At 50.6% G+C, this 71,496-nt stretch overlaps 1 long non-coding RNA gene across 1 annotated transcript; it reads left to right on the top strand.

The window, feature by feature from the left end:
* The first annotated feature begins 41,746 nt into the window (after positions 1 to 41,746).
* On the top strand, positions 41,747 to 68,074 carry LOC123354438. The gene is made up of 3 exons (XR_006574752.1): positions 41,747 to 41,876; positions 65,114 to 65,306; positions 67,796 to 68,074. It is a non-coding gene; the product is annotated as an uncharacterized LOC123354438 (long non-coding RNA).
* The last annotated feature ends 3,422 nt before the right edge of the window (positions 68,075 to 71,496 follow it).

Genomic DNA, 71,496 nt, shown 5'->3' with positions numbered 1-71,496 from the left:
CCTCCTCCAAGTTTAGTGTCATCTGCAAACTTGCTGAGAGTGCAGTCCACACCATCCTCCAGATCGTTAATGAAGATATTGAATAAAACCGGCCCCAACACCAACCCTTGGGGAGTAGCATTGTGCATACTCCATCATCATTATACCTATACGTCAAAGAGCCCACGGACCCTATCTCGCCTGAAAGAAATCTTCACTAGTGTGTTGGGTCCACTAAATTAGAGCTGGAAAGGTTCTAAAGTAAATCAAAGAGCATGGACCCTGCTGTCTCCTATTATTTGACACAGCAGAATCCCAGTAGGTACTGGCCAATAAACTGGGGCACTTAATTTGGGGGCCCCATCAGTCTCTGGGGCAGCGGCATATATTGGGTAAAGTGGGAAGGAATTCTGAGATGTTGGGAGAAAATGTGCTGCTTGGGAGATTTTGCCCTGTGAATGTTGCTGCTCTAGGGTGAAGACCCAGCATTTGCCCAACATTTCCCCAGTGTTGTTCAAGATGATGTTGATGGTAAGAGATGGCAGGGCAAGAGGGGAGAGCTACCCAAGGAGTGCTGTGAGCTGGGCAGGGCTGTGGTGATTAACAGTATTCACCGTGTTGATTGGAATGGTATCAAGGGGTCTGGAGCATTGTATGTAGCTTTGACCCTGCTGAGAAATTTAAGGTAAAATCAATAACTTGTGACAGAAGCTGTAAGTATTGGGTGTAATTATGCACATATGAGAGCTGAATGGAGGAACAGTGACTGCATCTGGGACCCAAAGTGGGGAAAACCGCTGGTAATGGCCAACCACAACAATATCCTTCCAATGGTGACGTGTGAGAAGATGCCAAAATAGGCATGGGACTATCAACAAGTCTGCACATTCCATTGCACAGTCAGTGGGTGTAGCTGGAGTATCACGTGGAGGGCTGGGGAATAATGAAGAAATCACGTGCAGTTAACCAGCTCAGCTAGGGAAATCCCCGTCCAACAAATGCCAGGATGACCTTTATGTTGCAGGGAATGACGCTAAGCTCAGAGCTCTACTCCCACCTCTGCTTCTGACCCACTGGTTTTATCTTAGGCAAGTTATTTCCCCCACTGGGTCCCCTTCCATTTGGTTTAGCGATACTTATCGGAGGAAGGGGCATGGCTCAAGGGGTCACTATTAGGGTGACCAGATGTCTCGATTTTATAGGGACAGTCCCGATTTTTGGGGCTTTTTCTTACATAGGCTCCTATTACCCCCCACCCCGTCCCGATTTTTCACACTTGCTGTCTGGTCACCCTAGTCACTCTGTAATGTTTCCTCAGCCCTTTGAAAACATTTTGCCTCTCTGCTGAGCTGCAGCAGATGCCGGGCCCCTGCACAAGGTTTCCCATTGAAGGGGAATCAGTGCTGTGGAGTCTGGGTATTTCATTAGTGTAACTCACTTATTGTTTGCACCAGAGACACCAGCCTTTGCACAGAAGTGTCACAAACAGCACCCAGGCAAACCCCTGTCAGGAAGCGCAGCCCAGACACCAATGTCGGGTTCCCAGGGAGCTACTCGGTCCCAAGAAATGACTCTAGCTGGAGAGATTCAGGCAGGGAACAAACTCTTCCACTTCTTGCCACAGCTGCCACAGAGAAACAGCATCACGAACAGAGGCTGGGGTGTGAGTCCCCGTCAGGCAGACAGACGTGTGCTAGTGCACTAAAAACAGGCGTGTAGCCAGCACAACCTGGGCTGCAGCAACTGGCTGGCCTGTGCTCTAGCAGGTGCCCCACTCGCTGCTGCTTGTGCTACCCTGGCTACACCACTAGCTCGGTGAGGGTTAGCGCGAGTGCGTCTCCTCCAGCTGGGAATCACACCCCTGGCTCATAATGTACAAATAACCTAGCAGGGAGGCAGCCTTTGTCCAAAGCGCTCACCTGTCAGACGGTGTGTAACAGCGCCATCTGGTGCCTCCCCCCAGAACAATGCCAAGTGCTGTAGAAGTGGGAAGCAGTGGTTTTCTTGCCCAGAAACTTGGCCATTCTCAGCTTTGATTCTGTCTCTGAAACGGGCACTAGGGAAAGGCCAATCAGATCATAGAGCTATAGACCCTAGAGACAGACGTCTCATCCAGCCCAGGCTGGTGCAGTAGAGGAGGATTTTAGGCGCAGCTCCATGACACTGCTGCAAGCTGCTTTCTGACTTGCTGTTCACTTTCCCTGCTGTGCCCTTTTCAGGATTATTGTTTCCCAGGTTCTCTTTTGGATTGAGTAGCTGGTTTTACCCACAGTCTTGCCTGGCATTTTTCAGGCTTTTGTTTTTTTCTGTCCATAATTCGAAACTCTCTCAGATGCTTGGCTTTTTCCTGTTCTAACTGACATTTGCAGTTTCTCCCAAGTTCATGTCATTTGCATATTAAATTATTGTGCTGATACCGCACTTTCCTGATTATGAAGGAGGCTGTGATATCAGCCAGGACCTAACCCAGACCCCTGCTGCCTCACCCGACCGTGCGCCTTCCTGCTGACTCAACACAGTGCCATTTGTTTCAGATCCTTCTGCCAGTTCTCAGGCCACTGGACAGGATTCTTGTCCAAGACGCTTGGAATTTTGTAAGTGAAGATAGATGAGATGATGCAAGAAATGCATTACACAAATCTGGATGTATTAAACCTGCTGCATTCCTAGCACCCACTAGGCTGATAATTCTTTCAGAAAAGCAAGCGAGTTGGCATGGTTGGTTCTTTATTAATTATGCTGATTATTTCTCCATTATAGCCTCGATGTTTGCCTAGTTTCTTTTACAAAATCTGTCTCATTACTTTGACTTGTTTTAGAACATGATAATTGCCAGGATCCCTGGTTTTGCCTTTTTGTAAGATTAGTACCACAGTTACTTCAGTCAAGTCCTTGGGCCACTCCCCAGTTTCTTCCGACTTTTTACAAATCAGCGTCAGTGGTTTGGTGAGTTCTGTCACCAGCTCCCCTAATGCCCCACGGCACATGGCTTCCAGACCTGTTCTGTGTAAATGTCTGATTTGTCCAAGTGTTCTCTTACCTGCTGCTGAATACCCAGCAATGACATTGGCTGGCTCTATGTCATTTCCTAAGGAGCCAAACATCTTCTCTTTGCTGTTTGTAAAGAACAAATGTAAAAAGCCCTCCAGAGCCAGAAAGAAGGACTCTGTGGGGGACAGTCAAACTGGTGTGGATTGGCAGAACTATAGGAGGGCAAAGGATAGCGTGTGAGACGGCAAGGAAAAGAAAGTGGAGGGGACAGAAAGCAGCCAGTAGGGATGGAGGTGGTGAGCAAAGGTGACAGAGTAAGCTAGAAATGTGAAAGTCAGAGAATAGCTAGAGGTAAAAGGCAAGGAGGAGAGAGAGAGGCCAGGGAAACCTGCCCAGCCACAACAGAAACTCGCTTTCCATGTGGAAAGGGTGAGATCTTCTTTAAGAACTTGTTTTAAGGTGGGATAACAGAGGGGTTCATTGGTTTCTGCCAGTCTTCAGGCAAAGCCAGGGAGCAAAAGATGCCGGATTTCACTTGGTGGCATAGTTGACCTCACCAATGCATTCACGCTGTACATCCCCATGCAGTGACCTGAAAAGCTCCCCCAGTTTATTTATGCCATAAGGCCCCATGCAGTGACCTGACAGGCTGCATCTGTGCGTTGGTGCTGCATGGCCCCATGCAGTGCCCTGGGTTGTGCCAATGCATTCGTGCCACTAAGGTGGACTCTGTATCATAAAATCCCTGGGTTAGAGCATGCCTGGCAATGGAGTCCTCTTAAAGCGAGGACTATGTTAGCCATTCAGCGCAGAGCAGTGTAACACATTATACCACGGGGCCTTGTGAATCATGTATCTGCTGAAATGAAAAACCTGAGGAAAGGGCGGAAACTGCTGAATGCGAGTGGCTGCGCTCCAACCATAACATGAAAGGTGCAGCTCTGGGCAGGGAGGCATGTGTGTGTGTGTGTGTGTGTGTGTGTGTGTGTGTGTGACCCATTCTCCCTGGACGTGCAAGTCACCAGGCAAACTTCATGGCCATTACCAAGCCAGCCATGCTACCAGCTGGGCAGAAGGCCTGACGCCACCTTTGTTCCTGAGATAACAGGACACTTATGGTGAGCAGGGATTAGCCAGCCTGACAGTGGGAATAACCCAGTGAAGCCCTTGTATCCGACCAGCAGCTGGGAGGGTAAATCCATTCACTGCTGCTCAGGGCTGGGACTGTGATGAAGTCCCAGGAGCAGTCGCCCGTGTATATGCGCATGATGGGATCTCAGGGACGCGCCAGCTGCCACTTGTGTGCGTGGAGGTGATTTATGCTGACATTTCATTTTGTTGTTTGGTAAATCAGGAACTTGGAAATCAGTGTGGTTTCTTGCTGCCTAGCCCCTGCGAACGGCTGAGGTTATCACAACAGCTATAAATCCCCCACAATTCTGGATGGGAAATCTCATTATTTCTTCTCTCCCCTTCCCTCCCTGGGCTCTGAGACCTGGCAGAGCCACGGGAAAGAGGAATTGATTCAAACCAGCTCCAGCTAAAGTGATCAGCTATGAATCATTCTCACCAGGAGACCCTCCCCTTCGTGGAGCCCTGACCGCTGGGAAAGTTACATGGGCTGTTTCATGGAGATGTGCATCAGCTCCAATTGGGTGCGCCCGGGGCAGCTGTTACTGTCCATGGGGCATGTGCAGCCTTACTCCCCGTGCACTGCAAAGATGCAGGAGGAAATGAAAAATCTGCCCCCTCTTTCCTTCCTCCTCCTTCCCTGAGAAGGCAGCTTGTAAGGAGGGGGCCATGAGCCCTTTCTCCTCCAGCTGTTGGATCCAAATGGGTCCTTCCTGTGCACTTACAGGGGCCAAGACCCTGCTGTTAGAGTGACCCCTAGAGGGTGATGTGGCCCCCAAAGTCACTGCAGGATGGCTCCATAGGGTCAGGTCCCTAGAATTTCCTTTGGCAGGGTACAGCAGCCAGGATAGGGTTGAGGACTCTCTGTCTGCCCCAGGACTCTGCAGCTGGCAGAAAGGAATCCAGGAGTGTCCGCTTTGGCGGGCAAGTGGGGGAGCTGAGAGAGGCAGGGAAAAGCCTGGGGACTGGATCAGCCTGGGCTGGGTAATCACTTTGCTTTGATGCCATTTTTGTGTTGTTGGAACAATAATTTGTGCACCAAGGCAAGGGCCTGAAGAGGACTCAGTTCGCCTGGTTCCTTCCTGGGGAGATGCTCTGCAGCCTGCACACACCCGTTCTGCTCCACCTGGCAGGCCCCAGGTGACAAGCCCCTGGGAATTCACCAGCAAGGGGGCAGTTCCATCTCAGGGGCTGTGCGCATGCCTGCCCATGTGTGAAAGAAAGGACAGCAGAACCAGCCAAGGGAGCCCACAGAAAGATCTCCAGCAAGCTAAGGGCAGAGACTAGGGCTAGAAGGACAAGTAGACAAATAACCCCCCAGCCCCTCTGTGTCCCCTGCTTCCACTCTGACCTAAGCAAGGTTAATGTTGTCAAGTGGAAATTTTTCATAGCAACCTAGTAATGGCCAGGCTGGAACAGAGCAATGCTCCAGCTAGCCCAGGGTCTTGTCTCTGATACTGGCCTGTACCAGAGGCCTCAAAGGAAGGCACAAGAAACCCAGCAGTGGGTGGAGGTGGGGTGATCTGCCCTTCCTTCCCCTGGCAGTGAGAGGCATACTGAAGCAGGACTTATGCCCTTCCCAAAACACATGGCTGCATTTTTTGAACCCTTGATATTGTAACTCTGGGTTGTTCATGTCTGATCCTTTACTGAATCCTGCTAGGATTGTGACCTCAGTGATATCTTGTGGCAATGAGTTCCATAAGCTAACTTTGCTATGTGGGAAAGCGTTCTTTTTATCGGTTCAGTTTCATTCAAAGTCTCCTTGTACTATGAGAAAAGGGCAATAGAAGTTCCCAATCTACCTTCTCTAGCCTAGTCATTATTTCGTAGATCTGTATCAGGGCCCCTTTTCTTCATCTGCTCTCTAAATTACACAGCCCCCATCTTTTCAAGCGCTCCCTCTTACGGAGTCATAGATTCCCAGACCAGAATGGAGCCTTGTGGAGCCTGTTCATTTGTCTGATCACTGCTCTCTAACCCCGCTTTGTTTCTGCCATATCCCTGTTGCGATGGAATGACCAGAACTGAATGCTCTATTCCAGATGAGGGCATCCCACTGATTTGGATAATAGCTTTATAATATTTTCCATATTAGTCTCCATCCCTTTCCTGCTGCATCCCGTCAGTTTGTGCTTTTGTGCTGGCTGCTGAACATTGACCAGAGATCTTCACTGAGCATATTTGTGTTAGCAGCGCAGGCCCTTTTTTCTTAAGTTCCTACACGGATCTTGAATGAATCATCTGGTCCTAACGACTTATTGCTCTTTAATTTACCAATTTGTTCCAGCACCTCTTCTTTTGACACCACAATCCCTCATTTTTATAACCTGAAATGAATAGATGCCAGGTAGCTTTTTTCCCAGCACCCTCTGTGGTGCTGAATGAGGCAAATAAATCATGTAGTGTCTCAGTGATGTCCTTACCCTCCTTAATAGCTCGCTTTACTCCCTGTCAGTCCAGTGGACCCACTGATTCACTCAGGCTTCCTGCTTCCGACAAATGTAAAGAATTTCTTGTGATTGTTTTTTATATCTTTGGTTATTAGCTTCCATGCGGATCAGTCCTAATTTTCATCTTACATTCATATGATCTAGACCATCCCTGACAGGTGTTTGTCTAACTTGTTCTTAAAACCCCCCAGTGCTGGAGACTCCACAACCTCTCAAGGTAATTTGCTCCAGAATATAACTACTCTAACATGAGGAAAAATTGATCACCGGCCGCTTTATAACAGCCCTTAACATGTTGGAAAACTGTTATCAGGTTCCCACCTCTGTCTTCTTTTCTTAAGACTAAACACGCCCAGTTTTGTTAACCTTCCTCATAGGTCAGGGTTTCTAAACTTTTTATCATTTTTGTTGCTCTCCTCTGGACTCACTCCAATTTATCCCCATCTTTCCTAAAGTGTGGTGCCCACAATTGGGCACTATACTCCAGCTGAGGCCTGACCAGTGTCAAGTACAGTGGGACAGTTATCACCCAGGTCTTACATACGACACTCCTGTTAATACACCCCAGAATCATGTTAGCCTTTTTTCACAGCTGCATTGGATTGTTAACTCACATTCCATGTGTGATCCACTATAACCCCAGAGCCTTTTCAGCAGTACTATCACCTAGCCAGTTATTTCTCCATTTTTTATTTGTGCATTTGATTTTCCTTTCTAAGTGAAGCACTTTCTTTTTTGAGTTTCATCTCATTGAATTCACACCAATACTCCAATTTCTCAAGGTAATTTTGAATTCTAATCCTGTGTTCCAAATTGCTTGCAACCCCTCCCAGCTTGCATCTTTTATAAGCACACTCTCCACTCCATTATCCAAGTCATTAATGAAAATATTGACTAGTACCAGATGCAGGACTGACCTCAGCTGTACCCCACTAGATATGCCCTCCCAGTTTGAGCGTGATAGCTATTCTTCCAGTATGGTCTTTTGACCAGTTGTGCCACCCACTTTATAATAATTTAATCTCAACCACAATTCCCTAGTTTGCTTATGAGAATATAATGTGCAACTGTGCCAAAAGCCTTCCTAAAATCAAGATATATCACTTGTATTGCTTCCCTCATCCACTAGGCGCATAACCCTGTCAAACAAGGAAATTAGGCTGGTTTATCATGATTTGTTCTTGACAAATTTATTCTGGCTATTCCTTATAACCCTATTATTCTCCAGATGCTTACAAACAGATTGCTTAAGAATTTCTTTAAGCATCTTTCCAGGTACTGAAGTTAGGCTGACTGGTCTATAATTCCCCAGGTCCCCTTTGTTCCCCTTTTTAAAGCTAGGTGCTATGTTTGCCCTTGTCCATTCTTCTGGGACCTCACCCGTACTCCATGAGCTCTCATCTATAATTGCTAACAGTTCCAAAATTGCTTCAGATAGTTCCTTAAGTACCCTAGGAAGAATTTCATCAGGCCCTGCTGACTTGAATACATCAAACTTATCTAAATATTCTTTAACCTGTTCTTTCCCTACTTTGGCTCTCATTCCTTCCCTGTGTTGTTAATATTAATTGTGCTGAGTATCTGGTCACCATTAATCTTTTTAGTGAAGACTGAAGCAAAATAGGTATTAAACACCTCAGCTTTCTTGATGTCATCAGTTATTAGCTCTCCTGGCCCGCTAAGTAGAGGACTGATACTTTCCTTCATCTTTCTCTTGCTCCTAATGTATTTGAAGAACCTCTTCTTATTGCCTTTTATGTCCCTCTCCAGGTGTAACTCATTTTGTGAATTAGCCTTTCTGATTTTTTTCCCTACATGCTTGTGCTTTTCTATTGCACCCAATTTGCCTGTTTCCACTTTTTACAGGATTCCTTTATTATTTTCAGGTCATTAAAGAGCTCCTGATGGAGCCATATTGGCCTTTTACTCTTCTCCCTATCTTTCCTTCACATCAGGAGAGTTTAGTATCGGGGGTAGCCGTGTTAGTCTGTATCCACAAAAACAATGAGGAGTCCGGTGGCACCTTAAAGACTAACAGATTTATTTGGGCATAAGCTTTTGTGAGTAAAAAACCCACTTCTTCAGATGCAGCAGAAGCAGATGTATCTGAAGAAGTGGGGTTTTTACCCACAAAAGCTTATGCCCAAATAAATCGATCAGGAGAGTTGGCAGTTGTGACTTTAATCTTGCGTCCTTGAGAAACTGCCAGGTCTCTTGAACTCCTTTGTCCCTTAGATTTCCTCCCCACGGGACCTTATTCACCAGTTCTCTGAATTTGCAGAAGTCTGCTTTTTTGGTCTATTGTCCTTTCTTTCCTTAGAACCTCAAAAGCTATCATTTCATGATCATTTTCACCCAAATTGCCTTCCACCTCAGATTTGCTACCAGTTCTTCCCTGCTGGTCAGAATCAAGTCTAAAATGGCTGCTCCCTGGTTACTTCTTCCACTTTCTGAAACAAAAAGTTGTTCCCATACATTTCAAGAACTTATTGGAAATGTTATGTTTTGCTATATTACTTTTCCAACAGATGTCTGGGTAGTTAAAGTCCCCATTATTACCACATTATGCTTTCTGTTGGCTTCATTAAGCTGCATTTCCATTTTCCGCAAGATACCTTTTTGGCTTAAATACCCCATTGAAACATTATTATTTAATCCTACTATGGGTTTTTTTTCCTTGCCTTTCTGCTTCCTTTTCTCCTTTGGGGTGTTCAGCCTTCTGGACCCTGTCATAGAAGCTTAAATAACTTCCACAACAAATCTAGGGTTTTCAATTTAGTTTTCACTTCAGGGCCTTTTTCATGAACTTCCTCTTTTTCTTCTTCTTTGAAGTTCCTCTTTCGAAAGTTTAATGGCATCATGGCAGTTTTTGATACAATTCCTTCCCCCCGAAAGATGTAAACCTCTATGCAGACACTGTTATATCAGCTCAAATCTGTCTAGTTTACAACTAGGTAAAGGCTTATCTACATGGCAGCTGGAACCTCCCAGATTGTGGAACTAACATGATGTTTGCTTCCATCACATTGCTCTCCAGCCTGTGTCTGTCACCTAGTTAGACAACATTCATGGAATCATATTGTCTGATTGTTGCCTTACGCTCCCCTATCAGTCTGTATCCATTTGTTGTCTCTTGTCTTACACACAGATTCTTTGGGAAGGGACTGTCTTTTAGTTCTCCGTTGTACAGCCCGAACACAATGGGGGTGTTGCCCAGGACTGCAGCTCTTAGGCTGCAATAATATTACTAATAAATAATAATAAACCATTTGGAAGTCACATCTTTACTTATTTCGGTGCAAGTCTGTGCGCGCTCACTCTTATTTTGGAAACAAAGAGTCCTAGCTTGATTTATCTTAAGTTGGTAAAAAATCGACGTAACTTGCGTTGAAATAGGACAGCCATAGTTTGAATTGCAACCAAGTTAGGTATTTCACTTCCAGTTTCTGTGCAGAAACGTCCTTATTTATAAGTGCAAACTAAAAGCCAGGTTTAAACCAATAGACATGTGTCCACACAGGGATTTGCACCAGTTCAACAACATCCATTTACATTTGCAAGTGCAACATCGTGTGCGGACCAGGTCTCAGTCAAGAATAGTCACCTGTTGTGTGTGCCATTGAAGTTGCTGTTGCAAGATGCAATTGCTTTGGATGCGATAAATGGTTTCTCTAAACCTTGTGACATCCCCCATTGTTACTGTTTTTTGGACCTAGTTGCCTGTTTGATCTCCCGCAGCATCGTGAGCTCGGAATCCTTCTTTTGAGCGGGGGCTGATGGTACCATCCCATTGGCATATTTCTGGGGTCTTGGGGTTTGCATCAACACAGATTCTATTGTGTGGGCCTCTCCCCTGAGAAACAGGATGTCTTTGGACTCTCTGAGGCTCTTCTGTCCCCTTTCTGCCGCACATCAAGCTGAAACATTAGCAAATCTGGCTCCCTCAGAAAGTGCAGGGGGATGCAAATCAAGTGAAAGTCTAGAGGTCCTGAGCTGGGGGGTAGCTGAGACCGGCTGGGCTGAATTCATCTGTGCCCAAGAGAGAAGAGAAGGGTGGGGTAGCATTATGTGACTGATGCATCTCCACATATACCCAGGGAATCTCCTGTTCCATGTCACAGAGCCTCATCCGCCTACCTACCAAAGGCCGGGGGGCAGTGCAGCGGGCAATGGGGAAATACAGTAGCTAAGGACATGCAGGACACTAAGGGGGTATCTGCAAGGCCCCCTCCCTCCCTGGCTTCTGTGCTGCTCCCCTCATCAGAATCCTGGTGGAGCCGCCCCTGCCTACCCTTCCTCTCTGCCAAGTGGGCCTGCCCTACCATGGCAGAGTCTGACTCATCGCCCAGCAGCGCCAGTCTGGCTGGACCACTTGCCTCTCCCACCAGCAGGGAAAATCCTCCCCCTCGAGGGCCCCTTTCACTCCTGCCCCTTTCGTCTGTTTTTTTAACACAGCAGCTTTATTCTAAGAGCCCCGTCCCCCCGCCCCGGCACCCTTCCCCCCATGGGGCGACACAGCCACGGCCACACCGTTCCCCAGATGAACTCCTCACCAATGAGGAGCTCGCAGGCTCTGATGGATGTCGGGGGCCCGAGCTCCCTGCCAACGGCTGCTCGGAGCCAGCATTCCTGAAGCAGGAGTCTCACTGCCCATATGAAAAGCTCTGATTCAGCTGCAAGTACCTGACACCTTTCCCTGCACAAAGAGGGCTTTTTCCCCTCACGCAGCTCCAACTGCTCCTGGGAAAGCACTGGGCACAGGGAGCCGCCTCTCACAAAGCCACATCCTGCACACACACCAGACAAACCCTGGGTGTCTGAGGAGCGGCAGAGAATGCACCAAGGGGCACATGATTGCTGGCTGGGCCTCACCGAAGCTGCCGGTTACCCTGCCCTGGGTCATTTGAGTTGCTTGCTGGCTGGGCCTGTCCTGCAGGGCCTCCAGGCTGGCCCTTCTGTCCAAGGCCCCACATCTATCTCGCCCCTTCTGCCCTCCTCCCCCACCAGAGCCTGAGCCCCCCACCGTGGCCAGAGGAGCCCTGCCCCAGCCACCACAAGTCTGGCCACCCTGCTCCAGGCCACTGTGGCCAACCTGCCCTGGCCCTGGGCCAGCTGGATGGCCCAAGCACTGGATGGCCCCAGCCCTGGAGCACCGGGCATAGAATCATAGAATACCAGGTTGGAAGGGACCTCAGGAGGTATCTAGTCCAACCCCCTGCTCAAAGCAGGACCAAGCCCCAGACAGTTTTTTGCCCTGATCCCTAAATGGCCTCCTCAAGGATTGAACTCACAACCCTGGGTTTAGCAGGCCAATGCCCAAACCACTGAGCTATCCCTCCCCCCCAGCCGTTCCGAGTCCCAGGCTGCTGGGCAGCCCACCCCAGCCCCTGCCTGCTTTGTGGGAGAGGCTGAGCAAGGGCAGGAAGAGGAGCAGGCTGGGCTGAGGCCACAGGGGAAGAGTGTGATGCAGGACAGGGCCTCGGGGTGAAGCGTGGGCAGGGCCACACCTGGCTTAGCCTCCCCATGCCTACAGTACCCGCCGCCTGTGTTGCCCAGCTGGCTGGCCCCAAATCACTGCGGCTTCGGGCACTGCATTGCTTGTGGCTGATCGCCTGTCACAGACTCCGTGCCTAGCCTGGCTCACCAGGCTCCTGTGTCTCAAGGAGCCCGTCCTGGCCCCAGTGGCCTGCCTTCCTCTTCCATGTCACAGAGCTCCATGGTGGGCTAGTGCTGAAATGGCATCGGGGAAGCAGACTGGAATGGCGGGGACGGCGAAATATTGGGGGATGCGATGCACCCAGCTGTGGCTTGGAGCTGAGCAGTGGCACACGCACTGAAACAAGGGTTAATGGTAGAGCGCAATGTATTGAGCTGGGGGACCACTGGGAAAGGGGTACACCCCAGCTTTAGAGAGTATCTTTATTAACACTCTGGTGCAGGGAGTGAACCCAACATCACTGACAATCCCAGCTGGGAGGGGCTGGACGCATACCTCTCCCATACTGCCAATGCCCAAACGTGGGGCACAACGCGTGAAAAAGACCCAAAATGACAGTGTCTCAGAAATTACGTATGTTAGTCGACATGTCACAGGTCCAGGGGCTGGAACGGGGGGCGGGGGGGGCAGAGGCCTCATCACTTTTTACAGGCCATGAGGGAGAGCAACAGAGGGGGAGGGGGGCAGAGAGGAGTGAGTGGAGGGTGGGGTCTTGAGAAGAGGCAGCATGGGGGCAGGGCCTCAGGTGGAAGGGGAGGCGTGGGGCGGGACCTCAGGGGGAAGGGGCAGCGCAAGGGCGTGGCTTTGAGCGGAAGGGGCAAGGCCACAGTTTGGGCACCCACTTTTAGTGAGCTTCCACCTCTCTTGCATGGGTTGTCTTCCCAGGATGTAACCAGCTCTAGCTGAAAGCTGAGTTTCATGATTCTTTGTTTCTAACACGAGTAAAGAGCCAAAGTCCCATTTTCAAAAGTGACCTAGGCAGGTAAGAGCCTGAGTTTCAATGAGACAAAGGGAATTAGGATCCTAAGGGACAGATTTTAAGATATTTAGGCACCTAAAGATGCAGATAGGCACCTAGTAGAATTTTCAAGCGCAGCTAAGCCAGTCAGGTGCCGAATTCCCATTGATTTCAGCCCAGCCCAGCAATTTACAAATACATCCCATCCATTGTACGCAGCAGCAAAGGAGTAGCTGTGCTGCAGGCTGCGGCCCAGGGGCACTGCTGCTCTGCACAGGGTGCTAAGTGAATGGAGAGGCTAGAGCTGCAGGGGAATCATTTTTTATACTCTTCGAGGGCCAGATTTTCAAAAGTGTGATCAGGCACCTCCCTCCCATAGGCACGTGGCCTGGGGCTCAGCTGGGAGATGCGCATGCCTTGGGGTGTGCAATGGGGCTTCCTGCTCCCATATGGCCACAGGATACTGGATACTTCTCAGCCTGCCGGTGTGTGCCCGTGACGCCTTAGAGAGCATCCAAGAGTTGTGTGATCCCCGGGGCATTGTCAGCGTGCGTGTGCAGCTGCCTCTGAACAGCGACCCCGTAAGGGTGGGGAACTCAGCTTTTCCAGCACCTTTCTGAGCTCCCCACAAATCAGGAGATGCTCAAACCCCGCAGATCCACTCGCCTTGGCCTCCCCAATGGTTCTGTTCACTCTCAACCTCTGAGAGGCCCCAGGGCTTAGATAAGAAGAAGGGGGCTTGTCTGCATCGCAGTCAATTTAGTGGGTCTAGTGAAGACCTGCTAAATCAATTGCAGATCGCTCTCCCATCGACTCCTGTTCTCCACCTGAACGAGCACAAGGGGAGTCGACTCTCCCATCGACATCACATAGTGTGGACCCTGCAGTAAGTAGATCTAAGCTACGTTCACTTGAGCTATGTTATTCACATAGCTGAAGTTGCGTAACTTAGATCCATCTCCCCCATAGTGTAGCCAAGGCATTAGAAGGCTCAGGGGACACTGCCCCATGGATAAGGAACCCGCAGGAAATGGAGTGGTTCCTCTGTGGACCTCGCATCAGAACAGGCCCTGGGAGGGGCCAGGAAAAGTCAGACACCAAGAAGCCATAAATCACTTGTAATGGCAACAGTGCCACTACCAATAATTTAAACCGACAGTCGCTATGAACCTTGTACTCTTACGACCCTTATTGACTTCAGTGGGCTTTGGGTCAGGCCCTACGTTACTTTTCTTGCACTGTGGCACTGTAATAGCAATGACATATACTTAAAGTCCTATGAGTCCCAGGAGCGCTAGCCCAGGAGTCGGCAACCTTTCAGAAGTGCTGTGCCGAGTCTTCATTCATTCACTCTAATTTTAGGTTTCGTGTACGAGTGATACATTTTAATATTTTTAGAAGGTCTCTTTCTATAAGTCTATAATATATAACTAAACTATTGTTGTATGTAAAGTAAATAAGGGTTTTAAAATGTTTAAGAAGCTTCATTTAAAATTAAATTAAAATGCAGAGCCCCCCGGACGGTGGCCAGGACCACGGCAGTGTGAATGCTGCTGAAAATCAGCTTGTGTGTCACCTTCGGCACCCGTGCCATAGGTTGCCTACCCCTGCTCTAGACGTTACTCAGATAGGCTCAGCTTGTACATGAGAAATCACAGAGACACTGTAAGCATTGCATTCCTTTCAAATGCAAATCACATGTGATGTGAAATGTCAGGGTTTAGATGAACTGGCAAACAAACTGAAAAGAGGATTGCTTTTAAGGAAATGTGAAAACACTTTACTGTCCCCACTTTTAAGTGCTACATATTTTATTGCGATGCTGCAGTGCCTAAAGCACAACTGAATTAAAAACAAAGCTATTAAAATCTATCCCCCACTTCTCCAAAAGGATGTCTCATAAAGTACGGAAAATGAGATTGGCATTCACCTTGCTGAACTAAGCTTGGCGCTAAGCTGAGGAATAAGAGTCTGGGATTTTAGTTGTACACTGCAGGATGCAGGTTCCAAAAAAGTGACCTAAAAGGCACAGGGCCAAAGAAGTCATTGCAGGGGCAAAATGTGCATTTGTGTGTCCATGCAAGGTCCCAACTGCATGTTCAAATTGCTAACAGTGCTGTCTCGCACATACACTGATGTGGCTAGGCCTGTTGTGGAGGCACAGCCTGGCTTGCCTTTGAAAGGTTTCCAGTAGTGCTGAATTGGGCTGAGATACAAGAAACAAAGACACACACTCTAGACTCGTCCTTCCTACAAAGAGAGGTTTGGGAGATGCTTGTCAGCTCCCTTGATTGTGATTTCTGGGAAGAGCGAAATAATGCTGACTTGTAATCCTGCCCCAGGTGCCTGTCTAACACGCTGCAGAGCTCAGAGTCCGGAGGCTCCCGCAGCAGATTGCAGCAGAGGAGTTAGTGAGAGCTGCAGAGAGTCTCCAGTCCCAGAAGAATGCTGGAGAGATGAGCTTGTGGCCTGGAGAGCAGGAATTGCCTGCAGAGGTCAAAGTGCCGCAAAGCTCACAGGCCCAGCAGGCTTAGGCAAGACCACTCAGACACCCAGGAGAGGAATGTGTTATTCTTTAAATAGGCGAGTCCTGAGCAATCTTGTGGCTCTGGGGCTTGACAGGCTCAATTCCATTTGCAGGGTTGTTGTAGCTGGGTTGGTCTCAGGATATTAGAGAAACAAGGTGGGGGAGGGACTATCTGTCATTGGATCCATGGCTGTGGGTGAGAGAGACCAGCTTTCGAGCTACACAGTGCTCTTCCTCAGCTCTGGGGAACTAACTCTGGGACAGACCTGGAGACGAGCGCTGGGTGAGCTCGAACGTTTGTCTCGCTCACCAATCCGGCCGTTCCTGTGATTCTCCAGGTAACTCACATGCACCAGTGCCCTGTTCCGCCATGGGCAGGGTGCTCAGAGTTGGGTAAAGGACCATGGGGGGGACTAGTGCTCAGTAGTACGTCACCCTTCAATTACAATGCGATGGGCTAGGAGGAGCCACATATGGGTGCTTGCATGCCATTCTCCTTATCCGCTTCTCGCTCTACCTTTCTCCGCCAGTTTTGCTGCCTCCTACCTTTTCTTCCTCATGTCAGTGTCTCTCCCTCTGCCCTTTCTCTTTTTGTCTTTCCTGCTTTGAGCTCTTCCCTGCAGGCAGCAGTGCTACACATACTAATCTGGGAAGCTAAGGCAAGCAGGAGCAAATGAAGGCATTTCATAGAAACTCAGTAGTAAACAGCGATAAAGTAGGATCAGCTGCACAGAGCAGGGAAGCAGTGTCAGAAATAGCTATTTACTGAAACAGGAAACAAATATTTTTCTGGCTTTCACCGAAGAAAGATTTCCTTTAAAATGTGTTAATATTAGAAGCAAAAATGTAGCTTTAACCATGTTAAGTGGCCACATTCATTGGAGTTTTATTTACTATCTAAAGGTTAACATTGGCCTGTTTATGCTATGGCCAAGGTTTCCAGCAAATTACAGGAAGGGGTCATGTAACAGTCAGCTTCAGCTAGCCTGAGATTATTTGCAGCAGCCAAATCCCTTGGGCCGGCGGAGGGGGAGCAGCGAGGGGATATTACAAGGGACATCAAGAACCAGAATGCTGATGGAAAGGCACAACTGAGGTGTAAGTTGTCATAAGGTCACACTTGCGACAACGATCCTGGAAAATGGTAACTGAAAAGAGTGAATCTGAGGGCTGAGACCTAAAAAGTAGAAGCCACTGAGCAATGAATGCAGAATATAAGGCTGGCCAGACCCCATCAGACCTGTCTGGGTCCAGGTAGCCCAGGGTCCTGTCTGACAGTGGCCAGCATCAGATGATTCAGAGGAAGCGTTACAAAACCCCCCAGTGGGTAGAAGTGGGGTGATCTGCCCCCACCATGGAAATTTCCTCCATACCTTTAGTAGCTAGACCAGGCCTGCACAACATATGGCCCGTGGGCCGCATGTGGCCCGCAGAGGCTCACTGTGCAGCCCGCGGGGGGATTCTAAATCCCGCGCACAGGGCGCTTTGCGGGCAGCCCAGAGCCCTTTGAATCCCGGCCACAGCTCCGGCGGCAGGGCTGGGGCTGGGATTTAAAGGGCTCAAGGCTCCTCGCGGCTGCTTGCAGCCCATAGCCCTTTGAATCCTGGCCACGGCGCCGCTGGCGGAGCTGGGGTTGGGGCTGGGATTTAAAGGGCTCGGGCTCCCCTCAGCGGCAAGAGCTCTGGGCCCTTTAAATCTCTGTCCCAGCCCCGCAAAGCTCCGGGTTTCCCCGGCCATCGGAGCCCCGGGCCCTTTAATTTGCTCCTGAAGGCTCCCAGTCACCTCTTCAGCTGGGAGCCCCTGGTTGATTTAAAATAAAGTATCATTTCCCCACCCCCAACCTTCCTTTTTGGCCCACAGCTGTTTTGGTGGGGCGGTGCTGGGGAAGGAGGGTTTGTTTCCGCAGGGCTGGGCTGCGCTGGGGCGGGGTGTTTCCACGGGGCCGGGGGGTTTCGGCCCTCAACTGTTTTCTTTGGAGTAATGTGGCCCTCGCCGCTTTACGAGTTGTGCAGGCCTGAGCTAGAGATTGGCTGAAGCAGGAGGTGTGAGCAGGGGCGGCTCTACAAATTTGGCCGCCCCAAGCAGTCATGCCCGGGAGGCGCCCCCGAGCCGCGGGAGCAGCGGACCTCCCGCGGGCATGACTGCGGAGGGTCCGCTGGTCGCGCGGCTCGGCTGGACCTCCCGCAGCTGCGGGCGGTTCGCTGGCCCGGCGGCTCCGGTTGAGCTGCCACAGGCATGACTGTGGGAGGTCCAGCCGAGCCGCTGGCCGAGCGTCCCCTCCGCAGTCATGCCTGTGGCAGGTCCGCTGCTCCCGGGGCTCCGGTGGACCTCCCGCAGGCATGACTGCGGCAGGTCCACCGGCCCAGCCTGCCGCCCCCCCGGGAAAGGGCCGCCCCAGGCGGGTGCTTGCCCCGCTGGGCTCTGGAGCCGGCCCTGGGTGTGAGATCACAACCAAAACTCTCTCGTTGGGATTGTCTAACTCTAGTCTGCATATTACGATTCTCCAGTCTCTCTTGGAAACTAGTTACATTGGCTTCAACACCAATGAGCCACAGAACAATGAGGTCTAGGGCTTGGCCTTAAAATGATGGGGTTGGGAGCCCAGCTCAGCCCTACCAACAATGGGGTTAGGTCAGGGTTTAATTTGTACTGAAAGAAGTGCTGGGGCGCAAGCAATTTTCTTTTCTTTTTTTCTTTTTTTTTCTTTTACATTCATAACTGATGCAGCAAGCCCAGAGGTGCCGGGGCTCTGACCTGCCAGGCCCAGAGGTGCCAGGGCTCTGACGTGCCAGGCCCAGAGGTGCCAGGGCTCTGACCTGCCAGGCCCAGAGGTGCCGGGACTCTGACCTGCCAGGCCCAGAGGTGCCGGGGCTCTGACCTGCCAGGCGCAGAAGTGCCGGGGCTCTGACCGGCCAGGCCCAGAGGTGCCGGGACTCTGACCTGCCAGGCCCAGAGGTGCCGGGGCTCTGACGTGCCAGGCCCGGAGGTGCTGGGGCTCTGCCCTGCCAGGCCCAGAGGTGCCGGGCTCTGATGAGGCAGGCCCAGAAGTGCCGGGGCGCTGACCTGCCAGGCCCAGAGGTGCCGGGCTCTGATATGCCAGGCGCAGAGACCCAGGGCTCTGATCTGCCAGGCCCAGAGGTGCCGGGGCTCTGACCTGCCAGGCCCAGAGGTGCTGGGCTCTGAACTACCAAGCCCAGAGGTGCTGGGGCGCTGACGTGCCAGGCCCAGAGATGCCGGGGCTCAGCCCTGGCAAGCCCTGGCACAAATTAAGCCCTGGATTGGGGGCCTGGTCACAAAGCGATGGGGTGGGGGTCTAGGCGCAGAGTGATATACGGTCGGGGGCTGGGCCACAAAGCAGTGGGGTCGGGCAGCACAAGTGTTTATTTGGTGTGATCTCAGGTTGGAATTAACTCTTGAGGCAGGATTTCTGTGATGTCCTGTCCCTTTAAATGTTTGAGCGCTCGCCCCTCTCCAGCCCAAAGTCTCACTTTCCTGTTAGCTTCAGTTTTGCAGCCAAAACAATAAAGCAAGCACAGCAGACAGTTGTGTGTCTCTCAGCTCCCTCTGTGTCTCCTCCTCTGCAGGAAGTGGGCATTGGTGCTGGGCTGGGATTGCCTTTCCTGCTGTTTGACCACCTCATTTCAGGCCTGGTGCCAGGGGCGACTCTAGGCATTTTGCCGCCCCAAGTCATTTTGCCTTCTGCAGCTTGCCTGCGGAGGGTCCGCTGGTCCACACGCCTGCGGGAGGTCTGCCAAAGCCGCAGGACCAGCGGACCCTCCGCAGGCATGCCGCCAAAGGCAGCCTGCCTGCTGCCCTCACGGCGCCGGCAGAGCGCCCCCCGCGGCTTGCCACCCCAAGCACGCGCTTGGCGTGCTGGGGCCTGGAGCCGCCCCTGCCTGGTGCATGTGTGCACATATAGCAAGTTACATTTAGAATATAAGAACAGGAGTACGTGGGGCACCTTAGAGACTAACAAATTTATTTGAGCATAAGCTTTCGTGGCTACAGCCCACTTCATCAGATGCATAGACTGGAACATACAGTAAGGAGCTATATATACATACAGAACATGAAAAGGTGGAAGGAGCCATAGCAACTCTAAGAGGCTCCACAGCACTGATTTCTCCTGCACTGGGGACACCAGCTTGGCAGGCCCTAGATACCTGCCTGCTCAGCAGAGGGATGACACTGGTGTCAAAAGAATATGAACTTTTGCTCTAACTCCTAAGCTCTTGGCTGCAACGTCAGTCTTGTGGCAGAGAGTTCCACTGGCTACTTGTGCACTGTGTGAAAAAAGTTTTCCTTTTATCCGTTTTAAATTTGCTGCCTTTCAAGATAGAATACCACCGCTGTTCTTGTATTCTGAGAAAGGATAAACAGAATAATGCCTCTTCTATACCATCCCTTGATTTCCATTCACCTGTTACATCCCCTTACTCGTCTCCTCTCTAAACTACACAGCCCCATTCTTTTTAGTGTCACTCCAGATTGAAGCCTCTTGGGAACTTAGAATTTCTATATCTGTATTCCTTCTAGAGCGCTTCTGCGCTGGGTGACTGTAGTGAACAGAGTATTCCAGGTGAGGGAATCCCATTGATTTACACCAAACCTTCATATTATTTTCTAGTCGACTGAAACGTTTTGTGAATTTGTGTCAGTTTCAGCAAATTGCTCAATGGCCTGTGCCTCATCTCACCTCCTACTTTTTAGGTCTCAGCCTCGGATTTACTCTTTTCAGTTACCATTTTCCAAGATCGTTGTCCCAGGTGTGACCTTATGACAATTTATGCCTCATTTGTGCCTTTCATCAGCATTCTGGTTCTTGATGTTCCTTGTAATATCCCCTCGCTGCTCCCCTCTCCATCTCCAAGTCAGAAATGAGCTCTCTCATTCTGAGGCTAGATTCACCTGGAGATTTAGGCACCAAAACATTCAGAAGCAGAATGGGGGCGGGGGTGGACACCCTCTCCCCTTATAATCTTTAGTCCAGGGTACTCACCTGCAGCGTGGAAGACCCAATTTGCCGCTCTGCTCTGGAGCAAGACCTTGAATGCAGGTCTCCTATTACTCAAGTGAGTGCTACGAGGATCAGGGTACCTGTCTCCGATTTGCCATTATGCTACCACTCACCTACTGTTGGGAAGACCCTCTGACGTCCCTCCCAGTCTCCTCTTCTCTATAACCTAAATAATGATGTGCTATCTGCCACCTCACCCCCATCCTGTGCTTTGTCAGCTTCCTTAATAGCCTCTTGGGAGCACCTCTTTCAAGGAGGTTTTAAAGAGTCCAAATAAAATCAGGCAGTTCCCTTTTATCCTCTGTTTTGCTGATACATTCAAAAACTTCTGGTAGAAGGAAGAGGTAAGATTTCCTTTCAGTGGAGCCTTGCTGGCCGGTCCTGATCATCTCATGAGCTTCCAGGTGCTTTATAATTGTGGGAGCAAACGAATGGGTTTAACTCCCATTACCTGCCTTTGAAAATCTCACCCTCTGGTTTTAATGATCACTTTAACAAATGGATTGGCCCTGGAATAAGCCTCTCCGCTCTGTCGTTCCCAGGATCAGCCCTGTAGCCTTTTGTAAAGACTGGTACCACATTTCCTACCCTCCAGCTTGCTTCTCCAGGAGCTGGTTATAATATAGGACTGTGTATTTTTGTTGGCAGCTCATCCACTTTATTCTTAAACTCCTTTGGGAGCCATGGAGGTGCCATCACAGGCGGATTAGGGGTTTGTGGGGCTCTGGGCCAGAGCAAGTGGTTTCTTCCAGCACCTCTACTTCTGACAGCTCAGTCCCCGTCAGCGCTCACATTCCACAGGTGCACAACAGGGCTAGGCCGTGGATTGTGGGGGAAGCATCTGGGTGAGGGAGGGGTCAGAGAGCAGGTGGCTTTGCACCAGGACGTGCCTGGCCAGGGAAGTCCCAGGCTCCACTTACATTTGTCATTCTGTTTCAGGAGCCCGTGTGTTCAGAACCGTTCGCTCAGGCAGGGTCGATATTCTGAAAGTGCCCTTCGAATGATTAAGAACACGTCTTCCATGTGTGATGAGCTATTTTTAAACCAAATCAATTTCAGCTCAGCTGGCCAAATCAAGATGGGTTTTCATCAGGGCACTGAATGCCAATTCATGTCTATCAGCCAAGTTTCAGCTCTCTCTATGACACTGCTGAGGCACCGGAGCTGTTCAGAAATAAAAAAAGTCATAAGACTATGTTAATAATGGGAGGTTTTTATTCTTTTCCGTTCTCTTTGTTCTCAGTCAGCTGCACTGTGTCTGCTGAAACTTTCCAAACAATTCACCCTTAGACACAGCAAACCTGAAAAACGTTAGCCAAATCACTGGAAGTTAGAGATTGCAATGAGTTATTCTACAAGGATGCATCATAGAAACGACTGCATAGCCTTACCTATAGCCATCGCCACAGTCTCTGGCTGAAATGAGAGGGAAGAGAATCTGAATCACATGTACAGAAGGGAAAGGAGAAACCAGGAACTAGTAAGAGCTGAAGAAGAGACAAATCTTCCCAGAATATTAGGACCTCTAAACATGAATATGAGCTCATTTGATCATCTCTTGTAGGGATCTGCAATCATTTCTTGGACTATGCAGAACTCATGTAGTGTCCACGTCTTTCAAATCTAGTTCACCCTGACAACTAAACCTGATGGGTGCTGCAGAACTGAGTATACAAGGCTAATCACTGACCCCTACAGAGGCTGTAGTTTAATAGGGATGAAGTTCATCCATCATGAGAACACGGGCCTAATCCACCTCAGATCTTGGTCTTCCCACATAAGAAATGTATAAAGAGTGGCACTGAAAAAGAACACAGATGCAACAAGTGTCACCAATGAGATGTCATAGAATCATAGAATATCAGGGTTGGAAGAGACCTCAGGAGGTCATCTAGTCCAACCCCCTGCTCAAATCAGGACCAACACCAACTAAATCATCCCATCCAGGGCTTTGTCAAGCCTGATCTTAAAAACCTCTAAGAAAGGAGATTCCACCACCTCCCTAGGTAACCCATTCCAGTGCTTCACCACCCTCCTAGTGAAAAAGATTTTCCTAATATCCAACCTAAACCTCCCCCATTGCAACTTGAGACCATTACTCCTTGTTCTGTCATCTGCCACCACTGAGAACAGTCTAGATCTTTCCTCTTTGGAACCCCCTTTCAGGTAGTTGAAAGCAGTTATCAAATCCCCCCTCATTCTTCTCTTCTGCAGACTAAACAATCCCAGTTCCCTCAGCCTCTCCTCATAAGTCATGTGCTCCAGCCCCCCTAATCATTTTTGTTGCCCTCCATTGGACTCTTTCCAATTTTTCCACATCCTTCTTGTAGTGTGGGCCCCAAAACTGGACACAATACTCCAGATGAGGCCTGACCAATGCTGAATAGAGGGGAATGATCACATCCCTCGATCTGCTGGCAATGCCCCTACTTATACAGCCCAAAATGCTGTAAGCCTTCTTGGCAACAAGGGCACAGTCAACTCATATCCAGATTCTCGTCCACTGTAACCCCTAGGTCCTTTTCTGTAGAACTGCTGCCTAGCCATTCGGTCCCTAGTTTGTAGCAGTGCATGGGAGTCTTCCGTCCTAAGTGGAGGATTCTGCACTTGTCCTTGTTGAACCTCATCATATTTCTTTTGGCCCAGTCCTCTAATTTGTCTAGGTCCCAGTTTAGTGCCATCTGAAAACTTGCTGAGGGTGCAGTCCACGCCATCCTCCTCATTAATGAAGATATTGAACAAAAACGGCCCCAGAATCGACCCTTGGGGCACTCCGCTTGATACCGGCTGCCAACTAGACATCAAGAGGTTGATCACTACCCGTTGAGCCCGACGATCTAGCCAGCTTTCTATCGACCTTATAGTCCATTCATCCAGCCCATACTTCTTTAACTTGCTGGCAAGAATACTGTGGGAGACCGTATCAAAAGCATTGCTAAAGTCAAGGAATAATATGTCCACTGCTTTCCCCTCATCCACAGAGCCAGTTATCTCATCATAGAAGGCAATTTGGTTAGTCAGGCACGCCTTGTCCTTGGTGAATCCATGCTGACTGTTCCTGATCACGTTCCTCTCCTCTAAGTGCTTCAGAATTGATTCCTTGGGGACCTGTTCCATGATTTTTCCAGGGACTGAGGTGAGGCTGACTGGCCTGTAGTTCCTCCTTCTTCCCTTTTTTAAAGATGGGCACTATATTAGCCTTTTTCCAGTCATCCGGGACCTCCCCGATCGCCATGAGTTATCAAAGATAATGGCCAATGGCTCTGCAATCACATCCGCCAATTCCTTTAGCACCCTCGGATGCAGCGCATCCGGCCCCATGGACTTGTGCTTGTCCAGCTTTTCTAAATTGTCCTGAACCACTTCTTTCTTCACAGAGGGCTGGTCACCTCCTCCTAATGCTGTGCTGCCCAGTACAGCAGTCTGGGAGCTGACCTTGTTCATGAAGACAGAAGCAAAAAAAGCATTGAGTACATGAGCTTTTTCCACATCACTAGATTGCCTCCCTCATTCAGTAAGGGGCCCACACTTTCCTTGACTTTCTTCTTGTTGCTAACATACCTGAAGAAACCCTTCTTGTTACTCTTAACATCTGTTGCTAGCTGCAACTCCAAGTGTGATTTGTCCTTCCTGATTTCACTCCTGCATGCCTGAGCAATATTTTTATACTCCTCCCTGGTCATTTGTCCAATCTTCCATTTCTCGTAAGCTTCTTTTTTGTGTTTAAGATCAGCAAGGATTTCACTGTTAAGCCAAGCTGGTCACCTGCCATATTTACTATTCTTTCTACACATCAGGATGGTTTGTTCCTGCAACCTCAATAAGGATTCTTTAAAATACAGCCTGCTCTCCTGGACTCCTTTCCCCCTCCTGTTTTTCTCCCAGGGGATCCTGACCATCAGTCCCCTGAGGGAGTCAAAGTCTGCTTTTCTGAAGTCCAGGGTCTGTATTCTGCTCCTCTCCTTTCTTCCTTGTGTCAGGATCCTGAATTCAACCATCTCATGGTCACTGCCTCCCAGGTTCTCATCCACTTTTGCTTCCCTTACTAATTCTTCTCTGTTTGTGAGCAGCAGGTCAAGGAGAGCTCTGCCCCTAGTTGGTTCCTCCAGCACTTGCACCAGGAAATTGTCCCCTACACTTTCCAAAAAATTGGGTATATCCCAATGCCCTGTGGAGATCAGCTTCTTGATTAAGAGCTTCGGACTCAAGCTCAGCCAGGCAAGATCGAAGGGATGCTGGTCAGAAGTGGGAAGGTAATATACAAACATGAGAATGGCCATACTGGGTCAGACTGATGGTCCATCTAGCCCAGTATCCTGTCTTCTGACAGTGGCCAATGCCAGGTGCCCCAGAGGGAATGAACAAAACAGGTAATCAGCAAGTGATCCATCCCTTGTCACCCATTCCCAGCTTCCGGCAAACAGAGGCTAGGAACACTTCAGAGAATGGTTTTACATTCCTGCTCATCTGACTAATAACCATTCATGGACCTATCCTCCATGAACTTATCTAGTTCTTTTTTGAACCCTGTTATAGTCTTGGCCTTCACAACATCCTCTGGAAAGAGTTCCACAGGTTGACTGTGCATTGTGTGAAGAAATACGTCTTGTTTGTTTTAAACCTACTGCCTATTAATTTCATTTGGTGACCCCTAGTTCCTGTGTTATGAGAAGGAGTAAATAACACTTCCTTTTCCACTTTCTCCACACCAGTCAAGATTTTAAAGACCTCTGTCATATCCCCCCTTAGTTGTCTCTTTTCCAAGATGAAAAGTCCCAGTCTTTTTAATCTCTTCTCATATGGAAACTGTTTCATACCCCTGATCACTTTTTTGCCCTTCTCTGTACTTTTTCCAATTCTAATATATCTTTTTAGAGATAGGGTGACCAGAACTTCACACAGTATTCAAGGTGTGAGCACACCGTGGATTTACACAATGACATTATGATATTTCTGTCTTATTATCTAGCCCTTTCCTAATGATTCCCAACATTCTGTTCGCTTTTTTGCCTGCCGCTGCACACTGATTGGATGTTTTCAGAGAACTATCCACAATGACTTAAGATTTCTTTCTTGAGTGGTAACAGCCAATTTAAACCCCATCACTTTGTGTGTATAGTTGGGATGGTTTTCCAATGTGCATTACTTTGCATTTATCAGCCTTGAATTTCATCCACCAATTTGTTGCCCTGTCACCCAGTTTTGTGAGAAAGAGCATCCTATTTGACAAAGCTTTCCCACCATAGTGAGAATGACACTTACAACCACCCTGTCCTGCCATCTCTACAAAACCTACTCCAAGCCAACCAACCTATAGCCAAGAAAGGAAAAGAGCTAAAGACTCAGTGAAATCTTCTGGAGACCTCCCTATGCCAATCTAATTAACATGGAAGGTTCTCAGCTACCATGGTGATGGGTGCCAGTTCCAAAGCCTGAGACCAGAAAACAACTGAGGTGAGAAAGGGCAAAGCTGTGGTGGCAGTGTGCCCAGAGTATTTGGGAGACCACTCAAGGGCTCAGCAGTGGGGCAGGGGGTACGGTGGGGGCACAAGGCAGGCCATGGAGGCTATTGTAACAGCAATGATACGTCCTCCACTCATCCCCGAGGTAATGGAAAAATGGCAGCTTTTGTTTGTGCCCCAACCGACTTTGGGGAAATGGCACAAAAGTGAATACCTGTGCATGGGTCGATCGCACTGCGGCTGTGGAGAAAGGTGAGGCACGTTATGGAACCACAGGATGGACCATCCCATCTGTGACCTCACTGGATAGCCAAGAGGGTTTTCTCCAAACAACCTGCACAGACACTGGAGGCTTCTCCCAAGGGATCCTGTGGGTGATACTCTGATTCGGCGGGAGGGCCTCTTCTGTTATAAGCCTGATTTGGACACATGGAATGCACTGGTACATTACCCACCGCCCCTAACAGCCACAGAAAACCTCCTGTTTTGCCTGACTGTTTGCACATGTGGTCTCGTGCCAAAGGCGAATTGGCTGGGAGCATTTGAGAGGAGCCAGAAAAGGCGCCGAGGTTTTTTTAAACGGCCAGTGTTTCTAACTTTATAAACTAACTTCCTGCCTCCATGGCTGCCGTAGGACAAGGGTTTGCTTCATTCACCATTCCACAACAAGAATTGGTGCCCAGGAGTAAAGAGGCCTAGGGGGATATTCCCCACAGGAAACCCAGCCTCTGGAGCGCTGTGAGGTGGATATTACAGGCCAGGTGTAAATCAGGGGTGGGCAAACTTTTTGGCCTGAGGGCCACATTGGGGTTGCAAAACTGTATGGAGGGCCAGGTAGGGAAGGCTGTGCCTCCCCAAACAGCCTGGCCCCTGCCCCCTATCTGCCCCCTTCCACTTCCCATCCCCTGACTGCCCCGCTCAGAACGCCCCACCCATCCAACCCCCCCCCCGCTCCTTGTCCCCTGACCATCCCCTCCAGGGACCCCCCACCCCTAACCACGCCGTGGGACCCCACCCCCTATCCAACCCCCCTGCTTCCAGTTCCCTGACTGTCCTGACCGCTATCCACACCCCTGTCCCCTGAATTCCCCCCAGGACTCCCCGCCCCTTATCCAACCCCCTGGCCCCCTTACCATGCTGCTCAGAGCAGCATGTCTGGCTGCCACGCCGCCTAGCAGGAGCCAGACACACAGCCACGCTGCCTAGCAGGAGCGTGCAACCCTGCCACTCAGAGCGCTGCCCACATGGCAGCGTGGCTGTGGGGGCGGGGGGACAGCGAGGGAGGAGCTGGGGGCTAGCCTCCCTGGCTGGGAGCTCAAGGGCCGGGCAGGATGGTCCCGTGGGATGGATGTGGCCCTCGGGCCATAGTTTGTCCACCACTGGTGTAAATCCTTGTTGCTGTATTGATCCCTTACTGTGAAGATCCTCATCTCCTTACCCTGTCGTGTAGGGGCCCCAGAGCCGATGCCACAGGGATGACATAGACCATAGGAAGCCGCTTTGCAGTGTTCCTGTCTCTGATACTCAGATACCCAGCTCCCAATGGGGTCCAAACCCAAATAAATCCGTTTTATCCTGTATAAAGCTTATACAGGGTAAACTCATAAATTGTTTGCCCTCTGATAGAGAGATATACACAGCTGTTTGCTCCCCCAGATATTAATACATATGCTGGGTTAATTAATAAGTAAAAAGTGATTTTATAAATACAAAAAGTAGGATTTAAGTGGTTCCAAGTAATAACAGACAGAACAAAGTGAATTACCAAGCAAAATAAAATAAAACCCGCAAGTCTAAACCTAATACAGTAAGAAGCTGAATATGGATAAAATCTCACCCTCCGAGATGTTCCAATAAGCCTCTTTTACAGACTAGCCTCCTTCTAGTCTGGGTCCAGCAATCCCTCACACCCCTGTGGTTACTGTCCTTTGTTCCGGTTTCTTTCGGGTATCCTGGGGAGTGGAGAGGCTCTCTTGAGCCAGCTGAACACAAAATGGAGGGGTCTCCCAGGGGTTTAAATAAACTTTCTCTTGTGGGTAGAAACCCCTCCCTCCCCCCGTGTAGAATTCCAGCTACAAGATAGAGTTTTGGAGTTACATGGGCAAGTCACATGTCCATGCACGACTCAGAACTTACAGGTAGCAGCCATTGTTCACAAGATGTTGAATGTCCTCAAGTAGATTTCTTATGTGGATTGGAGCCTTCCAAGATCCATTGTCTGTTAACTGTTTCTCGACTGGGCACTTAACTGGCACATTCCTTTGTAAAGAAGCTGCCCAAATGCCTTACTAAGGCTACTTAAAATCAAACAAGTACACAGCCAATATTCATAACTTCGAATACAACAATGACACATGCATACAAATAGGATGAATAGATTCAGTAGATCATAACCTTTGCGGAGATATGTTACATGGCATATGTAGCATAAAACATATTCCAGTTATGTCAGATATACAGTCATAAGCATATTTCCATAAAGCCTGATGGGGGGGCAGCGTCACAGTGGGTACTTGTCACCTGGGGACGAGCTACTCAAGCCAGGTGCTGAGCAGGAGATTGGCCACTTTGGGAGTTCATTCAGCAGCAGGAGAAGCCATGTTTCTATCTCAGGAAACTCCAAAGGGACATGAGGAGCCTGGCCCTGCAATTTCCAGGCAGAGGACCCTATGCCTAGGCTTTTCAGCTCAGCTGCCTGCCCCCTCTGCATACAGCCCCACAGGCCCTACCAAATGGGTCTCCTAAAATCTTTCTCTGCAAAGCTCCCGTCCACCGTGCTACTCCCTGACTGTGAACTGCCCACTCCAATGAGGCATTCAGCAATGGGAGATTGACAATCTGGGCAGTGCGTGCCTTGTTGTGGGGACTCCTTCTAGTGCTGCCCCTGCTTGGGAATCCCAGCTCCTCAGCTCCATGGATCGACAGAACACTCGAGGGCTGGGAATCTGCAAAGGGATGCTGGGATTTTCAAGGGCAGATATTTGAAAGGCATCCAGGGGAACACGTCTGAATGTTATCAGGCAAATTAACACACCAAATTCAAACTCCCCCTTTGGAAGGGAGATGTGAGCTCTGTCTCACCCCAGGGAGTCATTGTAAACAGAGAAGCCCTGGAGGAGATGATTTCCAGCATACAGAATTTCCTCTCCATCCCACGAAGGAGGGGCAGTCAGTGCTAGGAGGCCTGTAAAAGACCGGGAGAAGAATGTGGATGAAGTTAGAGCCCAAAGGATGGCCAAGAATTAGCAAATGTCTGCAGTCTCAGCACAGCCTATCACTGCACAAGGACAGGGTTGCAACAAGTGGCCTGGAATTTCTCTCAGTAAGTGCCACAATTTTCCCAGAGCATCCCTGGTGTGTAGCTCTCATCCCCAGTCCTGCCTGTCAAGCCTCGCATCCTGCAGGGAGATCTGTGAACATGCATGCTTAGCACGGCTGTTTTCTCTGGGACACACGAGGATGAAGATATCAGGCCTTACAAGCCTCTGTTTTTGCTGACTCTGGCCAGGAAGTGCCTCATTCTGGTGTGACCTGTGGCACACAACTGGATAGACCCATCTCCCACTGAGACAAGTCAATCCTCACTGGCCAGCTCTGCCTGATAGGTGCTTGTGAACAGAAATGAGGCACGTGTGATGAGTCACCCACAGGGAGGGCAGCCCAGCCACGTGTCTCTGGTTGTCCCTCAGTTGCCTGATGCCCTGTCGTTCTTGGCCTGTTTATAGTCTCACACCAACTAGTTTTTCTTTCTGAACAAGTGGAAGTTAAAAGACAAAACAAATGGAGGCTCCCACTTTGTCTTTGCTAATATAGTTGGGGTTGGTCCTGCTTTGAGAAAGGGAATTGGACTAGATGACCTCCTGAGGTCTCTTCCAACCCTGATATTCTATGATTCTTTGCCTCAGAACCAAGGGGCCCAGCACTGTGGAGTGCTGAGGGCGATGTTCATTCCTGCGTAGGGGGCAACAGAAGGTTCAGGTCCTGCTTAAGTTGTTCTGCTGCTGAGTGGGTGCCTCAGTCTAGTAGGACATCAGTGGTACCTGGATCTTGTGCTTGCCCCCTGCTCGGGGTAAATGTCCCCTTGAGTGCAGGGTTTAGGCAGAACTTCAGGAGTTGGGCTGTTTGCCGAAAAGTTGCAAGCTGACCATTCTTTTAAAAGACCCCAACCCCGTCCCTAGTCTCCATGGATTGGCACCATCAGCACAGACGCAGTTAGTCGGGGTCAAGGAAGAAAGCCAAGATGCGGCTTCTGCTCTTCTCCAAGACGCACAAGCTGGGTGAATTATTTACAGCAACTGTGATGCGTGTTGGGTGGGGAGGGAGAGGGCACGACCGCTGTCATCGGATTCCTTATGCAACAGTATTTGCCAAATAGCTGAATGATTTCATGCACTGTGCCCCTTGGCTGCTTGCTACTGGCAATCTGTGATGTATAGTTGGCCACCTACGTCACATGGCATTATTTCTGCTTCCTGATTGGATGACTGCCACGACGAGGTAACGGTGGCATGCCGAACTGCACGAGATGGCCCTTGTGGTCACGTCTAACCCTATGATTCATCAAACTTGCTTCACAGATTTTATTACACACGTAACGGCAGCCCAAAGACACAACTGGGCACCCATGCAAGTCCCTCAGCTCTGCCTTCTCAAAGGCAGGAATTCCTTCCCTATAATCATTGTTCTTTGCCCCACCTCAGGCTCTCAGCTCAGGCGTCCCAGTGGCATCAAGCCTTTATAGCGAGCGATTTATAGGGGGGCCTTCCTGGTAGCTGGCCCTTTAAAGTGGATGGAAACAAGCAGCCTCAGCCTTAAAGGGATCATTTGGCAGCTGGCTGCTAAGCCCTGCTCCTGTCCGGCTGGTAAAACTCCTGTCAGGTTTCCCCTCTTGCTGGCCCTTGAAGAGGTGACCTGTCTTCACATTGTGACTAGGAGCAGGTGTGACGTTATTGATATAAATGGGGACCATATAGAACATGGGTTGCAACCAAGGTCCTGTAGTGGCACCAAATCTTAAGTAAAGGGGGTCATATAAGGTGTCTAAGACCAGGTTCTGGGTTGCTGGTTATGATTATGCTGTCTGTATGTCTGTGTATCATTTTGTAGTTGAAGTTATAAGTATTGGCTCTGTACTGTCTGTATTTTGTATTATGCTCTGCTTCTGGGAAATATCCCAGACAAGCTGGTGTTAGCCCTGCCTAGCTGGCTTGATGGCCCATTAAGGACCATCAGCTACACAATTGACCCATGGAGAGAAGGCAGACACGCCTTGTGACTCAGCAAAGTATGCAGAGACTTGTCCATGTGACTGCAGACTCCATTTTGCTGTAATTTTCCACAGTGAGGACAAAGAGATTCTTACACCTGGAAAAGCCTATATAAGGCTAATGCCTCATCTCCATTTTGGTCTTCAATCCTGCTTCTTACCTCTGGAGGGACTTTGCTACAACCTGAAGCTCTGCACAAAGGACTGAACGACCCATCCCAGTGGGGGATATTCCAGAGACTTGATTTGAACCTGCAGTTTGCTCCATCACTGCTGCAAGCCTGAACTAAGAACTTTGCCATTACTGTATGTAATTGATTCCATTTAACCAATTCTACCTTTCATCTCTACCTTTTTCCCTTTGTAAATAAACCTTTAGATTTTAGATTCTAAAGGATTGGCAACAGCGTGATTTGTGGGTAAGATCTGATGTGTATATTGACCTGGGTCTGGGGCTTGGTCCTTTGGGATCGAGAGAACCTTTTTCTTTTATTGGGGTGTTGGTTTTCATAACCATTCATCCCCAGGACGAGTGCATTGGTGGTAATACTGGGAGACTGGAGTGTCTAAGGAAATTGCTTGTGTGACTTGTGGTTAGCCAGTGGGGTGAGACCAGAGTCCTCTTTGTCTGGCTGGTTTGGTTTGCCTTAGAGGTGGAAAAACCCCAGCCTAGGGTTGTGACTGCCCTGTTTGAGCAATTGGTCCTGATTTGGCACTCTCAGTTGGGTCCCGCCAGAACCGCATCGTCACAGCAGGAGAATAACAAACAGCGACGTGCGCATGCCCCTCTGTGGTTAAACAACAATTCACAGTGAAATCTCCCAAATGGCTGTGATTTGTGATGGCTTGGAGCTCATCCAAATACTCCCGCAGAGCCATGAATATGACTCCATCAATCTCTGCTCATGGAAGAGAAAGATCTGCTGAGCCCTTCACGTATGATAGGTCACCAGCTCCAGTAGAATCACTCCACAGTAGGAGGATGGGTCTTGAGTTTTGGGACATGGGAACTCCCAGACTGGATCAAAGCAGGAGCCCATTTGGCCCAGTGGCCTGTCTCCGGGGCTGGAGGAGATGGGGCAGGGGCTTAGCCAGAGTATGCTGAACTTTGGCTGTTCTGGGCTAGCAGACAGTCTATAGGGGGCCACAGCAGTCAGGTAAGTTAGAGCTGCCTTGAGGGCTGCTCTAGTTTCCGCCAAGGACCAGGTTCCCAGATAGACCGGAAACTTTTCCTTCCCAGTCCCTGGGATTGTTTTTGCTTCCCACTATTAATGATGGACCCAGTCTGCTTCCTGCTCTTGCACCAGCAGTCAGGTGCAGTGGTGCCTCTCTGCAGGCTGGACTGGTGGGGCTCTGGCAGAGCCCTTTTCTGTATGTCCATCATAGAATCATAGAATCATAGAATCTCAGGGTTGGAAGGGACCTCAGGAGGTCATCTAGTCCAACCCCCTGCTCAAAGCAGGACCAAACCCAACTAAATCATCCCAGCCAGGGCTTTGTCAAGCCTGACCTTAAAAACCTCTAAGGAAGGAGATTCCACTACCTCCCTAGGTAACCCATTCCAGTTCTTCACCACCCTACTAGTGAAAAAGTTTTTCCTAATATCCAACCTAAACCTCCCCCTCTGCAACTTGAGACCATTACTCCTTGTTCTGTCATCTTCTACCACTGAGAACAGTCTAGATCCATCCTCTTTGGAACCCCCTTTCAGGTAGTTGAAAGCAGCTATCAAATCCCCCCTCATTCTTCTCTTCTGCAGACTAAACAATCCCAGTTCCCTCAGCCTCTCCTCATAAGTCATGTGCTCCAGCCCCCTAATCATTTTTGTTGCCCTCTGCTGGACTCTCTCCAATTTATCCACATCCTTCTTGTAGTGTGGGGCCCAAAACTGGACACAGTACTCCAAATGAGGCCTCACCAGTGCTGAGTAGAGGGGGATGATTACATCCCTTGATCTGCTGGAAATGCCCCTACTTATACAACCCAAAATGCCATTAGCCTTCTTGGCAACAAGGGCACACTGTTGACTCATATTCAGCTTTTCGTCCACCGTAACCCCTAGGTCCTTTCTGTTGGTTTCCTTGCTGGCATCAGAAAAATTGGACCCTGAGCCAGCTGGCTCAGCAGGGGAACCTCCCTTTGTGTGGCCACCTAGGAGCATCTGTATCTTTGTCTTTTGTTACTCTGTGGCTAGCGGGACCCCAGGGCACGAAACAGCTCTGAGGTTACTCACCTCAGCCAGACACGGTGGTTGCTTGGGACAATGCACCCAATTGCCTGACTGTCGATTCAGAAGTACAGGTACCAAGAGCAACCCCTTGACTACCAGAGGGCCAGCTTCCAAGGAAGGATAGCAGAGAATAGCCAGTAATTCAGTGACAGGATGCTCCAACTGCTTTGTCTTTCAACTCCCATGCTCCTACCTGTAGCCTGCTTCATCTGCCATGGCCAGATCCAGAGAGGGCAGAGTAGGGGTTTCCAAGCAGCTGCTGCTCTCTGCCAACAGTTACTCACATCAGAGGGCAAGCTGGCTGCACCCCTCCTTGCCCGAGCTCTCATCTGTTTCTAATAGCAATCACATCTCAGATCCCCCTGTACCCCTCCAGAACAGCATACATCCGTCTCACCAGCCAGTCAGTTTGCCACTGCAGGAGGGACAGGCTCTTCTCTTACTTCTTTCCTTTCCAATGACCTTGGGAGAGTGTTAGGCTAAATAAGCCAGAGTCTTGTCAACAGATGAAGTCTGATGCAGACCCCAAAAGATGCTCTTGGCAACAAGGATCTGTCACCCAGGACATTTTGAGGCTGCATCTTCTCTAGCTTTCAGACATCCCTCACAGCCACCAATGGGACCACAGACGTTGGTAGTATTTTGGTGCTGGATGCTTAATGGAGCATATAAAGGGCCCAGCACCAGATTCTGGCTCACCGGTGTGTCTCCAGAGGGATTCAACTGACATCAATACTGGAAAAGTCAATGGAGTCACTCCAGATTTACAGCAGGGAAAATGAGAACAGAATCTGGCCTTTAGTCCCTGACTGAGACTGTGCACAAAACAATGCTAGACTCGAGGCAGTGAGTGGGAGCAACACTCTTTCTCTCTCTCGTTCTCTCTGTGTTCACCAAAGGAAGAAAAGGGAGGTTGAGGGTGTTTGTTTTAATGGGGACGTGCTGCGGAGACTGTGACTGAACGGCAGGAGCCAAAATTTCAGTTTTTTATATTCAGGCACCTGGAGGAGGGCTGTCAAACATTTACTTTGTATTAATATATTGTGTTCAGACCCCTCTTAGAAACTTCTGCCTGTAGAGCTGGAGAGGTGAGCCGCCTGAGACAGGTCTGTAAAACCTAGCACAGTAACTTCCTGGTGTCTAGCATTTTCCCTGCTGTTAATTCCAAAGCATGTGTCACAGGGTAGATACACCCCATCACGGTGTGTCAGGTCAGGTGTGGCAAACCAGGGGTTATGGCTGAAGTGCCTAGAGTGGGTACCGCTGTCCTAGCCTATAAAGCTGGGTAGTGTTGCCTAGTGGCCAGAGTCCTTGACCAGTGCCCACACCCTGTGCTAGGGGAACCTTCTCCAGAGGTCCCGACCCAGGGCCTTGTGTTTGGCTCAGTTTCCTATTTTAACAGTCACATTCCCTGGGTTGGTTCCTACCCTTGGTTCCTGCTCCGTCAGTTCTCCTGGGGGTGTCAGCCTTCCAGCTCACTCTCATCCTCCGGGGTCAGTAGGGGTTCTGCCATCGACCCCACTGGCTTGGTCTCTGTCACGGACTCACAGATCGTGCCCACTCTTGGCCTTGTGCGGTCCGTGGGGGTGCCTCTTTCAGTGAGACAGCCCTTCTCGGGGGTCCACTCTCTCTCGGGGTCAGGCCCCTCCACCTCCTGGAGCCGCACCTCTCTGAGCCTTAGCACATCTGCCTCTGCCGTGGGCCCCCTCAGGGAGTCCATGCGCTCTGGACCCCCCGGGCCTCCTCACCCCCGAAGGGGTTGATGCAACCCTGTTCTCTAGACCGGAGTGACTCTCCGCCAGCGTAAAACAGGAGGGTTTATTGAGAGTTGAACACAGCACAGGAAACTCTCAGGGCCTCAGGCCTGGCCTCCCACAATAACAGCACATCCCAGTCTCCCTGCATCCAGGTGGGCTCTGCCTGCTTCCCCTCTCCAGCCCAGAGCCCGCCCCCTGCTTCCCAGCTGGGCCTCTGATATCCCCGGCCTCAAGCCCCCTCTGTCCATTGTCTTCTCTCCAGGTAAACAGGGTCGTAAACAGGAAGGCCTGGGTCTCCTCTCCTCCCAGCTCTCCTCTGGCTGGAACCGGCTGGTCAGGTCACTGGGGTCCTCTCTCTGCAGCAGTTTGTCCTCCCACTGGCCAGAACCGGTTGTGTCTCCTGAGCTGGGTCTCCGGGTCACCAGGTCACCAGTCACTGGGGTCACCATGAAGTTAGACCCCTGGTCTGTAAGGACCTCCTTGGGGAACCTCACTCTGCTGAAGATGGTCAGCAGCGCGTCTGCCACGGTGTCTGCCTCGATAGACGACAAGGCCACCGCCTCGGGGTAGCGCGTAGCGAAATCCACTACCACCGGGATGTATTTCTTCCCTGCCCGGGTCACCCTGCTGAGGGGCCCCACTATGTCCACGGCCATCTTCTGGAAAGGCTCCTCTATGATGGGCAAAGGTCTCAGTGGTGCTTTACCTTTGTCCCAGGCCTTCCTCACCCTCTGGCAGGAGTCACAGGACCTGCAATACTGTCGGACAGCGTCAAAGACCCCAGGCCAGTAAAAGTGCTACAGCAGCCTTTGCCTGGTGTGCCGGATGCCCTGATGCCCTGACAGGGGAATATCGTGGGCCAAGTACAACAGTCTGCGGCGGTACCTCTGGGGAACCACCAACTGCCTCCCACCTGTCCAAGGTTCGGTTTGGCCTGAACCAGCCCATTCCCGGTACAGGAATCCCTTCTCCCACAGGAATCGCTCCCGGCGGTCCTCCCCCTGGAACCCTGCCCCGCCGTGGCCTGCCAGGGCCCTCAGTTTCTCCAAGGAGGGATCCACCTGCAGCTCCGTTTGGAATTCAGCAGTTGGGTTTGAGGATACAGCCCTGGCTGGTGGTGCCTCAGTTTCCCCACCCTGGGACAGAGGTGCTGGCCCAGCCCCATCGAGCTCTACCCTCGGGAGGTCCCGCCCCCCCTGCCCTGCCCCCCCCTCGGGAGGTCCCGCGACCCTCGCTGGCTCTGGCTCCGGGTAAGGACCAGGGCGCTCTGAGTGCCATCCGGCCAGTTCTCCAAGTCATTACCCATTAGCACCTCGGTAGGCAGGTGATCGTGCACCCCGACCTCTTTGGGTCCCTCCTTAGCCCCCCATTTCAGGTGTATCCTCGCTACAGGGACCTTCACGGGGGGCCCGAACCCTCCCCTCAGGGTCATGTAGGCATCGGGAACTAGCTGGTCTGGGTCCACCACCACGGACCACGCCAGCGTCACCTCCGCGCCCGTGCCCCAGAACCCCTGGACACTCCTTCCCCCGACCTCAATGGGGATGATGTGATGATTGTCCCCCGGGGCCTGTCCCACGCTCACCCGGCGGATGGAGTACGGCCGCTCTGGACCTGAGGCCCCGCCTTCTCCTGCTGGCCTGGTGGTCCCCTCCCCCTGGCACAGCCCTCTTGACTGTGGTCCCCTGGCCCGGCAATGCCCCCTCTCGGTGGGCTTCCACCCAGTTAACACCCCTCGGGTTCTGCTTGGCCGCCATTTCCTTCATCTTCAGGGACTGGGCCACCTTATGCCCCTTTTGGCCACAGTAATTACATTTCAGGTCCCATGCCGGGGGTCGGCCCGCCCTGGCATTCCCGGCCACCCCTGAGCTGGGCTTCCTGGAGTCCCACCTTTGAGAGATCTCTGGGTGACTCCCCTTCTGAGCCCCCTATGTGGGCCTACCTCCTGCCCCTGATCTGCTGTCCACAAACTCATCCGCCAGTGCCCCTGCACTGCACAGATCCTTGGGCTTCCGGTCCACTAGCCACATCTTATGGTCTGGAGGCCAGAAGTCATACAGCTGCTCCAACCCCACCAGGTTATACACGTCCTCTGTGGTGGTGGCCCCTGTGCCCTTCCCCCACTTGCGGAGATATTCCCCCAGCAGGTTGGCAACCTCCTTGTAAGTGACACCTGAGGTCTTGCGTACACCCCGGAATCGTTTCCTGTTCGCCTCGGGGGTCAGTTCAAACTTCAGCAGCAAAGCCTGTGTGAACAGGTCGTAGTCCCCCGTCTCAACACCATCCATTTGGCTGAACGCCTCTATGGCCTTGGGACCCAGCAGGGGGATCAGACAGCGCAGCCTGTCTGTGGGGTCAATCTGGGTCAGATCACAAGCCTTCTCAAAGGCTGTGAGATAGGCATCAATATTTCCCCCCTCCTTGAACTGGGGCAGCAGTTTGGTGTCCAGAGTCCCCACACCACTGGGACCCACACCGTCTTGGGACCCTTCCCCACTTACCCCCCGGCAGGCCCTCTTGGCCGCCGCTCCTCCATCGCCAACTCGTGTTTCCTCTGTTCTACATGGTCCTCTCGTTCTCTCTCTCTGTCCACCAGCCTCCATTCCTCCAGTGCCAGCTCCTTCGCTTTCAGCTCCAGCTCTAGTTTCCGCAGCTCCTCGAGGGAGGAACTTGACTGGGGTCTCCCTGTGCTGACTGGGGAGTCGGGTCTGACACCCTCCTGGTCGCTACACAGACTGCCCCCACAGCTACTCCCCGGCTCACCGGGCACCCTGGGAGCCCCCCTGGGGTCTGGAGCCTGTTCCTCAGACTGGTCATTCTCTACAAGCTGAGCAATCAGCCGCTCCTTAGGGAGCCTCCCCACACTCAGCCCTCTCCCCCTGCACAGACATGCCAGGTCGCTCTTACAGAGCCAGTTATAGGCCATTTCCAGGCGGGTTCCATTCAATACCCTCGTTCTATCGCTGGCAGCCACTCACTGCAAAGCGCCTGCGCCCGCAGCCAGACGTCTACAGGGTGCATCCACGAACCATCCTCTGCTGCCACGTTGTCACGGACTCACAGTTCGTGCCCACTCTTGGCCCTGTGCAGTCTATGGGGGGTGCCCCTTTCAGTGAGACAGCCCTTCTCGGAGATCCACTCTCTCTCGGGGTCAGGCCCCTCCACCTCCTGGAGCCGCACTTCTCTAAGCCTTAGCACGTCTGCCTCTGCCGTGGGCCCCCTCAGGGAGTCCACGCGCTCTGGACCCCCTGGGCCTCTTCACTCCCAAAGGGGTTGATGCAACCCTGTTCTCTAGACCGGAGTGACTCTCTGCCAGCATAAAACAGGAGGGTTTATTGAGGGTTGAACACAGCACAGGAAACTCTCAGGGCCTCAGGCCTGGCCTCTCACAATAACAGCACATCCCAGTCTCCCTGCATTCAGGTGGGCTCTGCCTGCTTCCCCTCTCCAGCCCAGAGCCCCCCTGCTTCCCAGCTGGGCCTCTGATATCCCCGGCCTCAAGCCCCGCCTCTGTCCATTGTCTTCTCTCCAGGTAAACAGGGGTCGTAAACAGGCAGGCCTGGGTCTCCTCTCCTCCCAGCTCTCCTCTGGCTGGAACCGGCTGGCCAGGTCACCGGGGTCCTCTCTCTGCAGCCCTTTGTCCTCCCACTCGCCAGAACTGGCTGTGTCTCCTGAGCTGGGTCTCCGGGTCACCAGGTCACCAGTCACCGGGGTCTCCATCCTCCAGGCCATCGGCTGGGGTCCCGAGTCCCTCTCCGGTCCTCTGTAACAACAAACTCCCTCTCCCCTCACCTCGTTAAACCAGTAACACCCACCCCCTGTGCATGCAAACCACGGGAAAACACAGAAAACCCCAAGAAAACCCCCCACTTCGTCACAGTCTCCACAGTCTGTAGCTCCAGCAACTCCCTGGCAGGAGCCCACAGAGTGCATCCGCTCTCCTCCTCCGCCAGCCCAGACTGAGCTGGGCTGCTCCCTTTTATATCCTGTCTCCAGGTTAAGCATGTCCAGCTGGGGTGAAGGGGCGTGGCCTCTTTGGCCCACGGTGTGTGGTTAACCCCCGCTGGGCCAGTGCAGGATAGATACACCCCATCACACCATGTCTTACACTTAGGCTGTGAAATCCTAGCCCTTTGTAGTCCATAGCAAATCTCCCATTGACTTCAGTGGGACCAGGATTTCACTGAAGGCCTTTGCTACATGTCACCATGTCAGCGGGCTGCTCCCTAAAAAACGGAATTGTCTTATGGCACTTAATTAAGTTAAAAATAGAACATCTATGTGATGGCCTTGACTGCTGGCATCTAATCTCCTGTGCCATTTCACTGGGTTAGGAATGAGCCCCCATTCTAGGCAGCTCCCATGTAAGGGCCTTTCCATGCTTCCAAGGGACATTGCGGCCCAGCAGCCTGAAATGGACCCTTCAGGAAACAGGATCCAAATGTATCCAAAAAGGATACAGAAAGTGGCGCTTCCCAGGTTGTAGGATGGAGCCATTCTGAAGGAGGCAAGATGATGCAGCAGGGCTGATGGAGCTTTTTCAGTGGGGCTGTAATTTACTGATTTAGCATGGAGCTAAAACCTGTCAAGAGATGGTTCTAGTGGGATTTCTGCAGCGCAGATGTCCAGGAATGCTGCTTTGTGTTGTTAAGGTCTGAAGAAAACAGCTGAGCATGTGCTGCAATCCCATTTCTAACCGAGCAGCAGAAGCCACTGTCCTATAAACAGATCTGCGCTTTGAGATCTGGTGCTGGAGCCCAGCAGGCAGTCTGGAAGCTGCACCATTTCATTTTAAAGGTGCTGATTGAGCTGCCTGCGCATGGAAACCCTGTGATACAAGAACTCTCCCTCTCTTCGAGACTCATCATTCAGAAAGGGCTACCCAGATTGTTTGCATTAATTGGAGGAAACTCCTCCTCGGTTGAGACAGTCTGCACCAAGTTTCAGCTGTGAGCCAAGCCATGAACCTCTGGAAATAGGAATCTGGAGTGGAAAAGGGAATACAGAGTGTTTCAGATACTAGGGAGGGGTCAACAAAATCAACTCCAGATGGGTGCCTGGGCTGCAGCACCCATGGCTTAAAAGCTGCTAACAGGATGTTCTCCACGAACGGATTCTCAGCTTTGGAATTCACTGCCCCGCCTGCTCTTCAGAGCAAGATGCAAAGTTCATCTCTTTCCGGCTTCTGGGGAGGGAGAGATTCACTGAGGACTGGATCCTGTGCCCCTATAGCTGGTGTTTGGGGACAGGGTGCGATGGCTTTGGGTGTATTTGTACTTGTGGAACTGCACTTTTAACATGTGGCCAAGTTGCCCAGGGCTCTGGATTGGTACTTTTCAGTATGTATCTTATAAATCTAAATCAATCAATCAAATGGAAACCAGAGATCCCAGCACACAACAGCATCTCTCAGGCAGGCAATTCCTACCTGTGCTGACCAGAAAGTGCAGGAACTGGCCTCTTGTGCATATTTAACATCAGGCACTGAGACATGCCAGATGTCACTCCCGATTCCCCAGGGTTGTTCTGTGCTCTGTGCTATTGATGCCCATTAGTTCCTGACCCTGCTTTGAAAGCATGCCCAGAGAACAGGGACTGAGCTGCCAGAAGGGAACGCTTTCTCCAAAGAAGGGAAGCATTCTTCACATACTGAGGGCAGCTTTGGATTTACTTTTAGCAGGTGGAATCACAGAAGGAAGAGATGGAAAAGGCCATTTAAGTCCATCTCCCAGCTACTGCCGGATTGTTCCATCTCGTACGTTTCCAGTGTCTTGTTCAGTCTCATTTTAAATATCCCAATGAACGGGATTCCACCATTTCCTTTCCTTTAACCCAGAACCCAGTCTGCAATGGACTCTCTCCCTCTCATTGTCACGATCAGGACATGAGCGGTCTGGCCTAGTGGTCAGAGCAGGAGTCAGGCTGGGTTAGATACCAGGAGGTCAGAGCCAAAGACAGACCAGTGGGCGAGCTGAGAGTCAGGAGACAGACAAGGTCAAGCTGTGAATGGCTTGCCAACTACAAAATCAGTTTTTCCTCTCTTGGTTTTCACACCTCAGCTGCTAGAAGAGGGCCTCATCCTCCCTGATTGAACTAACCTCGTTATCTCTAGCCTGCTTCTTGTTTGCATATATATACCTGCCCCTGGAAATTTCCACTACATGCATCCGACGAAGTGGGTATTCACCCACGAAAGCTCATGCTCCCAAACGTCTGTTAGTCTATAAGGTGCCGCAAGACTCTTTGCTGCTTTTACAAGGTCAAGCTAGCAGGCGCTCAGCAGCAGACAATAGGAGAAGGTATAGCCGGGGAAGTAGCCCTAAGCAGGGGGACCGAGTTGCATGGACAACTTCCTGTTCCATGCTTGGTTTAAATAGAAGCTGGGAACCAATCAGGACTCCCAGCATTCCACCAATCAGATACCAGGATTGAAGTCCTCTGTCAGAGTTCAGCTTCTATTCAGGCAACTGCCAGAAGTCACTGGGTGGCAGGTCAGAATTTCCTAGCTCCCAAGAGCCCAGGGGTCCAGCACTCAGGACCTGCAGTTCCTGACACCATGCCCTCTCTAAGGGGTTCCCACAGGGCAATGTGAGACCAGGCTTTTTGAGGTGATTCCTATGGACACTTGTACAAGTGTAGGGGCATGTACATTTTCCGCAGGCTCCCAGATGCACTCCTCAGACCCACACCCCTCCCAGTCAACAACATACCAGAGCCTGCCATGTTTACACTTAGAGTCCAAGATCTTGTGACTCATGCATCCCTCATGGCCCTGTATCTGTATCAGTGGAGGAGGTGGCTGGGTCCTGTGAGGAAAAGGATTTTCTGTATAGGGTTTCAGACATAATACAGGAAACACTGGGTGAATCTTCAGGGAGTGGGGTAGTTGAAGTTCAAAAGCGACTGGATTAACTTGCTGAAGGATCTTAAAAGGGCAAGGAACTGAAAGTCCAGCTTGTGAACAGGTCTGTCTATGCAGAGATGCTCCGTGAAGAGCCGTACCATTCGTCCCAATGAGTAGGTGTTGATGCTGGTGTGCATGACATTTATAGTCTGCTCTTGCATTTTCCAAGTGCTGCTTCACTTCTTCCTGAGTCTAAAGGATCTGCTGTACTAGATCTGAGGTCGCTGGGGTGGGAGAGGATGCAGTAATTGTGGGTGGAATCAGAGGTGGTGCCCTTAGTTGGGAAAAAAGGGGCTTTGACCTGTAGATGCATGGTCTGCATTGTTGTATGCAAACTCCACTTAAGGGAGAAGTGAAGACCAATCATCCTGGTGATTACTGATGTGGCATTACAGATACTACTCAAGAATTTGGTTGATTCTTTCTCTTTGGCTGTTGGACCGGGGATGCTAAGAGTGGAAAGACATATGCAGACCCCCAGCAGGCGCATGGTCCCGTGCCAGAATCAGGCCATGACCTGAGACCCCCTGATCAGAGGTGATGCTCTCTGGAAGGCTGTGGAGGTGGACTACATGGCTAATCCATAGCTGGGCTGTCTGTCCAGCAGAGGGGAGACCTGTGCAAGGGATGAAGTGACCATTTACATAAAATGGTCCACTACAATCAAAATTTTTGCAAATGTGTTGGACTCCGGGAATTCTACAGTAAAGGCTATGGCAACGGCATCCAGGGTACAGATGAGGTGTCCAAGGGCTGGACGAGACCACAGTGCTTGTGACATGGTGCCTTGTCATGGGCACAAACATCACAGGAGGCAATGAATGACTGTATCATTGCATGCATCCAGGGACAACAAAATGAGTGGGGTATTAGTTATAGAGTCTTGAAGCACTCCAGGTGTCCCACTATTGAAAAATGGTGGCATTGGTGCAGGACTGCAACTCTTGTGGGTCCTGGGGGAAAACAGACACGGTCCCCTATGTACGTGATCCCTTCCTGGGAGTCACGCAGTTGCTTGTTGATAATAACTTCTTCATCAGGCAGAATTCCTGGGGCAGAGGTAGAGCGCATCAATCTAAGCATATCCTGGTGATGAGCAGCACTGAGAAAGTTACGGGATTTGAGAATGAGAGTGGTTCCTCACTAGTTGGTACCGTATCTTTGGGACAGGGCATCAGCCTTACCATTTTTTGGATGGTATGTCAGATCATGAGAAAAATGGGGCCCATTGAAGCTGCCATTGGCTTAAGGTTTTCCAGATTTTTATGGTCAGTGAATACCTGGACCAGGTGGCAAGCTCCTTCCTGGTAGTGCTGCCATTCCGCAAAGGCCTTTTTCATCACCAGGAATTCCTTATCAAGTATTTCATAGTTTAGCTTGGTGAGTGTGAGCTTCCTTGAGTAATAAGTGCACAAGTGTAACACTTGTCCAGGACTAAGTCACTGGAAGAGGACAGCCCCGATCGCCATACAGGAGGCACCAGCTTCTACAGTGAAGGTTTGTGTGGCATCTGGATGAGCCAATATGGATGCTGTAGTAAAGGCAAGTTTCAGCTGATTGAATGCAGGCAGGACCTCTGAAGGCCAGTGGAATTGGGCATTTTTCTAGAGGAGGGTGGTGAAGGGCTCAATTTGTTTTGAAAAATTCAGGATAAATGGTCAATAAAAACTGGCTAACCCTGGGAAGCATTGCAGGTTGTGTACTGTGTGAGGAGTTGGCCAATTGTGGATGCCCTGGACCTTGCCTGTTCCCAGGGCTGGCTCCAGACCCCAGCGCGACAAGCACGCGCATGGGGCGGCACTTGCCGGCAGGGGCGGCAGATTGGGCCAGCGGACCTGCCGCAGTCACCCCTGCGGGAGGTCCACCGGAGCCCCGGGACGACCGGACCTGCCGCAGGCATGACTGCAGAGGGGGCGCTCCTCCCGCGGCTCCAGTGGACCTCCCGCAGGCGTGACTGCGGACAGTTCGCTGGTCCCGCGGCTCGGCTGGACCTCCCGCAGGCATGCCTGCGGCAGCTCAAGCGGAGCCGCCGGACCTGCGAACCGTCCGCAGCTGCGGGAGGTCCAGCCGAGCCGCGCGACTAGCGGACCCTCACCAGTCAAGCCCGCGGGAGGTCCGCTGCTCCCGGGGCTCCGGGGCGCCTCCCGCGCATGACTGCTTGGGGCGGCGGAATATGTAGAGCCGGCCCTGCCTGTTCCCTTCTGGGGAGAAGATGAAGCCCAAGAACTCTGTGGAGGCCTGATCAAAGGCACATTTCTCAAGCTTGGCATAAAGGCCATGCTGCTTTCAGCCTTCCAGGACGATTCGGACGCGAGCCATATGCTGTTCAAGGTAGTTAGAGAAGATCAATATATTATCTAGGTAGACTATTATGTACTGATCCAATGTATCTGGGAACACATCATTTATAAAATCATGGAAGGTGGCCAGGGCATTGGTCAGCCTGAAGGGCATTACGAAAGATTCATGGTTGGCCATATCAGAAGACGGTCTTCCACTCATCCTCTTCCCTAATTTGCATGAGGTTGTATGTCCCCTGTAGGTCCAATTTAATGACTATACGGGTAAGCCCCATGCTATTCAGGAACTTGGGAATCGGAGGTGGCAGGTTCTTGATAGTTATCTGATTCATTTAGACGTAGTTAATGCAGAGGCGGAGACTGCTGTCTTTCTTCTTGATGAAAAGGACTGGTGTGCCAGCCAATGAGGTCAAGTAGTGGATAAACCCATGGGCCAGGTTCTCCTGGAGGTATTCTCAGAGTGCTGTCAGATCAGGTTCTGGCAGGGCACAGATTCGTCCAAATGGTATTTTTGCTCCTGGCTACAGATCTATTGGGTAGTCATAGTCCCGGTGCAGAGGTAGGGTTTCCATATTCCTCTTTTCGAAAACAATGGTGTAGTCTTGGTATTTTGAGGGCAGTTCAGATGTAGCCTCAATAGAAAGTTCTGCGTGGATAGTTGCCCCCACCTGAGCCCCTCAAGGTTTAGATGCTGGGACAGGATCTACCGCTCCCCAAAAGTGCTGCTGAAAAAAAACTCTGATGGAAAACAGACTTCCTCTGCAGATAGTGGCTAGCCAGCCAGGAGATAATGAGGATCAGGGGAAAGTGTGGAGAAGGGATCACACCAAACGGTAATGTTTCTCCATGCCCCTGAATCACAGCCTCCAGAGTAGCTATTTCTTTTGGTACTGGACCAAACAAAAAAGGAGACCCATCAATAGCCTCTATAAGGTTGGGAGTGGCCTTGCATTGCAGGGGAAGCTGCAGGATCCAGGTGCTGTTGTCTATATGAAGTAGTCAGCTGCACTCAAGTCATTGATAGGATGGGAATTTGCAGAGGTATGTGCATCTGGACCGGCACTTGAAAGTGGGGAGCCCTTGGGTGGAGCCCAGGGTGTGTTCCAGTCAAGACTGAAGCACAAAGAAGCTCTTTTCCCTGATTCCCAAGGGGCAGAGGGAGTGACCTGACTCACTGCAGAGATGCAGAAGCAGAGATGGTGCTGGCATCATAATTCCTTTTAGAATAATAGAATCATAGAATCTCAGGGTTGGAAGGGACCTCAGGAGGTCATCTAGTCCAACCCCCTGCTCAAAGCAGGACCAAACCCAACTAAATCATCCCAGCCAGGGCTTTGTCAAGCCTGACCTTAAAAACCTCTAAGGAAGGAGATTCCACTACCTCCCTAGGTAACCCATTCCAGTTCTTCACCACCCTACTAGTGAAAAAGTTTTTCCTAATGTCCAACCTAAACCTCCCCCTCTGCAACTTGAGACCATTACTCCTTCTTCTGTCATCTTCTGCCACTGAGAACAGTCTAGATCCATCCTCTTTGGAACCCCCTTTCAGGTAGTTGAAAGCAGCTATCAAATCCCCCCTCGTTCTTCTCTTCTGCAGGCTAAAAAATCCCAGTTCCCACAGCCTCTCCTCATAAGTCATGTGCTCCAGCCCCCTAATCATTTTTGTTGCCCTCCGCTGGACTCTCTCCAATTTATCCACATCCTTCTTGTAGTGTGGGGCCCAAAACTGGACACAGTACTCCAAATGAGGCCTCACCAGTGCTGAGTAGAGGGGAATGATCACATCCCTCGATCTGCTGGAAATGCCCCTACTTATACAACCCAAAATGCCATTAGCCTTCTTGGCAACAAGGGCACACTGTTGACTCATATTCAGCTTTTCGTCCACCGTAACCCCTAGGTCCTTTTCTGCAGAACTGCTGCCCAGCCATTCGGTCCCTAGTCTGTAGCAGTGCATGGGATTCTTCCGTCCTAAGTGCAGGACTCTGCACTTGTCCTTGTTGAACCTCATCATATTTCTTTTGGCCCAATCCTCTAATTTGTCTAGGTCCCTCTGTATCCTATCCCTACCCTCCAGCGTATCAACCACTCCTCCCAGTTTAGTGTCATCTGCAAACTTGCTAAGGGTGCAGTCCACACCATCCTCCAGATCGTTAATGAAGATATTGAACAAAACCGGGCCCAGCACCAACCCTTGGGGCACTCCACTTGATACCGGCTGCCAACTGGATATGGAACCATTGATCACTACCCGTTGAGCCCAACCATCTAGCCTGTTTTCTATCCACTTTACCGTCCATTCATCCAGCCCATACTTCTTTAACTTGCTGGCAGGAATACTGTGGGAGACTGTATCAAAAGCTTTGCTAAAGTCCAGAAATAGCACATCCACTGCTTTCTCCTCATCCACAGAGCCGGTTATCTCATTATAGAAGGCAATTAGGTTAGTCAGGCATGACTTGCCCTTGGTGAATCCATGCTGACTGTTCCTGATCACTTTCCCCTCCTTTAAGTGGTTCAGGATTGATTCCTTGAGGACCTGTTCCATGATTTTTCCAGGGACTGAGGTGAGACTGACTGGCCTGTAGTTCCCTGGATCTTCCTTCTTCCCTTTTTTAAAGATGGGCACTACATTAGCTTTTTTCCAGTCATCCGGGACCTCCCCCGATCGCCATGATTTTTCAAAGATAATGGCCAATGGCTCTGCAATCTCATCGGCCAACTCCTTTAGCACCCTCGGATGCAGTGCATCCGGCCCCATGGACTTGTGCTCGTCCAGCTTTCCTAAATAGTCCCGAACTACTTCTTTCTCCACAGAGAGCTGGTCACCTCCTCCCCATACCGTGCTGCAGAGTGCAGCTGTCTGGGAGCTGACCTTGTCTGTGAAGACAGAGGCAAAAAGAGCATTGAGTACACTAGCTTTCTCCACATCCTCTGTCACTAGGTTCCCTCCCTCATTCAGCAAGGGGCCCACCCTTTCCTTGACTTTCTTCCTGTTGCTAACATACCTAAAGAAACCCTTCTTGTTACTCCTAACATCTCCGGCTAGCTGCAACTCCAAGTGTGATTTGGCCTTCCTGATTTCACACCTGCATGCCTGAACAATACTTTTATACTCCTCCCTGGTTATTTGTCCAATCTTCCACTTCTTGTAAGCTATTTTTTTGTGTTTAAGACGAGCAAGAATTTCACTGTTGAGCCAAGTTGGTCGCCTGCCATATTTACTTTTCTTCCTACACATCGGGATGGTTTGTTCCTGCAACCTCAATAAGGTTTCTTTAAAATACAGCCAGCTTTCCTCGACTCCTTTCCCCGTCATGTTATTCTCCCAGGGGACCTTGCCCATCACTTCCCTGAGGGAGTCGAAGTCTGCTTTTCTGAAGTCCAGGGTCTCTGTTCTACTGCTTTCCTTTTTTCCTTGTGTCAGGATCCTGAACTCGACCATCTCATGGTCACTGCCTCCCAGGTTCCCATCCACTATTGCTTCCTCTACTATTTCTTCCCTGTTTGTGAGCAGCAGGTCAAGAAGAGCTTTCCCCCTAGTTGGTTCCTCCAGCACTTGCACCAGGAAATTGTCCCCTACACTTTCCAGAAACTTCCTGGATTGTCTGTGCACTGCTGTATTGCTCTCCCAGCAGATATCGGGGTGATTAAAGTCACCCATGAGAACCAGGGCATGTGATCTAGCAACTTCTGTTAGTTGCTGGAAGAAAGCCTCGTCCACCTCACCCCCCTGGTCTGGTGGTCTGTAGCAGACTCCCACCACGACATTACCCTTGTTGTTCATACTTTTAAATTTAATCCAGAGACACTCAGGTTTTTCTGCAGTTTCATACTGGAGCTCTGAGCAGTCATACTGCTCTCTTACATACAACGCAACTCCCCCACCTTTTCTGCCCTGTCTGTCCTTCCTGAACAGTTGATATCCATCCATGACAGTACTCCAGTCATGTGAGTTATCCCACCAAGTCTCTGTTATTCCAATTACATCATAATTCCCTGACTGTGCCAGGACTTCTAGTTCTCCCTGCTTGTTCCCCAGGCTTCTTGCATTTGTGTATAGGCACTTAAGATAACTCGCTGATTGTCCCACTCTCTCAGTCTGAGACAGGAGTCCTCCCCTCTTGCAGTCTCGTGCTTGTGCTTCCTCCTGGTATCCCACTTCTCCACTTACCTCAGGGCTTTGGTCTCCTTCCCCCGGTGAACCTAGTTTAAAGCCCTCCTTACTAGGTTAGCCAGCCTGCTTGCAAAGATGCTCTTCCCTCTCTTTGTGAGGTGAAGCCCGTCTCTACCAAGCAATCCTTCTTCTTGGAAGACCATCCCATTGTCAAAGAATCCAAACCCTTCTCTCCGACACCATCTGTGTAGCCATTCGTTGATTTCCACGATTCGACGGTCTCTACCCTGGCCTTTTCCTGCCACAGGGAGGATAGACGAGAACACCACTTGCGCCTCAAACTCCTTTATCCTTCTTCCCAGAGCCACGTAGTCTGCAGTGATACGCTCAAGGTCATTCTTGGCAGTATCATGGGTGCCCACGTGGAGAAGCAGGAAGGGGTAGCGATCTGAGGGCTTGATGAGTCTCGGCAGTCTCTCCGTCACATCGTGAATCCTAGCCCCTGGCAAGCAGCACACCTCTCGGTTTTCCTGGTCAGGGCGGCAGATAGATGACTCAGTCCCCCTGAGGAGAGAGTCCCCGACCACCACCACCCTCCTCCTCCTCCTCTTGGGAGTGGTGGTCGTGGAACCCCCATCCCTAGGACGGCGCATCTCATGCCTTCCAATCAGTGGAGTCTCCTTCTGCTCTGTTCCCTCAGATGTATCATCCACTCCACTCTCTGCACTAGTACCTGCGGAGAGAACATGAAAACGGTTGCTCACCTGTATCTGTGTTTCTGGTACATGGACGTTTCTGGTACTCTTTCCTCTTCTGGAAGTCACATGCCGCCAATTATCCTCGCTGGCCTTCTGTCCCCGCTGCGTAGCATGCTCTGAATCTTCAGAACATTGTGCCCGCTGAAGCTGATCCTGACGTCTATCCAGGACATCCTCATTTTCTTTTATGGAACGCAGGGTTGATATCCGTTTCTCCAGACCTTGAATCTTCTCTTCCAATATGGAGATCAGCTTGCACTTTGTACAGACAAAGTCGCTCCTATCCTGTGGAAGGAAGACAAACATGGCACATCCTGTGCAGGTCACAACAGCAGATCGCTCAGCATCCATGGTCTCTTCCTTCTAAGAGCTTCCTTACTTGTGGCAGACGCTACTCAGAGAACCTGCAAGGGGGGGCCTCGGTAGGCTCTCTCCAGGCAAACTCCCAGGCAAACTCCTTCTGTTTGCCTCTCTGCTGTTCGCTGTTTTCTACAGGGGTGAGCTGTCAAAAGCCCACATCCACCTGCATCAGCTTGGAGGAAGCAGTGATGAAGAGGTCAGAGCACATGGATAGGAGAGTTGCAAGACCCCCATTTTTTCCTCCCTTTGTTCCCATAACCAATTGTCTATACGGATGATGGGATCCATGACAGCATCCAGACTCATGGGCATCTCCACCCAGGCTAGCTCATCTTTAATATCTTCTTGAAGGCCCCACTGAAAGTAGTATAGCTGCGGTGCTTCATTCCAGTCTTATGAGCCATGAGGCAGTGGAATTGCAGGGCATAGGAGGTTATGGTGCTCTGCCCCGTCACAGCTTTGTTAGGGCTGCCTCCACCTTTTGAGCTCTGTGCAGATCATCAAATAGCACCGACATGGCCTGGAGGAAGACCTCCCAGTTCGACAGTACAAGGCTGTCATGCTCCAAGAACGGGGAGACCCAGTCTTCCCTGGACAGTAGGCTGATAACCAGACTCACCTCTGCATGATCAGTAGCCTAGGACTGAGCCCTGGTCTACACACAGCCCCTGGTTCGAACTAGGGTACGCGAATTCAGCTACGTGAATAACGTAGCTGAATTCGAACTACCCTAGTTCGAATGACTTACCATCCAGACGCCGCGGAAGCGAACTCCGCGGCTCCAAGGTCGACTCCGGCAACTCCTCCTGCCGCGGTGGAGTACCGCAGACGACCGCGGCGCTTCCGGAGTTCGAACTATCGCGTCTAGATCAGACGCGATAGTTCGAACTCCGAGAAGTCGAACTCGCCGCGTCGACCCGGCGGGTAAGTATAGACGTGGCCTGAGGCTGTATCACAAACAGGAGGCAGCACTGGTTTATAAAATCCCGTCATTGCTGGCAATAACCATCAAACCATTCTGGCAGCTGAACTGGGGAACAGGGCTGCACAAGCTAGGTCTGGAGTGCAGTGTTTCTGGTATGCAGCTGCATGACTTGCTCCTGCAATAGTCTCTGAGGCCAGCAGGACAACCCGGGCTGCAGGGTGTGGTTGTCCACCTGAAAGGGGCAGCCCACTTGAGCATGTCTGGTGTGTGACACCCCAATATTCACCACTGTCATGTAATTCGGATATACAAAGTATGTCTTGTGAGGTATCATTCTAAAAGTCTTGATCTGCTAGACATTAATAGCTCGTTGGATTGTATGTGCTATCGCCGTATGTGAAGTTATGAAGTTTGGCTATGTGTGTGTGTTACTGAAATATGTTGTGAGGTTGAAAGCACCCATGAGCCGCCTTTCAGGTACAACAGTAAAAAGGCCAAACAATGTTAATGGCTTATTGAGGACATGCACACAAGCACCAGGATTACCCCAGGAACTGTGTGCAATAGAAACCTCTCAGAGAGAGCACTACACAATGGGAACTGTTTGACCCAGGTCACAGCAAAAGAACTTTCCAGCAAGCAGGAAGAAGATATAAAAGGGAGACAATGACAACATTGAGAGACCTGACTCTCCCTGCACCAACACACCTGGAAACACCTGAGGGGCAAGGACTGAACTGTCGGAGTGATGGTCCCAGGCTAGAAGGATCTTTAGCCTGTGTATGAAAACCTGGGAAAGTCAAGGCAAGTTGTGCCTTAAGAATCTGCCAGCCTGTTTACCACTCAGGGTGAGAATTTGCTGATTTATATCTTACCTATCTAGTGTGTTAAGATCAGTTTGCGGGTTTTGTTTATTTACTAAGGTAATCTGCTTTGATCTGTTGGCTATTTCTTATAACCACTTAAAATCAACCTCTTCTACTTCATAAACTTGTTTTTGTTTTTAACCCCGTTTGTGTAATTCATAACTGGGGAGTGGGGAAAGCTGTGCATATCTCTCGCCACACCGAGGGAGGGGGCAAATTTCAATGAGCTCACGCTGTACAGTTCTCTGTGCAGCACAAGACACCACAATTTTGGGTTTACGCTCCAGAGGGGGAGTGCACTTGAGTGCTGCCCAATTCCCTAGCTGAGTCTTCCCAGGCAGAGCTGATCTCAGTGTCTGTGTCTTTCTGCAGCTGGGTGTGGCCCTACCTGTGTGTGCTGGAGGAGGCTTCAGGGCCTGGCTCAGCAGGACAGGGTGAGGGAGCCCAGCCTGGTGGAACAGGCAGGCGCAGTGGTGTCCTAGTACATCAGGTGGCATCCCGGACGGGGGAGCAACTCATCACAGTGGCGCAGCAAGCAGGGTAATGTGCATAGCTTATTGCTGTGAGACACTGGAGGGTGGTTTTAAGTGTGTTGGCTGGAGAACAAAGTGATTACCAGGTTGTTATTTTCTGTTTGCTTATTTTGGGCAAGGGAAGTAGGGGCAGGAAAGCAGGAAAATGGGTGAAAATGAAGCTGCCAAAAAGCTGGAGCTCTACAGATTGCAGGTAGAAGAAAACGAAAAGATGCGCAAGAGACAGGTGGAATTAAGACAACTGTAGATAAAAGAACAGGAAGCAGAAGAAGCCAGACCAAAAGCAGCCCAAAAGAGGGCCAAGGAAGCCCAGAAGCAAGCCAAGGAACTGAGAGGCAAAGAAGTAGTAGCCAGACAAAAAGCTGCCCTGGAACTGAAAGACAAAGAAATGGAGGCCCAGAGGCAAGACATAGAACTGAGAGACAAAGAAATGGAAGAGAGGGACAAAGAGAGAAAGCATGCACTGGCCTTGATGGAGTGGCAGAAACAGAACCCCAAGCCAGGGGGCCCCACCTCTCCAAAAATCCACAAATGGGAACAGTTGTATCCTGCATACAGCGAGACTGGGGACATTGCTGAATACTTCATCACCTTTGAGAGGCTGTGTGTGCTCCATGAGATGCCTGAGGATCAAAAGACGACCACTTTGGTTGCAAAGTTGTCTGGAAGAGCTCTAGATATATTCAGTAAGAGGCCACTGGCTGATGCTTCAAGTTATGGTAAATTTAAAGAATTGCTTTTAAAATAGTTTCAGATTACACCTGAAATTTATAGAGTAAAAGTTAGAAGCCTTAAGAGAGGGGCTGGATTGAGCAATGTGCATATGTAAACCCATCACATGGTGCTCCCAAAGGTTTAGCCAGGTCCATTCTGCTGGCGGTAGACCTACTCCTGTGACCTAAGTGATCCATGCAAAGTGTCACAACCAGGGCATGAGCGGTCTGACATGGTGGTCGGAGCAGGAGTCGGGGCCAGGCTGGGTCAGATACCAGGACGTCAGAGTCCAAGACAGGCCAGAGGGCAAACCCAGAGTCAGGTGTAAGGCAGGGTTAGTTTACCAGGAGATCAGCAGCAGGCAATAGGAGCAGGTATTGAAGGAGAAGCAGTCCGAAGCAGGGGGACCCAGTTGCATGGGCAACTTCCTTTTCCTGTGCTTCATTTAAATCGATGGTGGGAAGCACTCAGGACTCCCAGCGTTCCGCCAATCAGATCTCAGGAGTTCAGCTTCAATTCTGGCATTCATTAGCAGGTCATTGGGTGGCAGGATGGAATTTACTAAGCCCTCAGAGCCCTGTAGACCAGGGTTCAAGATCCAGGCTCTCTGACACTCATACTTTCTCCCTGCTGTTGTGGCCACCAGCAGTATGGACAAATGGGGGATCCTCCTCTGTCAATCATGCAGGTGGGGGCAGGATTTTCACACTTTTCTCACCACCAGGGATGCAGAGTGTCTGCCACAGACATCCTTGAATAGAGCAGAAGTGGCTTGGATCTGTGGTGCAGGAGAGATATGTCACACCATTCTGTCCTCCCTCCTACCCTACATCTCTTTCATTCCTGTCCCCCAGGAGCCTCAGCAAAGGGAGAATGTCCTGCAAGATATTCATCACTCTGCTCCATAGGGGCCATGTACTCAGCTCCCAAGGAAAGGGAGCCCACACAAGCTCTGCAGGCCTGATGCAGATATGGGAGTTAACAGGGCTGGATCCATTACCAGGAATTCACCTTGGAGTTTGTCTGCTGGATTCTAAAGGCCCTAGGTCTGGGGGGTTTCACTGAGTTTTACACCCTTCATAGATTACTCAGGTTCTCCACAGGACACCTGCACTTCTGAAGCAACTGGCCACCCTTTGGCTTGGCACCAGCCCCGAAGGCCTGCAGGAAAATAATCTGCAATCTGTGGGTAAAGATTACATTTTCTGGAGATTTACAACTAAATCTGTTACTTAGCATATGAGTTAAAATTAGGGAGATGAGACAGCAAGTGTGAAAAATCAGGACAGGGGGTGGGGGGTAATAGGAGCCTATATAAGAAAAAGACCCCAAAATTGGGACTGTCCCTATAAAATCGGGACATCTGGTCACCCTAAAATTAAAATTTAATTAATTTTAAAATGGGACCTTTAAGGATTTCCAGAACCCGGCCTCTTCTGGCTCTCGTTTGCTAACTAATGGCAGGTTTGTTAAGCTTCAAACTTTCCATCTGGTCAAATGGCCATTTGGAGAAATTGGATTGGAGTTAAGTAAACTTATTAACTATTGTTTTTTCCCTTCTTTCCCATTATATTTACAGTTTACTCAAACTGGCAGAAAAGATGGCCAGTGTTTCACTAGTGTGTGGGAGATGCCCTTAATAAATGCAGGCTAGGAAGATGGGGGGAGTGGAGGCATTATCCCCCTGGGAAGAGAGCACTCTTTTCACTAAAGCCATCACACCTCTCAGTCTCCAGACCTGTGGTACAAGTCATCATTTTGTGATCAGTAGGTAAAACGTAGGGCACCCGGTGTTTGTTGTGCGTCATGCTGGAACTGACAGATTGCACTCGTTCTTCATGCCACAACCTGTTTTAAAAGATGGTTCCTCACTGTGTAAATAATAGAAACTTTAAAAAAAAAGACGATTAGAAAAGCAGGAATCCTGCACCAGGGTCATTGGGAGGCTTTGAACCCCGTAGGATCGTAAACCCTGGCCTAGGAAAGCAGCACTTGGGCTGCTGGGAGAGTTACCAGCCTCCATGTAGAGTAGTCACAAGAATCAGAGAATCGCAGGCCTGGATGGGACCTTGAGAGTTCATGATCTAGTACAGTCCCCTGTGCTGAGACAGGACCAAGGGAAGCAGGTAATATCGGTTACACTCACAGCAGCAGAATGCCGGGGTTCAGGGCTCCTGGCTCTGGGAGGGAAGTGGGACTTGTGAGTGGAGCAGAGTTAGTAGCAGTCAGAACTCCTAGGCTTTAGTCCCAATTCTGAGAGTGGAGTGTGGCCTAGCAGCTAGACTGGGGGAGGTGCAGGTCAGGAATCCCGAGTTCTCTGTCTTGCTCTGAGAAGAAGCTGTGACTCTGCACCCTCTGTTCTTCCCAGTGATATTAATATGACAGGAGTGTGACATAATCATAATGTATTTTATGCAAGATTTATGTGAGATGTCATCGGAAAGGTTATGATTTGCTGACTATGATTATCCTATTTCTGTGCATGAATCATTTTTGTATCTGAAGTTATGAATATTGACTATGTATAACACCCACTAGAGAAGATGTTTTTCAGTCTGGATCAGGGGTGGGCAGAATACGGCCCACGGGCCGAATCCAGTCCGTCTAACATTTCTATCCGGCCCGCTATGACTCCAGCGGCACACCAGGGCACTCAGGCAGGCTGCCTGCATGCTGTGGCCCCACGCTGCTCCCAGAAGCAGGCAGCTGCTGCTGGCATGTCTCTGTGCACCCCTGGCGGGGGAAGGGGCAAAGCAACTGTACAAAGTGCAAGCTGATCTCCATATTGGAAGAGAAGATTCAAGGTCTGGAGAAACGGATATCAACCCTGCGTTCCATAAAAGAAAATGAGGATTTCCTGGATAGACGTCAGGATCAGCTTCAGCGGGCACAATGTTCTGAAGATTCAGAGCAGGCTACGCAGCGGGGACAGAAGGCCAGCGAGGATAATTGGCGGCATGTGACTTCCAGAAGAGGAAAGAGTACCAGAAATGTCCATGTACCAGTAACACAGATGCAGGTGAGCAACCGTTTTCATGTTCTCTCCGCAGGTACTAGTGCAGAGAGTGGAGTGGATGATACATCTGAGGGAACAGAGCAGAAGGAGACTCCACTGATTGGAAGGCATGAGATGCGCCGTCCTAGGGATGGGGGTTCCACGACCACCACTCCCAAGAGGAGGAGGAGGGTGGTGGTGGTCGGGGACTCTCTCCTCAGGGGGACTGAGTCATCTATCTGCCGCCCTGACCGGGAAAACCGAGAGGTCTGCTGCTTGCCAGGGCCTAGGATTCAAGATGTGACGGAGAGAATGCCGAGACTCATCAAGCCCTCAGATCGCTACCCCTTCCTGCTTCTCCACGTGGGCACCAATGATACTGCCAAGAATGACCTTGAGCGTATCACTGCAGACTACATGGCTCTGGGAAGAAGGATAAAGGAGTTTGAGGCGCAAGTGGTGTTCTCGTCTATCTTCCCTGTGGCAGGAAAAGGCCAGGGTAGAGACCGTCGAATCGTGGAAATCAACGAATGGCTACGCAGATGGTGTCGGAGAGAAGGGTTTGGATTCTTTGACCATGGGATGGTCTTCCAAGAAGAAGGATTGCTAGGCAGAGACGGGCTCCACCTCACGAAGAGAGGGAAGAGCATCTTTGCAAGCAGGCTGGCTAACCTAGTGAGGAGGGCTTTAAACTAGGTTCACCGGGGGAAGGAGACCAAAGCCCCGAGGTAAGTGGGGAAGTGGGATATTGGGAGAAAGCACAAGTAGGTGAGTGCAAGAGGGGAGGGCTCCAGCCCCATACTGGGACACCAGGACGATCAGTGAGTTATCTTAAGTGCCTATACACAAATGCAAGAAGCCTGGGGAACAAGCAGGGAGAACTAGAAGTCCTGGCACAGTCAGGGAATTATGATGTAATTGGAATAACAGAGACTTGGTGGGATAACTCACATGATTGGAGTACTGTCATGGATGGATATCAACTGTTCAGGAAGGATAGGCAGGGCAGAAAAGGTGGGGGAGCTGCGTTGTATGTAAGAGAGCAGTATGACTGCTCAGAGCTCCAGTATGAAACTGCAGAAAAACCTGAGAGTCTCTGGATTAAATTTAGAAGTATTAACAACAAAGGTGATGTCGTGGTGGGAGTCTGCTACAGACCACCAGACCAGGGGGATGAGGTGGACGAGGCTTTCTTCCAGCAACTAACAGAAGTTGCTACATCACAGGCCCTGGTTCTCATGGGTGACTTTAATCACCCCGATATCTGCTGGCAGAACAATACAGCAGTGCACAGACAATCCAGGAAGTTTCTGGAAAGTGTAGGGGACAATTTCCTGGTGCAAGTGCTGGAGGAACCAACTAGGGGAAAAGCTCTTCTTGACCTGCTGCTCACAAACAGGGAAGAAATAGTAGAGGACGCAATAGTGGATGGGAACCTGGGAGGCAGTGACCATGAGATGGTCGAGTTCAGGATCCTGACACAAGGAAAAAAGGAAAGCAGTAGAACAGAGACCCTGGACTTCAGAAAAGCAGACTTCGACTCCCTCAGGGAAGTGATGGGCAAGGTCCCCTGGGAGAATAACATGACGGGGAAAGGAGTCGAGGAAAGCTGGCTGTATTTTAAAGAAACCTTATTGAGGTTGCAGGAACAAACCATCCCGATGTGTAGGAAGAAAAGTAAATATGGCAGGCGACCAGCTTGGCTTAACATTGAAATCCTTGCTCGTCTTAAACACAAAAAAACAACTTACAAGAAGTGGAAGATTGGACAAATAACCAGGGAGGAGTATAAAAGTATTGTTCAGGCATGCAGGAGTGAAATTAGGAAGGCCAAATCACACTTGGAGTTGCAGCTAGCCGGAGATGTTAGGAGTAACAAGAAGGGTTTCTTTAGGTATGTTAGCAACAAGAAGAAAGTCAAGGAAAGGGTGGGCCCCTTGCTGAATGAGGGAGGGAACCTAGTGACAGAGGATGTGGAGAAAGCTAGTGTACTCAATGCTTTCTTTGCCTCTGTCTTCACAGACAAGGTCAGCTCCCAGACAGCTGCACTCTGCAGCACGGTATGGGGAGGAGGTGACCAGCTCTCTGTGGAGAAAGAAGTAGTTCGGGACTATTTAGAAAAGCTGGACGAGCACAAGTCCATGGGGCCAGATGCGCTGCATCCGAGGGTGCTAAAGGAGTTGGCCGTTGAGATTGCAGAGCCATTGGCCATTATCTTTGAAAAATCATGGCGATCGGGGGAGGTCCCGGATGACTGGAAAAAAGCTAATGTAGCGCCCATCTTTAAAAAAGGGAAGAAGGAAGATCCAGGGAACTACAGGCCAGTCAGTCTCACCTCAGTCCCTGGAAAAATCATGGAACAGGTCCTCAAGGAATCAATTCTGAACCACTTAAAGGAGGGGAAAGTGATCAGGAACAGTCAGCATGGATTCACCAAGGGCAAGTCATGCCTGACTAACCTAATTGCCTTCTATGGTGAGATAACCAGCTCTGTGGATGAGGGGAAAGCAGTGGATGTGCTATTTCTGGACTTTAGCAAAGCTTTTGATACAGTCTCCCACAGTATTCTTGCCAGCAAGTTAAAGAAGTATGGGCTGGATGAATGGACGGTAAGGTGGATATAAAACTGGCTAGATGGTCGGGCTCAACGGGTAGTGATCAATGGTTCCATGTCTAGTTGGCAGCCGGTATCAAGTGGAGTGCCCCAAGGGTCGGTGCTGGGGCCGGTTTTGTTCAATATCTTCATTAACGATCTGGAGGATGGTGTGGACTGCACCCTTAGCAAGTTTGCAGATGACACTAAACTGGGAGGAGTGGTTGATACACTGGAGGGTTGGGATAGGATACAGAGGGACCTAGACAAATTAGAGGATTGGGCCAAAAGAAATATGATGAGGTTCAACAAGGACAAGTGCAGAGTCCTGCACGTAGGACGGAAGAATCCCATGCACTGCTACAGACTAGGGACCGAATGGCTTGGCAGCAGTTCTGCAGAAAGGGACCTAGGGGTTACAGTGGACGAAAAGTTGAATATGAGTCAACAGTGTGCCCTTGTTGCCAAGAAGGCTAATGGCATTTTGGATTGTATAAGTAGGGGCATTTCCAGCAGATTGAGGGATGTGATCATTCCCCTCTATTCAGCACTGGTGAGGCCTCATTTGGAGTACTGTGTCCAGTTTTGGGCCCCACACTACAAGAAGGATGTGGATAAATTGGAGAGAGTCCAGCGGAGGGCAACAAAAATGATTAGGGGGCTGGAGCACATGACTTACGAGGAGAAGCTGAGGGAACTGAGATTGTTTAGCCTGCAGAAGAGAAGAATGAGGGGGGATTTGATAGCTGCTTTCAACTACCTGAAAGGGGGTTCCAAAGAGGATGGATCTAGACTGTTCTCAGTGGTAGAAGATGACAGAACAAGGAGTAATGGTCTCAAGTTGCAGAGGGGGAGGTTTAGGTTGGACATTAGGAAAAACTTTTTCACTAGGAGGGTGGTGAAGCACTGGAATGGGTTACCTAGGGAGGTGGTGGAATCTCCTTCCTTAGAGGTTTTTAAGGTTAGGCTTGACAAAGCCCTGGCTGGGATGATTTAGTTGGGAATTGGTCCTGCTTTGAGCAGGGGGTTGGACTAGATGACCTCCTGAGGTCCCTTCCAACCCTGAGATTCTATGATTCTATGATGAACTCTGCACATTGCTCCTGGCCCCAGCACCATCCTCACAGCTCCCATTGGCTGGAAACCGGCTAGGAAGATGGGGATGTGCCATCAGCAGCCAGCCACAGCCGCTTCCGGGAGCAGTGTGGGGCCACGGCATGCAGGCAGCCTGCCTGAGCCCTGGTGCACCGCTGGCCGGGAGCTGCCTATGGTAAGCGCCTCCTGGCCAGAGCCTGCACCTCACACCCCCTTCCGTACCCCAACCCTCTGCCCCAGGTCAGAATCCCCTCCTGAACCAAACTCCCTCCCAGAGCCCACACCCCTCACCCTCTCTCTCCTGCACCCCAACACTCTGCATGAGCCCAGAGCTCCCTCCTGCACCCAAACCCTGCACCCCACTTTGCAGTGACACCACGCAACAGCTATACAGTTACGATCAGTCCACCATAGTGTTTATGCAACCGGATTAAACTGATTTTTAAACACAGACAGTTTTTTTTTCTCCACTGCCCCCTCTCAGATAGGGGCATCTGAGTGAAAATTAATGGTCTGGGATTTGCAGAAGGTCCCCTTGATGGTCCCCTCTGGCCTTAAACTCTATGAGATGCACATCTGACAGAAGCCAGATGTGTTTGTCAGCTAGATGGTTTAGAATTCTGCTTGCAACGATTGACTGAACCCATTTTCCTGGCATGGACATAAGGCTCACTGCTCTATCATTCCCAGCATTGGCCCCGCACCCTTTGCTAGAGCATTGCGACCTGCAGCTCTCTGCGACACAAACGCGAGATTGTATATTTTTGTTCCCAGCTGAGCCATTGCACTCTTCAACTCTTCCAGAGCCCCTGGATGCACTGGCTGGTCTCGGTGAATCAATTTGTTTTACCACTTCCACATCTGACATCTCAGTCTCTGACAGTATTTCATCTGTATTACCTGTAAAGAGTAGCTCTGGGGTAGGTATTACCAGCATCATCTGAGGTGAAGACTGACGCAGAGAAATTCTGCCTTAAACCTCCTATTTTTCAACGCCGGTTTTACCTGCCTGTTATGGTGCGCACTCATCATCCGGGCGCCCCCTGACACCAGGGCACAACATTGCAGAGTTTTCTGTCTCCAACACCCCCCCAGCTGAGAAGTGTCTAGTTCAGATCCTTTCAGGGTAACAACAGCTCTAACTAGTATCCAAAGTTCCACAACAAGCCAGTTGCTCCTGTGGGCTCTGTCTTCAATCTCCTGTCTCAGCACTCGGGGGTCTCATGCCCCAGCTCTGGGACAGAGCACTGGCCCTTCCAGCTGCCTTCTGGAGGTGTCTCCTGCTCTCCTGCAAACTCTGGCTCAGGTCTCTCCACAGCAATCCTGCTCTCAGTGGCTCCTCCCTTCCCACTGGACTCCCTCCCTTTTAAGAGGCTTAGGTGCCCATTAAATTATCACCTGATGCCTCCTAGTCCTGCTCCTCTGGCTGAGAAGCAGCTAATTAATTCTAGCACAGGAACCAGATGTACCTAACTGGCTGCTAACCCCTTTCAGCCCGTGACGGGCTTTTATCCCATCACACTGTCATTGTTCATGTCCCTGGTGACCAGCTTCACTTGGGCTGGATTTTCTACCTTCTTATGCTTTTGTATCTGTACGGATTCTACCAGATCATCCTCTCCATGCAGAAATGTCTCAGGTCTAGCACTCCTCCTCCGCCGGGATTATAAATTGATCTGTGTCAATTCACCACTTTCAGTAATGCCTCATACATCAAGCTCCTCTCCTCTCCCAGTTATTTAGTTCTCCAAGCTGCGTTGTTGAGCCTCTCACATTGGTACTTAGGCATTTAAAGTCTGTGGGTTTGGCTGAGTGGCTGTTTTTATTTAACTCCTTTCTCTGATGTTCTGTTATTTTTTGGGAATGATTCCTGCCTGTCCCTCCTCCAGTTCAGCTGTACTTTCTGTCCTCTCCTAATGACCAGCTCTGGAGTCCTCTTTGTGACCTCCCTGGTGGATGTGTTTGTCTCAGCTGTGAGCTCCTCAGCACCTGTCACTTTTCCCCTAGGTCCTGGGTTAAATCTGAGTTCTGCTTTAAGTGAAAACCTCAGTGGAACCATAATCCGGGAGCCACAGCAGGCACCTGCATCATGCCATGTCTCCAAGCCAGCACTCTTCTTCTACGATAGATCAGGTGGAGCCCATCACTTCTGAGTGGGCTTTCTCTCCCCCCCAGTGCCTGATACTGAACCCCCTTCTATTTACCCAGCCACTCAGACCCTGCAGGCCCCTGACTAGCTGGCCCTGTGTATAGAACGCCCAGAAGTATTTCAGAGAAAATTACCGGACACCACAGACTTAAGACTTCCCAATAATTTAAATGTAGCGTTCTGCTACCTCTCCTGCTCCCCCCTGTGTCACTGGGGCTAGTCTGTACCACAGCCAGGGTGCACCCCATCCTCTTGATGTGTCACAAGATGCACCACCTTCCCATCCAGCAGGCATGGTCCCAGACGGGTCTCCCAGTCACTACATTCCTGGTAAAGACTGAGTCCCCATCCCCCCAGCCTATCTGTCTCATGACTGCTACCTCCTCCCCAGGAGCTGCCTGGTGCTTGGGAATGGTCAGCCTCCTCTACTCTATGGGCAGGTGAGGTCCAGCCAGGGAAATTGTCCCTCCATTCTCCCATCATGAAACACCACAGTGCCTTCTATGGGGGGATCAGGGCAGCTCTCAATGGCCTTATTCAGGTTCTATCAACATTTCCATCTTTCTCTGTCCCTCCGGCTCAACAGCTCTCACCCCTTGATGCTGCCCCTGTGTCCTCGTAGCCAGGAGCTGCTCGTGCCAGGGCAGGCATACACCGCTGGCACAAGGCAGGTACGTTCTGCACTCCAGCCCCAGACCAGCAAGGCACTTACATGTAACACTTCTGCCAGGGGTTGTCAGCAGCTACAAGAGTCAGGTTCAAATAGTTGGGGTCCCTCTTAAAACTAACAAACAACATTGGGCCAAGACCCCACCCAGAATTTCTAGGGTCACTAAATACCATCCCTGGGCACCCTTAAGAGGCAGCAAACACAGCATCCACTTGGGAAGACACAGCAACAATCTATGTTATTATTTGTATTATCCTGGCGCCCGGGAACCCTAGTCATGGAGAAAGACCCCCACTGCGCTTGGTGCTGCATAAACACAAAACAAAATCTATGCGAATGACAAATAAAACACTAGCCAGGGTGACTTTGACAGCAGTCTCTTAACTCGGTTCCCCACCCGCCAGCATGAACATCCAACAGGCAAATGTCCCATCACCATGTCACATCACTCTTCCCCATCTGCTAAACGCCAGTGGGCAGAGTAGACAAGCAGAGGTCTCTCAGACAAGCCTCTTTCCAGTTGCACAGGAAGTGCTGCCTGGTCCTGTCCTGAGGCCCCACCAGCCAACCCAGCTGTAGTGAGGGCGTGGGAGAGGGAATATCTTTTCCTGGACAACTTCTGTTGGTGAGAGAGCCGAGCTTTCCAGCCACACAGAGCTCTTCCTCAGGCCTGGGAAAGGTGCTCCCAGCATCACAGCTGAATGCAAAGTGGAACACATTGTTTAGCATAACTTTAGCACATATTCTAAGGCAGTGTTTCCCAAACTTGGGATGCCGCTGGGCCTGTTTGTTTACCTGCCCCGTCCGCAGGTTCGGCTGATTGCGGCTCTCACTGGCCGCAGTTCACTGCTCCCGGACAATGGGGGCTGCGGGAAGTGGCACAGGCCGAGGGACGTACTGGCCGCTGCTTCCAGCAGCTCCCATTGGCCTGGAGCAGCAAACCGCAGCCAGGGGGAGCTGCGATCGGCCAGGCCTGTGGACGGGGCAGGTAAACACACTGGCCCGGCCCGCCAGGGGCTTTCCCTACACAAGCGGCATCTCAAGTTTGAGAAACACTGTTCTAAAGGGCCATTCAAAGTGGAGTGGCCCTGTCAAAGGATCCTCCCACCAGCACAGGATCCCCGGTGGAGGGAAACCAGAATTGTATAAGGGCCTTGAGCAAAGAAAAGTCCTTGTGTTTATCGAGCTAGTGCCTGGTGGGCCAGGCTGACTGCGCACCACACAAAAAGGTGTGCACTGGGGAAGAAAAAGAGAGCCAAGGAGAATGTACTTCTAAAGGGGTATTTAGTTTAACATCTTCTACACCCAAAGTCTTCAGTCCCTTTTCCCCATGACTTTTCTTACCTCTCAGGGAAGTTGAAGGTTTCTGGGTCCCAGTCTCCCTCACTCAGAACCATTTTTCCAAGGTGATTTTGCCTCTCCTATTCATGCCCTTTTCTTGAGCTGTTTTCCCCCAGCAGCTTGTGAAAGAATTGGATAATTAGACTCAGGTGCTTGGGCTTCTTTTTTCTCTCCCTCTCCGTGATAGTTCATTTCTATTACACCTTGTCACCAACACAGCACCTCCTGTAATCTGGTAATAACCCTTTTGCATACTCCACTTTCAGTCCCACAACCCAACCAATTCTGAGTTCGTGTCCTTTTATGGTGACTATCAAAGTGTCACTGGAAGAATTCTGGGTAGAAATCTTGTGCAAATGCTGCTGTTTCTGTAGCCAGACTTCCCCTATTCACCAGTAGGTGGAAGCAGAGAGCTCCATTGGCTCTGGAGTTATCACAGAATCAAGAATCTCAGGGTTGGGAGGGACCTCAGGAGGTCATCTAGTCCAACCCCCTGCTCAAAGCAGGACCAAACCCAACTAAATCATCCCAGCCAGGGCTTTGTCAAGCCTGACCTTAAAAACGTCCAAGGAAGGAGATTCCACCACTTCCCTAGGTAACCCAGTACTGGCTAAACAGGTTATGCAGAGGCAGCAGCTCTGGAGCTGCTCTTCCCCGGTTCACCAACAGACAGGATCAGAGAGCTCCTTGCCAGGGCTTAATTTGTAATGAAAGAGGTGCCGGGACTCAAGCAATTTCTTTTACTTTCATAACTGACGTGGCACAAATTAAGCTCTGCTCCTTGCCCTCAAGAACATAGGCGCCAACTTTCCCAAGAACATAGGCCCCACCCCCATTCCAACCCCTTCCCCAAAGTCCCCACCCCAAATCTGCCCCCTCCCTGCCCCTATTGGACTCCTTCCCCAAATCCCCACCCCGGCCCTGCCTCTTCCCCGAGCACGCGGCATCCCCCTCCTCCCCCCTCCCTCCCAGCATTTGCTGCGCAAATCAGCTGTTTCGCAGCGCAAGCGCTGGGAGCCAGGGGGAAAAAGTGGGCACACGGTGCGCCCAGGGGAGGAGGCAGAGGTGAACTGTGGCGGGGAGCTGCCAGTGGGTGCTAAGCACCCACCAATATTTCCCCGTGGGTGCTCCAGCCCCAGAGCACCCACGGAGTCGGCGCCTATGGCCAAGAGCACCAGGCCACAGGTCTCACACCCACTGGAGTCAGAGAGATCACCCACGTACTCAAATTAGAGCAGGTGCTCATGTCCTTTGCTAACTAGGGCCTCTCTGCTGTGCACAACTGCAAGTCAGTTCTTGTGAGCATGCCCCTCGTGCTCAATCTCTGCTCCCTGGAAAAGCGGCTCTCCAATCCAATGGTGCATTCAGATGACAGAGGGGTTGGATGGGCTGGGGAGGGCAGCATGTCTGGATGTCACACATCAGTACACATGGAGAGCCGAGCAGCAGAGAATGGAAAAAGCACGTGAAAGGTTTTACAGGCTGTCCTGTCTCCAGTGTCATTGACGTCCCTTCTCTTTGCCAGGAACATGGCATCAAATCCCGCTCCATGCCCCAGATCTCAGAGGCATTTATAACAATATCAGCCTGGGCTGCAGCTTCTCTGAAAATGAACTCACGGAGGAGTGAGCATCATTCCTCAGACCCAGCCTGAGTAAGCGTGGGAGCTGGCAGCATCACAATGCCAAACAAGGATGTCAGTGGACCAAAGCTGTAATGTAAGTGTGGATGGGAGTGTTCTGGCTCTGGCTGGCGAAGTAGCCCACACAAACCTGCCCCTGGGTCATACTGCGCTGCGGGCACCCTGCTGGGGGAGACTAACCCAAAGGCAGCGCCCTACATCCCAGCTTCCCCTGCAGGCTGGTACCTCCCTGGCCCTGACGTGACACACGTATAACATTCCTGGAGAGAGTAGCTAGCAAAGAGCATTAAGCCCAGACCTATCCATAGAATCATAGAATCGTAGGATGGGAAGGGACCTCGAGAGGTCATCTAGTCCAGTTCCCTGCACTCATGGCAGGACTAAGCATTATCTAGACCATCCCTGACAGGTGTTTGTCTAACCTGCTCTTAAAAATCTCCAGGGACGGAGATTCCACAACCTCCCTAGGCAATTTATTCCAGGGCTTAACTGACAGGTAGGAAGTTTTTCCTAATGTCCAACCTAAATTGCCCTTGCTTCAATTTAAGCCCATTGCTTCGTGTCCTGTCCTCAGAGGTTAATGAGAACAATTTTTATCCCTCCTCCTTGTAACAACCTTTTATGTACCTGAAAACTGTTCTCATGTCTCCTCTCAGTCCTCTCTTCTCCAGACTAAACAAACCCAATTTTTTCAGTCTTCCCTCGTAGGCCATATTTTCTAGACCTTTAATCATTTTTGTTGCTCTTCTCTGGTCCCAGTTATGCACCCACCTTATAGTAGCACCATCTAGGTTGTATTCCCCAGTTTGTTTATGAGAAGGTCATGCAAGACAGTAACAAAAGCCTTACTAAAGTCAAGATATCCCACATCTATCACTTCCCCCCATCCAAAGGGCTTGTTACCCTGTCAAAGAAAGTTATTAGTTTGGTTTGACATGATTTGTTCTTCACGAATCCATGCTGATTGTTACTCATCACCTTATTATCTTCTAGATGTTGGCAAACAGATTGCTTAATTAATTATTTGCTCCATTATCTTTCCAGGTACTGAAGTTAAGCTGACTGGTCTGTAATTCCCTGGGTTGTCCTTATTCCCCTTTTTATAGATGGACACTATATTTGTCCTTTTCCAGTCCTCTGGAATCTCTCCTGTCTTCCATGACTTTTCAAAGATAATCGCTAATGGCTCAGATATCTCCTCTGTCGGCTCCTTGAGTATTCTAGGATGCATTTCATCAGGCCCTGGGTACTTGAAGGCATCTAACTTGTCTAAATAATTCTTAACTTGTTCTTTCCCTCTGACCCTACGTCATTTTCACAGACGCTCATTGTTAGATGTCCAGTTGCTACTAAACTTTTTAGTGAAAACTGAAACAAAAAAGTCATTTAGCACTTCTGCCATTTCCATATGTTTTGTTATTTATTTCCCCCCCTCGCTGAGTAAGGTCTTCCCTGGTCTTCCTCTTGCTTCTAATGTATTTGTAAAATGTTTTCTTGTTACCTTTTGTGTCTCCAGCTAGTTTAATACCTTGGCCTTTCTAATTTTGTCCCTACATGGTTGTATTTGTTTATATTCATCCTTCGTAATTTGACCTAGTTTCCACTTTTTGTAGGACTCTTTTTTGAGTTTCAGATCATTGAATGCCTCTGATGAAGCCAGGGTGGTCTCTCACTTTCTATCTTTCCTACGCAGTGGAAGAGTTTGCTCTTGTGCCCTTAATAATGTCTCCTTGAAAAATTGCCAACTCTCTTGAACTGTTTTTCCCCTTAGACTTGCCTCCCAAGGGCTCTTACCTACCAACTCCCAGATTTTGCTGAAGTCTGTCTTACCGAAATCCATTATCTTTATTGTGTTGTTTTCCCTCCTACCTCTTGGCTTCAGTTCCTACCCCCTATATTTTCACAGCCATTGGCTTCTCAGCAATATGAGAATACACACTGGTCTCACTTCTGTTCCTAATTACGTGGACCTTGTTTAAAAATGTGTGATGAAGATAAGCCCATCAGTCACCTGCCTGGATATCAGTTCTGGGGCTGATGAAACATTGACAGTGACCCTTCCTCATCGTCCTTCCACCACCTCCTCTGTCCTCTCTGCCACCTGCAAAGGCAAATGGACTCAGGCCCTGGCTAAGTCTTACTAACTGCTCTTTGGGCTGATCTGCCTGAGATAAGAGACTGTCCATCACCTAGCCTCACTCAGCATGGCACATTGTCAGAGGCAAAATTCCACCACTGGCTTATAGTTCTGATTTTTCTCCTCTCCCCTCTTTTGGTTCCTGGCCTCCTGCCACACAGTCGCTGAGGCCCGAGGAGAGACGGGACAGTTTATAAACCAGGCCTTCTCCCAGCTCTCTCCCTGATCCACTCCAGCTTCCAGCTGTCTCGCCTCAGCCCCATCTGTGTGAGGGATGGTGGGCAGTCAGGCAGGGTACAGGCTAGCCTCTGCCTAGCTCTCTATCGCCCGACTGTCTGCACGTCTCAGTCAGCCTGCCTGACAGTTTATCAGTGTCTGTTGTCTGGCCTTCAGCCTCTCAGTGTCAAGTTGTGATCTTGTTTTGATAGATTTTTATGGGCTAAATATCTGATACCAGCCCCGAAAGCATCTGGAGAAAGGAGTCAGGAGGGAGGTGGTGAGAGCGAAAGAGAAGGCGAGCGGGAGACGGAGAGAACAGACACAAGTTGAGATAAACCAAGCAAGGTGCGTCCGTGTGGCCTTGGCCTACCGTGGGACCCTCTCCCTCCCATGTCCATGCCCATTCCCAGAACCAGAGCAAGGCTGCTGCTCAGCAGGGTTTGAACAACAAGCTGTCTGACCAGATCGGCCTCCAGGGAGGACAGAGCAGAGCCAAAAATCCACGAGAAAAATGTGATACAAAATTGTTCATCTGTTACTGATTGGGAGGCTGAGAGCTCACTTCAAACCGCCCAATAAAACAGGCTTGGATGAGAATTTCCTGCATCCCAGATTAAGTGAATAAAGATGTTCCAGGAGGTCAGGGCAGCAGTTGGGCGGTTTGCACACGGTTTGCTGTTGCTTTCACCCTTTGTTGCTTAATGAAGAACAGAAGGAGGATCTCCCCATCTTATTGGACCCACACAAAAACGCTTTCCTCTAAATTTAAATTAATTTCCTGTTGCAGGCCCTGCTCTGTTTATCTGACCTCGATGGAGGCTCCATCTTGGACGGGCAGCTCCTGCTCTCCGCCCCCTTTCTGGAACAGTGCTGGTCGCAAAGCTGGTGGTTTACGGGCAGCGTGGTGGGGTGTTTATGAGTTAAGTGCAGAGCATGACCTAAGATTAACTCAGGCTAATTGCAGCGGGGCACGCTTTGCAGGAAGGCCTCTGGTTCCAGATCCTGCAGGCAATGCTGGGATGACATTGTCTGTCACTCCAGTGGCAGGACATGGGCAAGCCAAAAAAGAAATGGAAATTGAGGATGTGAGCATGACTCAGAGCATTCCTGGAAAGCTGGTGTGAGTGCCCAGTGCAATAGGAGAGAGGTCTCTGGGCCTGGCTGTTGACAGGGCCAAATTCCAGCTAAGCCAGGATGTGGCTGAAAGAGGCAGATGGAGCCCCAGGCAAGCCTTGCACTCTAACATATTTCACTCCTCTCCAGGAGCGAGACCTGGTCAAAGAAGCCTGCAGGGGAAGGCCAGCCAGTGGCGCAGCATGGCAGGCACTGGGGCTGGAATCTGAGCAGAGGGACAGTGGGAATTCAGAATGGAGCCTTCTGCCCTGGTCACTAGTCTAAACCCAGCCAATGCTGGTAGTGACTGAAACTCGTCACTGAGTGGCCCATGGCCTGGGTGGGTGAGCTGGAGGACTCAGGCCACTTGCTAGTGGGCCAGATTGGAGATCATTGCCCGGGTGATGAAGTAGAAGAATACGTCCCATCGCTGCAGTTCAGCGTCCCCTTCTTCCTTCACCCCCAGCCTCAGCATTTAACCTGCCTAGTGACTCCCCATCTCCCACTTCCTACACTCCCTGTCGCTGCCTGAATCTGAACGTCATGCCCACCTGACCCTACACTGGGACCTGAGGCACCACTGCCCCTCGCGCCTGCTTATTGTAGGTACCTGCAATGTCATACAGTGCAATGCATTGTGGGGCATTGCATTGCATTGTACATTGAAACGGGTGACTTCAGTAAAAGGCCATGCCCAAATCATTACTAATGTAGGGCTGGGGCAGCTGGCCACAGGGGAGGGATGGAGAGTGGGTGAGGGGTTCACAGGGAGCTGGCATCATAGAAATGTCGGGCTGGAAGGGACCTTCCAAGGTCATCAAGTCCTGCCCCCTGCGCTGAGCAGGGGCGGCTCTAGACATTTTGCCGCCCCAAGCAGGGCGGCATGCCGCGGGGGGCGCTCTGCCGGTCGCCATTCCCGCGGCTCTGGTGGACCTCCCACAGGCGTGCCTGTGGAGGGTCCGCTGGTCCCGCGGATCCACCGAAGCTGAGGGACCAGCGGACCCTCCGCAGGCACGCCTGTGGGAGGTCCACCGGAGCCGCGGGACCAGCGGACCCTCTGCAGGCAAGCCGCTGAAGGCTGTCTGCCTGCCGCCTTCCCGGCAACCGGCAGAGCACCCCCTGTGGCATGCCACCCCAAGCACGTGCTTGGCATGCTGGGGCCTGGAGCCGCCCCTGGCGCTGAGGCGGGACCAAGTAAACTTAGACCATCCCTGACAGGTGTTTGTCCCACCTGTTCTTACAACCCTCCCATGATGGGGATTTCACAACCTCCCTAGGAAGCCTGTTCTAGAGCTTCACTACTCTTCTAGTTGGAAAGTTTGTCCTAATATCTAACCTAAACCTCCCTTGCTGCAAACTAAGCCCTTTACTTCTTGCCCTACCTTCAGTGGACATGGAGAACAACTGATCACTGCCCTCATTAACGCAGCCCTTAACACTGGATGAGTGTTACCAGCTACCCCTGAGTCTTCTTTTCTCAAGACTAAACATATCCAGTGTTTTAAATTTTCCCTAATAGGTCAGGTTTTCTAAGCCTTCTATCATTTGTGTCGCTCTCTTCTGGACTCTCCAATTTGTCCACATCTTTCCTAAAGGGTGGTGCCCAGAGCTGGGCACAGAGCTCCAGCTGAGACCTCACCAGTGCTGAGAAGAGTGGTGCAATGGAGGAGAGGGAAAGATGGGATGAGGGAAAGCAGTGAGAACCACTGCACGCATGGAAGAGAGAGGCTAGAAATCCAACTGTCCAGTGCTGTCCAGGTGTGATGGGCTGGCCTGTGACTGAAAGCTACAGCCCACACTAGCTGGAGTCAGAGGACCTGTAGCGGGTGGATTCCCCCATGAGCTCTGGCTGGATCATGTAACAGTGACAGGTCCATCAGCCTGGGAGAGCGACGTTGCACATAACATGTAATGATGCCTGCACAGGAGCGGTGCATTCCCCAGTTCTGCAGTCAGTTCCGTCATTGTTGGACCCCAGAACCTCAGTGTCATGGGAATGTGGCCAGTCTTCAGAAGACCACAGGAGTAGCCAGGATGGCTCAGGCCCAAGGGCCATCCAGCCCAGGATCCTGTCTCTGGCAGTCACCAGCATCACATGCCTCAGAGGAAGGTGAAGAACCCAATGGATAATCTGCCGCCAGGAAGGTCTCATCTTAATCCCTAATAGTCAGAGATTGGTTTAAATTCTGAAGCAGGAGGTTTTATCTCCCTATCTGCATTAACGGTTACAACCCTGGGTATTCTTGTTGCCACTGTCTCATCCAGCCTTTTACTGAGCAAGACCCTCCTCTGTCCCCGGCACCATCAGCACGTATTTTACACTATGGAATGGAGGCTACCTGTGTAAGAAATGACGAGTTGCCCTCTCTGACTGTGCTGTGCATCACCTCCGTGTTCCCAAGGGGCAGTGGCTGCACAGAGAAGACATTCCAGCAGATCCTCTCCTTCATTTCTGGGTTCCAGGCCCCTGATGCTGAGCAGTTGTAGGCCATCCAATTGCACCCTCCATTTGATAGAAACGTGGCCCGATTTGCAGAGGTGCTGATCACCCAGGACTCCAGACGAAGTTGCGGGAGCTGTGGGTGCCGAGCAGGACCCTATCAGATGGACTCATGGCCAAACAGTTAATAAGATCACACCCAGTGCAATCTGTAGAGGAGCAAGCTCACTGGAGGACCAAGGGGTCTACCCACCCACATAGTATCCAGTATTAGAGCTTTATTCCACTGCTGGTTTGCACAGACCTGCTAAGCACTCTGTTTAACTGGTCCCCTATTTATTGACCGGACAAGGGGCA

This window comes from Mauremys mutica, chromosome 21, assembly GCF_020497125.1.
Source record: "Mauremys mutica isolate MM-2020 ecotype Southern chromosome 21, ASM2049712v1, whole genome shotgun sequence".
Classification (NCBI taxonomy): domain Eukaryota; kingdom Metazoa; phylum Chordata; order Testudines; family Geoemydidae; genus Mauremys; species Mauremys mutica.
The sequence above is the reverse complement of the archived record's forward strand: the minus strand, read 5'-3'. Positions and strand labels throughout refer to the sequence as shown.